Source organism: Crinia signifera, chromosome 6 (genome assembly GCF_055691185.1).
Source record: "Crinia signifera chromosome 6, ASM5569118v1, whole genome shotgun sequence".
In the NCBI taxonomy this organism is placed as follows: Eukaryota; Metazoa; Chordata; class Amphibia; order Anura; family Myobatrachidae; genus Crinia; species Crinia signifera.
The window spans coordinates 248,848,658-248,920,746 of record NC_139222.1 but is presented as its reverse complement, the minus strand read 5'-3'; the positions used below and the strand labels follow the sequence as shown (position 1 = coordinate 248,920,746).

Sequence of the window (72,089 nt, the reverse complement as noted above, 5' to 3'; positions counted from 1 at the left end):
ATCTTTCTATTTATACAGCCAAATGTCACTCCGTCCCAGATGCCTCGGATGGTGACTCATGTGACATAAAGGGAGAGAAAAAACACATATAGTGTAATACCCTCAAGTGTGATTTTAAACACTGATGGATTCTGTGTGTTAAGAACCGTACCCTGTGTGGTGGACCACTAAATGAATGGTGGACAGATCACGCTCTGATTTGAGGGAGTGATTTGACTCCAACGGATACTTCAATATTCTCCAAATTGTTCCACATAGAAGAACCAGAAAATATATGTCCCAATGGTGAAATAACGTTTTAATAGATAAAAAACAATCCAATAAAAAGATTGGGTGTAAACAATGGACTCTCACCGGATCAATAGGTCTACTATGCAAAAGCAGACATACAGAGCATAAGATGGTAAACCACAGGCGTCCCTGGATGCTTCCTGCAGATGTTCAAGTCCTGGTATCAAGTCCAGTGTCCACAAGTCCCCTCGCCAACGCGTTTCAGACTATATGTCCTTTGTCAAGGCATAGAGACTTATCCCAAAGCCTGGGTCTTTATACCCACGATTCACATTAAAAAGCAAAGCCTATTGCCAGACATGGATTGCTAAACGGCGTGCACATAATCAATGTTTACACCTGAGTATGACGGATGATCTAAAAAGTGGATATAGAATCCAGGAACAAAGGGGGATGTCTTAGAAGTTAGCAATCCATGTCTGGCAATAGGCTTTGCTTTTTAAAATGAACATCCTCTGAAGGTAAAGCATCAATCAGCCTACCAATGACCACTTTTACAGTCTGAAAGGTGTGTACCAGATTGCTGTCATCACGTTGATCTCACTCAAATTCCTGCAGGGATATATTCTCACCCACTGGGTTCCATTGGACATCAGACTTGGGGGGGTTATTCTAGTTCACTTTCAAAGGCACAATCACTCTCTATTGGACAAAACCATATGCACAGCAAGTGGGGCTGATGTAACATGTGCAGAGAGAGTTAGATTTGGGTGTTTTATTGTTTCTGTGCAGGGTAAATACTGGCTGCTTTTTTTTTTACACTGCAACATAGATATCAGTTTGAAGTACAAACCCCACCCAAATGTAATTCTCTCTGCACATATTACATCAGCCCCACCTGCAGTGCACATGGTTTTGTCCATTAGAGAGTGATTGTGCCTTTGCGAGTGAACTAGAATAACCCCCTTGGTCTCCTGAAGCAGTTCGGGATCTGAAGTAGCTCTCCCGGATGCCAAGATTTGGTAGTCTCTGGTCCCTGAATTGCTTCAGCGACTGTTGGTTGATACTTGTCATGCCAGGTAACTAGTTCCTGCAACAATGGAAAGTCATGGGCCATGATCAACGCATAAGGTGGTTTGGAGGTCACCGGTGTGACCACCTTTAATGGCCGGCCCTGAACAGTCAGGGGTAAATACACACGTGGGCACACCTCAACATCGCTATGGATACACAAAACGCTGACAGGAGGCAGGACCTTGTCAGCGACAATGGTGAGCTCACTGCCAGTATCCACCAGTGCCCAGCTCTCCCGGCCTTCCACCTGTATCAGCACCCAGAACACAGAGGCCTCTGCTTGAGATACCCCAGCAGCCGCCATGCTGACGAACATCCGAGCTGCTTTTACCACACTGCAATCCATTGGCTCTCCCTGTTTTAGGCAGTTTCGCCGTACATGAACAGGCTCACAGCACTCAAAACATACAGCAGGAGGCGGAGCCTTTAGCTTAACCCCTGCAAACCGAGTACTGGGCTTTGGCACTGGCACGAATCCCGACCTGGCTTTATTCATTTTCTCCAGGTCAGGTGCCGCTCAATCACCACTGCCAGTTCCTCAAAATTCTGTTTGTTAGCCTGAAGGACCCACTGCTGCACTGAGCACCGGCACAGCCTGCCTGGTCCAGTGCAACCACCTCCACAATTCTCCCTGCAGAGTTTTATCTGGCTACAACCAAGCTTTGGCCAGCTGGGCTAGCTTGGTCAGCTGAATCCTGGGAGGCTCAGAGCCCGCCAGTAAGGAATTTCTTGGGCTTTACTGGGTCCTATCCATCCAATCCAGTCCAGTCAAGTATCACCTTTTTAAGGAAAGGGTAGGAGCGTGTCCCAGTGACCAACATATGCACATAGGCTCTCTGTGCTTCCCCTGTTAAACAGGGAGCAAGCCTGTAAGACCATTCCTCTGCTGGCCATCCCAAGCACGTGGCTGTTCACTGAAACATGCAAAGGAATGCCTCGGTTTTGTCAGATGAAGTGAGCTTTGGTAGCCCTTCATGCACCTGTCCTCATCTCTTTTAGCTCTTCATGCAACAGCTGCATCTGAGCTTGCTGTCTTTTAGCCTGAGTTTACTGCCCTTCTTGTAACATCTGAATCTGGGCCTGGTACCCTGCATGTATCATATGGACCTGGGTCTGATGACCAGCAGCCATTTCAGTTAACTTTTTAGTAAATCCTCTATATTGCCCTGCACTTCCCCTTTAAGGGCAAACCTAGGAGGTTTAATGTACTGGGCCAGACTCACAAAACAGACCAAGCAACACTTGCCTGCTTTACTGGCCACTGAACCCAAAACTGCAATCAGCCTGTTAAGTGTGGTGGCCCTTTAAAGGTGGCTTCCTCTTTCACTACGGGTTGCCCTGTCAATCACTGGAAGCACAGCTGGGTTTATTAGGCTAACCAACTCATTGAGCACACCACAAGTGAAAACATTGTCCTGGCTTCTGAACCAGCTGCACAATGTGTAATCAGAGAAAAAAACTTGCCAGTTTAAAAAAAGACAGGCATTTGTCTTACTCATGGTTCTCTGCCTTGGGCGCCAAATGTGATACTGAAGCACATACTCTGGATTCAAATTAAGTCTTTGGTTTTTATTTTTGGTAGCTGGTCACAGTATACTAGGTCAGTTCACAGGCAAGTGCAGGTACTGTACAGCAAGCACTGTTGAATATATGGAAAAAGGGGAATGGGGAATAGGTTCTAGGGCACTGGACAATTTTACACATGGTGAGAAGGCTATCTCCAATCAACAAATAAATAAAGGCAAATAGTCTAATGAAGTTGTGGAGATGCTCCCTGGGAGTAGGGAAAGTACATGAAGAAAAAAAGTGTTCCGATTGAGAAGCCTTTTGTGAAACGTACGTCTCAGAAACAGGCTCCCGCTGTGCATGAGCACCTCTCACCACAGCAGCCCGATTCACCTTATCCAAGCCAATACCCCATTTCCGTTACTGTTGAAGTCAGTCTGTTCTGACGCACTGAGGGGCAGATTTATTAAGCTTGGAGAAGAGATAAAGCGGAGAAAAGGTAAAAGGAGATAAAGCACCAGCCAATCAGCTGTGTTTGAAAAAGACAGTTGGGAGATGATTGGCTGGTGCTTTATCGCCTTTTACCTTTTCTCCGATCTATCTCCAGTTTATCTCTTCTCCAAGCTTAATAAATCTGCCCCTGAGGTCCCAGTTTGTCAACCTGCAGCTCCATTTCCCACAGCCTGCCTGGTCACTGGCGGCGGCACCGGAGTTACCATACACAGCAGCAAACGTTGAAGCTGTTGGAGTCGGCCCAGTTACGCTGCAGTCCCATGTAAGTTACCAGTGCCTCACCCCACAGTCCGCCATGCCATCAGTGGCGGCACCTGTGCACATACACACTTAGCAGCTAATGCTGCATTACCTAATTTCCAGGCTGCACATTCACACTCTCTCTGCAGTGGGGACACATACTACACATAACCAGTGTAACTTGGTAGTACCCACCTCACCCCTCTATACACTACTTTAAACAGGCACTCTGCATACACCTCTGTTCTTTATATCTTGCTCTGCACTGCATGCGGTATATCCATATGCTCCATATGTCCTTTCCCTGCAATGTCATTTGATAACAGGGTTACATAATAATGAATTGGGGACCACTGGCAGAGTAACTTTTGTTTCTCCCTGTGCTTCACTACCCATGCACAATCGCTCATCCACTGTTCACTAAAAGCATTGCTTGTACACAGTGGAAAGCAGCACCTGCATGGGATCACGGTGAGCCATATTTAGTTAATTCTTAACTCATTGTTCTCACTTACAGGTTCTCTCATTCACGTGGGCCCTCACTACTGGTTCTGCACTGTTTAACACCAGAGCAAGGTGGGTTACCCATGGCACCAGTAGAAACCTGCTTTCTCTATACTTTACTATTCTTGTGATGCACCAAGAGTCCGCTCAACCATTCATTCGCCATTTGTTACATGCATGGGCAGCAGCCACCCCTGGTGTATATCCAACTCAAGTATCTGTTCTTTCTATTATTTATTTTAACTGCATTCTATCACTCAAAAACAGTAGCCTTATACGCGGCACATATGGTCCCAATGGTTGCGGTTGATGTTATTTGTTCAAGAGTGTGTTTCTAATTACATTGAGGTCTGTTTTATAATTATACTGACACCAATATCCATTGAGATCCTACATCATCTCACAATATGCATATGTGACCACCTCAAAGTATAAAATGGTTACACTGTACGAATCATTCATTCCATACAATGTTATGTGCTATATGTAAGTGTGTTATGTAATGCAACGCTCTTGACACATAACTACAGTATGTTTTATTACAAAATGATGACATAATTTACTGAGGGTAATCTGTCTTGGTGATTTATTTGTATCAGTTCTAAGAAGTTTGTTGAAGGTAATTATTTTAGCCTCAATGCAAGTTACATGTTATGTTACGTTACAATTTGATTCGGATACAAGTTTATCTGTGGCAGCCTGTTTTGGTGGTTTATCTGTACTAGTGACCAGGAGATTATAGGCAATTGATTAATTACCACTGGTAGTATATTAGCCCTGGTGCTCTATATATCTTCATCCTCGTGTACAGTATATCTGGAAAGCCATAATATTTCACTGCTTTCTCATTCATTTACTTATATGGTTTACCCCTTTACTCTTGAATCTATTGTCAATTCGGGGTTGATACCATGTTGTTTGTTTGTCTGCATGTTTTAGGTTGTTCGTCATTATTACAGTCCCTAACTTTCTTTAAGGGATTCTTCAATATCAACCTATATTGAAAGTTAAGTTTTAAACAACTCACCGCCAGGGGAGACTTCTTTATATCCTCACTTGGATATTATTCTTACTGTACAGCAATCAGCAATACAGACTCTTGTAAAACGCCCAATGACCTGTTGCTCTGGAAACACATACCAGGAGAGCACAGGTGCTGCTTAATCAGCTCAACCCTGGTCACATCAGTTGGGGAACCTGGATTTGATCTAATTTCTCTGCTGCTGCTCTAAAACCTGGTCAGGATTCTCTATGTGGAAACATGCTGCATCTGCTACAATATACTTCTTCTAGCTTTGGAATAATTTGCTTTGAGTTGGATTACACTGCCATCTGTTGGCAGCAAATGAAATTACTACTAGCTTTGGAAGCATTTCCACAGTACATATGCCAGCACTTAAAACAGCAATCAATCAGGGTGGGTGCACTCAGGTGGACTTACATTTGTCTCTACCCTGACGATGGGGCTGAGGCTCCGAAAGTACTTGGCTTTTTGATCCATTGAATATACTGATGTTTATCTAACTTGTTGGAGTGGCTTCTTTTTCCTTTCTGGACATATATAAATATTTTAGATAACCAACTCAGCCGGCCAATATAAAAATAGACAACTGGCCCCGATGCCCAGAGAAAAATACACAAGCAATCTAGCAGTAATAGCACTCAAGAGGCCCTTTTAGCAGGTAAAAATGATTGTATTAGGATACAAGCTTCTGGGTTTTTACCCCTTCATCAGGTTCCAATCCTATAATTTAAGTAAAAAAAAAAAAAGATTTCCTAAAACTATTGGATCGGTGGCTTTAACAAACGGATAAATAGCAAACTTTCACATAGACTCAACACTCCTTTACACTGTACCACAAAGTGGCGTCTATGAAATAAAACTTGACAAATGCAGTAAGCCTTAGAGAGAGATAAAGTGGAGAGAGAGAACGTGCCAAACATACAGTATTTTTATGTATTTATTTCCATTCCTAATAAAGCGCACACATATTCCACATATGTTTATAAGGGGCGCTACTACTGCGGCCATTATGGGCCCGATTCTGGTTCGCTCGCAAAAGCAAGTTCTGTCTTTAATGGACAAAACCATGCTGCACTGCAGGTGGGGCAGATGTAACATGTGCAGAGAGTTATGTAGGGTACACACCAGAATACAATATCGTGCGACCATTTCCTTGAAATCATACGATAGTCGATCTGTTGGAGCACACGATCTGCTCACGATCTGTACCCAATCTAATGTATATGACAAATCTTTAGTGCAGCCAGTAAAATCTCCAAAGCAACCAAAACACCAGCGGGGACGCGCATCGGAATCGCATTGAAATCATGCCTATACAATCGGTTGAAAGTGCATCAAAATTGGGGGAATTGAGCCCAAATCATTCTGGAGTGTACCCGGCATAAGATTGGGTGGGGGTTGTACTTTAAACTGATATCTATATTGCAGTGTAAAATAAAGCAGCCAGTATTTACCCTGCACAGAAACTAAATAACACCCAAATGTAACTCTCTCTACATGTTACATCTGCCCCACCTGCAGTGCTCATGTTTTTTTTGTCCATTAGAGAGAGAATTTTCTATTGCAAGTGAACCATAATCAGGCCCTACATAAGGGACGCTGCTATTGCAGGCATTATTGGGTGTATAATGATGCTACTATTGAGGCATTATGTGTATAAGCAACACTACTACTGTGGGAATTATTTTGTGTATAAGGGATGCTACTACTGTAGGCATGTAAAGGGCACTAATGCATAGTGTAATGTGAATAAGGGGCACCGTGGTGTAATAACAATCAGGTTCCCTACGTGTTGTATAATATGAATAAGATTGTGCTACTGTGTGGCATAATTTGTAATTATTGCGTGCCCACGTCCATTTCTTGTGAGGCCACACCATTTTTTCAGCGTGCACCTCTGGTGTGCACTGTCCCTTTGTAAATTATGGGAGGGCTCAAATTTATAGTTTGCAGGTGGCCGCTGAACACCCTAGCACCAGCCCTGGGTAGGATTAAGATACTTAATGGGATTAGTCGGGATCCACTGTCTGCATCCTGACTGCTGGGATTTCATAAATAATTTTATTTTATTTTTTATTTTTTTTTATCTATATTTTTACCTCTTCAAGTTTTGTAAATTCCTCCAGAAACTGCGCCTTGAATTCAGTTAAATCTTCATTAATCATTCTGGAGTGTACCCAGCATAAGATTGGGTGGGGGTTGTACTTTAAACTGATATCTATATTGCAGTGTAAAATAAAGCAGCCAGTATTTACCCTGCACAGAAACTAAATAACACCCAAATGGAACTCTCTCTACATGTTACATCTGCCCCACCTGCAATGCACATGTTTTTTTTGTCCATTAGAGAGAGAATTTTCTTTTGCAAGTGAGCCCTACATAAGGGACGCTGCTATTGCAGGCATTATTGGGTGTATAATGATGCTACTATTGAGGCATTATGTGTATAAGCAACACTACTACTGTGGGATTTATTTTGTGTATAAGGGATGCTACTACTGTAGGCATGTAAAGGGCACTAATGCATAGTGTAATGTGAATAAGGGGCACTGTGGTGTAATAACAATCAGGTTCCCTACGTGTTGTATAATATGAATAAGATCGTGCTACTGTGTGGCATAATTTGTAATTATTGCGTGCCCACGTCCATTTCTTGTGAGGCCACACCCTTTTTTCAGCGTGCGCCTCTGGTGTGCACTGTCCCTTTGTAAATTATGGGAGGGCTCAAATTTATAGTTTGCAGGTGGCCGCTGAACACCCTAGCACCAGCCCTGGGTAGGATTAAGATACTTAATGGGATTAGTCGGGATCCACTGTCTGCATCCTGACTGCTGGGATTTCATAAATAATTTTATTTTATTTTTTTTTTTAATCTATATTTTTACCTCTTCAAGCTTTGTAAATTCCTCCAGAAACTGCGCCTTGAATTCAGTTAAATCTTCATTATTCTTCCTTGCATACAAAAGCTTGTACAGCACAGGTGGAATCTGTACACAAATATATTAGGTTAGAATAGGACAGTCCATAAACATGTTTTCTGGGTAATATTAATAAGTCATAAATGCAATCAATATAAACCTGTGGGGTAAAAAAAAAAAAAACACAAGACATTCACAAGTACAGTAGGTTGGCATTTTCGAACCTAAATCCTAACAGCAACCATACTGTACATCTTCCTGACATTTCCATGATGAGACAGGAACCACCAAGCCATGAGCGAGTCTCTTCAGGTTATAAAAAAAAAATAATGATTTGGTGGTTCTGGCCATTTGTATGCAGGGTTAATGTGTAGCCTGGCACTTTGCCTGAGTGTTTAAATGTTTCCTGCTGACGTGGCTTACATGTGGAATGCTCAACACCCAGAAACTGAATAAACTGCGCAGGAGTATAAAAATTACAGTGCATAATATTTGGGGGTGTGACCTCAGTGAGGGGCGTGGCCTACAAATCATATCACTCGTGTGAGGCCACGCCCCGTTTTGCTGCTGCTACCCCTCTGACGGAATACAGAAACTATTGACTTTCTACAGTATATCTCCTGGACAACAGGATTTACAGATAACAGATCCCACAACCATATAGTAAGCACAGGAGCCCATGGAATGTTCAGAGTCATCAACATGATTTCTCCTCATCTTTAGTATATCTGCATGTGTATCTGTAGCTGGCTATGAGCGGGATGTTCTAACATCCTCTGCCCTACCAGGGCTGTCTTAACAGCATTGTGGGCCCTAGGCAAAGCAATGCACTGGGGCCCCCTACTTAACAAAAAAAAATAAAAAATTCCGCAGTATCTCTCCACCTGTAACTGTTTGGCTGCAGCCGGTAGAGAATGTATCCCAGTAGCTCCGATTTTGTGTAATTCACAATCAAAGCAGCCGGGCAGCAGTCTCTACTAACCTCACAAGAATCTTCGAAGGCTTCTAGGATTGTGAGGCCCTGGGGCAGTTTCCCAGTAAGCTCATAGGTTAAGATGGCCCTGCTCCCTACATAGCCCCTCTCTGCCAGGTTCTGCGTTCTTAATAATCGCATATGCGATTAGTAACACAATGGACAGATCTTCCAATATGAGCTGTGCTTTGTGATGCGGCTCCGGCTATGGACTTGCGCAGAGTGATGGCCCAGCCGTGGGGCATGCTGGGACAGATCCCTCCACTCAGCGCTGTGGAGAGAAACCCATAGGTTTCTATAGGGTGTCGATACTCTCCGCAGCGCTGTCCCAACGGAGGGGCTTTAGAGTATATGGAAATGCATAAAAACGCAGATAGCTGGGTTTTTACTGCATTTTCGTTTTAGAGCATCCCGTCCAATATGAGGTAGGAATCATTAACCCCTAATATCCGTCCATGTAATTCCTACCTTGGAGAAATGCTCCAGTAGAATCTTGTCTTGTGCCTTCATATAAGGGTCTGCTGGAGTCAGCTTAGGGCCAGGAAAAGCTTCATCCAGGTAGTCACACACGATGGGAGATTCATAGACTATTTTACCATCCGAGGTTTCAATAGAAGGGACCAGACCCAGAGGGCTTTTCTCAAAAAACCAGTCAGGCTTGTTCTTTAAATTGATGTTCACGACTTCATGTCTAAACAAAGAGAAATATGAAAACTGTAGGAGCCTCTGCGCAGCAGTAGTGTAGTAAATGTACCACAAAGTGGATACACACAAACACACACAGGGGGGTCATTCTGATTGATTTCGCACACGGAGTGGTGTTTTTAGTCTGTGCATGTGCAGAATGAATTTAGTCCAGGGGCGAGCGGACTCGGCAACTTGCATAAAGAAAAAAAAAAAACACATGCTCATTTTAGCTATGATGTGCAATCAGTTGCCAGGTTCCTAAGAAAACCAGTTAGTGTAGGACTTGCAGTGAAATGGGGTCCCTTGGCGATGGGCTGCAAGCTTAAACGCATTTATCAATTCATGAACTAAAACCCCATTATTTTTTATTTAATTGATTATTTGAATGTTAAGGTGAGTCAGTTTGTTGTAGTGAGTGCTGGCCCCCCTGTGTTTGTATTTACTAGAGTGTGTGGTCACAGGCCACTGCACCCCATCCTGGGAAGGATATGGGATCATTCGTCAGACTGCAGTTAGGTCTACAAGCATTAGGTCTACACCAGTGGTCTCCAACCTTTTTTGGGTCGGGAGCTACTCGCGACAAAATAAACCGCCCGAAGAGCTACTAAAGTAAAAAATGTTAAAAAATCTGCATAATATAAATATAATATAAAAAAAAACCCACTGCAATGACCCAGACATAATATGGCACACACTGCAATGTCCAATATGTCACAAAAATACCTTCCAACACTGTAGGTGGAGGAGAAGAGACATCTGCGCGCGCCAAAAATTTGAGGGTTCAGCTACTACCGTGGAACTCCTGCGAGGCTACATCCCCCATTTTTTCCGCTATGGGGGCATGGTCAGCTCTCTAACAGCTGTAGCCACATGGGGTGCGGCCATGAAAAATGGGGGTGTGGTACACATATGCCCTCAATAGTGCAGTGCCAGATACACATGACCCCAATAGTGCAGTCCGTGATACCCATTATAAATATGCCCCGCACCGTGATGCTCCATTATACATATGCCACACACACAATGCCCATTATACATATGCCCAACAACGTGATACTCCGTTATACAAGTGCCCCACACCGTGATGCTCCATTATACATATGCCACACACCGTGATGCTCCATTATACATATGCCACACCGTGATGCTCCATTATACACATGCCACACACCGTGAGGCACCATTATACATATGCCACACAGCACACACCGTGATGACGATTATGCCTATGACCCACAAAGTGAAGCTCCTTTATACATATGCCCCACACATTGATGCTCATTAAACATATGCCCCACAAATGATGCTCATTAAACATATGCCCCACAAATGATGCTCATTAAACATATGCCCCACAAATGATGCCCATTAAACATATGCCCCACAAATGATGCCCATTAAACATATGCCCCACAAATGATGCCCATTAAACATATGCCCCACAAATGATGCCCATTAAACATATGCCCCACAAATGATGCCCATTAAACATATGCCCCACAAATGATGCCCATTAAACATATGCCCCACAAATGATGCCCATTAAACATATGCCCCACAAATGATGCCCATTAAACATATGCCCCACACATTGATGCTCATTAAACATATGCCACACAAATGATGCCCATTAAACATATGCCCCACACCCAAGGTGTGGGGCATATGTTTAATGGGCATCATTTGTGTGGCATATGTTTAATGACTCAATGCCACACAGACGATGCCCACTTTGCGCACACAGAGTTTTACAATTTTTTTTTACCAAAACGAAGGACTTGCGCGCAGGACTTGAGCAGAGGCTGTGGCGGCGTGGCGCAGGACGGGCTGCTCGGCTGTGGCGTTGATGGAAAGTGCGCGAATTCATGCGCTGGGGACGTCAGGCGGTCACGCGGCACAGAGTCACTCTCTCTGAGACCTCCTGCCGCCAAGCGAGGTTGGAACCGCTACGCTGCAGGAGGTCACTGCCGCAAAGTCAGGACCACAAACTCTGCATTACATCACTTTCTGACCTCCTGCCGCCAAGCAAGGAACCTCTACGCGGCAGGAGGTCAGTGAAAGCTGCCGAGCTACTTCAATACACCCGCCGAGCTACCCGTCGCTCGCGAGCGACGGGTTGGCGAACCCTGGTCTACACCATTAGGTCGACTTGCATTCAGGTCGACATGGGTTAGGTCGACAGGGTCATTAGGTAGACATTTAAAAAAAAAAATTCAAGCGTCGACATAGCACCGCGTCCCCTCGCCTGGCTCGCCAGGCTTCGGGCACGGTGCCTCGCTACGCTCGGCACACTATTTTATTCTCCCACCATGCCCTAGTGGATGGTAGGGCATGAAATACCGCCTGTTGGCACATGTCGACTCATAAAACAGTCAAATGACCACATGTCAACCTTTTGCCTGTCGACCTTCCCCATGTTGACCTAATGACCCTGTCGACCTAATGCTTGTAGACAATATGACCGTATCCCCCTGGGAAGTGGGTGCTGTTTGCGCCCCATTATTAGGAATGGCGAGTGTGTATGTACTTCTATAATATATATATATATATATATATATATATATACATACATACATACATATACATATACATATACATACACACACACATTTTTTATTATTATTTATTACATCTGGAAACCCCCCTTTAAATTTGCCCCTGGCAGGTGCCACCTGCAGCGATCTCCCTGATTTCACTAGGCAGCTTTAGAAGAACCGCAATTAGAATAATTTTGTAGAAATAGGTAGAAAATAAATCATGTGCTACATTATCCAGGGCAGGTTTGCAAAGCAGTGCATGTGAATACAGTGTGCAGTTTATTACTTACTTGATTCCCCTGGCAAGGAGGACAAGCACGGCTCTCTGGGCATAGGGACAGAATCTCATGCTGTAAAGTCGGATAACTCCTTCCGGTACGGGCCCTGGGGCATCACTGCCTGAAATAAATGTTATTCAGTTGTATGTACATTACAGACATGCAACATAAAGCTACCTGCAGTAAATAGTCTAGAAGAATATACAACTTGTAAAAGGTAAAATTCTGTCACATATTATATACAGTAAAAATATATTAGTTCCAGTAAACCTGCATCCTTGAAATAGTACATGGCATAGGGGATTACAGGGCAGCACGGATGGTGTAATGGTTAGCATTACTGCCTCACAGCACTGAGGTAATGGGTTCGATTCCCACCATGACCCTAACAGAGTTTGTATATTCTCCCTGTGCTTGTGTGGGTTTCCTCCCACACTCCAAAAACACACTGACCTTTTTTCACATCGACCATTTGACCCTGTCGACAAATATTAACTGGGGACGCTCAGATACCTCCTACATTTATTATACCTTGTTCTGTACCTTTATATTGCAGGCCAATATATCACTAAATTTTTATTGTATTCTACAAAGAGATTTTATATACATATACACGATTTTCCGGCATCATTGTTTCCAGTGCCTTGCCGGATTATCCAAGGATTTCTAGTTTTTACTAATTTTGCACCTTCAGTACATTTCTAAAGCAATAAATAGTAAAATATATGCTACAGCATAATATTAATGAATAAACACAGTAGTGTATGCAAAACTGTTTATTACAGTGTACTACGTGCTGTATAAGCAAAACAGGTATCAGGTATATTTTGAAAAAACATTAACAGTAAGTGCAGTACGTATGAAAGTCTTGCTGGGACCTTGGACGCCATATCAGCCCCACTGCTGCCTGCTGTGTCACCTGCGGGATCCTTGGAAGCTGTACCCAGTGGCACTTGCTCATGCTGTGTGTTCCGCGGTACTTGCTTTGACCTCAGACACCATGATGCTTCCTGTGTCACCTGCAGTGTCCACGGAAGCTGTACTCACTGACACTTGCGCCTATTGCGTGTTACGCCCATGCGCAGAAAGTTTGCTTTGTCCGGATTAAAAGAGGTTCCGGACCAAAGGTTGCCGGAAAATCGGTGGTGTATGTATGTATGTATAATTTAGGTACTCGTTTCCTAGCACGGCACCCACTAAGCCTGGGGTAGCCAACCCTAGTCCTCGAGAGCTACCAGCAGTGCATGTTTTGCAGGTCTCCTCACAGAATCACAAGTGAGCTAATTAGCTCCATCTGTGTATCTTTTAAAATGTGTCAGTGATTAATGAGTGCAGCAGCTAGGTTGTCTGGAAAATGTGAACTGTTGGTAGCTCTTGAGGGCTAGGGGTGGCTACCACTGCACTAAGCGATTTGCTTAGTGGGCTATTCTGCGTAGTGAATTTGCATCGCATATCATTTGTATGTGCAATGTGATGCGATTTTTCATTGTATAAGTCATTCATTCAAGTAATCCGCTGCGCTCGCCACACTTTATAAAATCAACTCCACGCCGACATGGATAGTGGGGGTATGAAAAGGTCGGGAGGACGCGTAGCGCGTGCGCTCGCCATGCTTTGAGGTGACGTGGATAGTGGGGGTGTGCATGGGTGCTTTTAAAATGAAGTACCGTCACATCTCATTGCATAGGTGCTTATACAATGAAAAATCGCATTGCATGCAAAAAAAATAAAAGGGATTTTTGTAACAACTTACCGTTCGAATCCCTTTCTCTGATATGGTCCTGGTGACAGAGCTCAACATTGGGATGTAGGAGGGTCCGAAGGAGCCAGGCACCTATCCTAAAGCTTTTGGATGGTAGGCTCCTCCCTTCTGAATCCCAGAGTTCCTCAGTTCAATCTTTCAAAGCCATTGGAATACATTAACTCAGTACAAACTCAGTACAACGCCTGCACATATTATATGCACAATTTCAAATTTAACTTTTCAACCAATTATAACATGAAACATCATGAACACTGGCCTACTTACTGAGCGTAAGGGAGGGATCGCTGTGTCACCAGGACCATATCAGAGAAAGGGATTCGAATGGTAAGTTCTTACAAAAATCCCTTTTTCTCTTTCAATGGTCCTGGTGACACAGATCAACATTGGGACGTTCCAGAGCCGGTCCTTTGGGTGGGTACGCTCAGGTCTGCAGCTCTCATCACTGCTCGCCCGAATGATGCGTCCTCCGACGCGAACTCATGGAACCTATAGAATTTGGCAAAAGTGTGAACAGATGACCAAGTGGCGGCCCTGCAAACTTGCTCAGCCGTGGCCCCATGTCGAACCACCCAAGAGGTGGCGACCGACCTGGTGGTATGCGCATTAATCCTGGCCGGCACAGGCCTACCAACCTTAGTGTATGCAAAGGCAATAACGGACCGCAACCACCTAGCAATGGTCTGCTTAGATGCAGGCCAACCAATCTTGTTGTGCACATCATACAAGACTAGCAAAGTGTCAGTCTTCCTAACACTCTTCACCCTGTCCACGTAAATGCGCAAGGCGCGCACAACATCCAAATTCCTCATTTTGTCCCTTTTTCTAGAACCCTCTGGGGGTTGGAACACAGGCAGAACTATCTCCTGATTTAGATGAAAAGCAGAGACTACTTTTGGCAAAAATTGGGGAACTGTTCGAAGAACAGCCCTGTCATCATGAAATCTAAGGAAAGGAGATTTGCATGACAATGCTCCCAATTCCGATACTCTCTTTGCTGACGCAACCGCCAACAAAAATACAAGTTTCCAGGTAAGGAACTTAAAGTCAGCCGACCTTAATGGCTCAAAAGGCGCCTTTTGAAGGCACTCCAAAACCAGTGACAAATCCCATGGAGCCACTGGTTGCTTGTAGGGAGGTTTCAATCGAGAAACCCCAAGGCAAAAAGGTTTGCACCTCCGGCAACAATGCTATCCTTTTTTGAAAATAAATAGACAAGGCCGAAATCTGCACCTTGAGTGACTGAAGGCTTAATCCAGATGAGAAGCCATCCTGCAAAAACTCCAGTAACTTAGAGAGTCGAAATCGTGATGTATGCGATTTCTGTCTTTCACACCACCTAATATAGGTCTTCCAGACCCTATAATAGTTTGCTGAAGACACTGACTTCCTAGCTTTCACCATGGTGTTAACCACAGCCTCCGAGAACCCCTTGTTCTTCAAGATGGCAGTCTCAATAGCCAAGCCATCAAATTTAGCCGAGCTAAATCCTGGTGTAAGAACGGTCCTTGACTTAACAGGTCTGGCCTCAGAGGTAGACACCACGAGTCCACAGACAATCTCTGAAGTCTCGAGTACCAGGACCTCCTTGGCCAATCTGGGGCCACTAGGATCACTGGAATTCCTTGGGAGTGGACCCTCTTCAATACTCTTGCCAGCATTGGAAATGGTGGGAATACATACAGCAGTTTCCCCTCCCAGGGGATAGTCATTGCATCCACTGCTTCGGCTAGTGGATCTCTCTTCCTGGCATAAAACCTGGGAACTTGACGGTTGAACCGTGATGCCATCAGGTCCACATCCGGAGTTCCCCACTTCAATGTGATTTGATGAAAAACCTGTGGGTTCAGGCTCCATTCCCCTTCCAGCAGCTCCTCTCTGCTCAGGAAATCGGCCTCAATATTCTCCACCCCTGGGTTGAATATCGCTGACAAAGCTGGAACATTCAGCTCCGCCCACAAGAAAATGCGGGAAACCTCCCACATGGCCAGTTTGCTGCGTGTGCCTCCCTGGTGATTCAGGTATGCCACAGCCGTGGCGTTGCCGGTCTGAATCCTCAAAGGAAGGCCCTGCAATCTTTCTCCTGCAAGAGAAAGTACAGATTAGTACCCGTTAATAGGCTTTCCTCTACTCCACCATGGCAGCATACTTCTGAGTTACGCCCTCTCGGGTAGATATCTGGAAAGGAACACAAAAAAAGACACTGCCCCTATATAAGGACCTCCTCCCCTGGGCTCTGTGTCTTAAATTATAAAGCTCCATACACATCATATACAAAAAAGAAGGGCAAGGGAAAACGGCTGCCATGGTGGAGTAGAGGAAAGCCTATTAACAGGTACTAATCTGTACTTTCCTCTATCTCCCCATGGCAGCATACTTCTGGGTATACCCAAGCAGTTTTATTTCACTGGGTGGGACAACCTCAATTTATAACATAAAAGAAAGAAAAAAAGGATACGGTTACTTCACCATCTCCGTCCGTAGCCTGTGCGATAGCCAGCCTACGTCTCTGCTGTTATACTACTGCGCTCAATATTTTGCGCCCCATACTAGCATCTTGAGATGCCGTAACGTCTACCCTGTAATGTTTGGTAAACGTATGTGCAGATGACCAACATGCTGCTCTGCATACTTCCTCTATTGACGTAGGTTCTTTTTCAGCCCAGGACGCCGCCAAGGACCTGGTCGAGTGGGCTTTCAGCCCCACAGGAACTTCCAACTTCCTAATTTTGTACGCTTCCCCGATACACATCTTGATCCACCTGGAAATGGTGTTTTTTGTAGCTCCCAGACCCTTATTCCTACCTTCCATAAGTACAAACAACCTTTTTGACTTCCTAAAAGGCTGTACTCTTCTTATATAGGCTTTTAAAGCCCTAATCACATCTAGGTTATGCAACCTTTCTTCTTTAGCGTTTTTGGGGTCCGCACAAAAAGAAGGAAGGATTATCTCTTGGTTGAGATGAAAACTGGAAACTACTTTGGGTAAAAAGGTAGGGTTTGTTCTGAGCACTGCCTTGTCTTCGAAGAAGTTCAGAAAAGGTTCTTGTACCCACAGGGCCTGGAGCTCGGACACTCTCCTTGCCGATGTAATGGCTACAAGGAAGACCACTTTGATAGTGAGATAGCTGAGCGATATCTCCTCTATTGGTTCGAACGGTGCCTCTGTCAATACGTTTAGAACTAAATTGACGTCCCATGGGGCCAATGGGTTGTGAAAAGTTGGCCTAATCTTTTTGATCGCTTGGACGAACCTTTGTATGTACTTATCTGCAATCTTGATATCCAACATTGCCCCAATGGCCGAAATTTGCACCTTCAAAGAATTCGCCACCAGCTTCTTTTCCAAACCTGATTGCAAGAAGTCTAGAATGGTAGGAATTAATCTAGGGTTCCTGTTATTTTCTTTGCAAAATAATACATATTTGCCCCATATTCTATAATAAGTTGCTGACGTCGACATCTTTCTTGCTCTTAGTAGTGTATCTACTACTTTCTGAGAAAACCCTTTTCCTTTCAGCGTCCTGGTCTCAGTAACCAGGCCGCCAGGCTCCAACTTGCTGGTTGACGTTGATAATACCGACCTTGCCTGATTAGATCTTCGTGATGGCCCCCCTATCGACATCTTTACTATTTTGGCGAACCAAGGTCTCCTCGGCCAGTATAGTAAGACCGCTATTACCGTGGCAGTTTCTCTCTGTACTTTGTTCAGAAGTCTGTGGATAATTGTGAACGGGGGAAATGCATATGCTAGCTCCACCTCCCATCTTGCTGTAAGCGCATCCGTCTGCCATGCTGTCGGTTCCCAATGTCTGGAAATAAACCTTGGGACCTTCGCGTTGTTCGCCATCGCCATAAGGTCCACTTCTGGTACCCCCCATCTCTGTGTTAACTGTGCAAACACTTCTGTCGACAGTTCCCACTCTCCTGGGGTTAACCTGTGCCTGCTCAGAGCATCTGCCCTGAAGTTTTCTTTTCCTGCCACAAACACTGCGGACAGGTTTCTGACATGACGTTCCGCCCACTTCAAGATCAATGCCACTTCTGACATCAGCTTCTGGCTCCTTGTACCCCCTTGTTTGTTCAGGTACATGACCACCGACTGGTTGTCTGATCTTACTATCAGATCCTTGCCTCGTATCAATTCTTGAAACTCCTGACATGCCATAAACACTGCCCGCATCTCTCTTATGTTTGAATGTTCCCGGCTCATAGCCTGGTCCCATTCTCCTTGTGCCGACTGCTCCTCGCACACAGCGGCCCATCCTGTCTCGCTGGCGTCTGTAGTCACCATCACTTGGGTTCCGGTTGCGAACGACCTTCCTTTGGTCAACCTCTGCGCTTTTGACCACCAAAGCAGATCTGTGACTGCTCCTTTTGACAGATATATTCTCTGCTTCGGTCTTTTGCATCTCCATTCCACTGACTTAAAAAGCAATTTTGCAGCATTCTCATGTGGAATCTGGCCCATTGTACTGTGTCCAAAGCGGCCGACATGAGGCCAAGCACTCTCATGCAGTCTTCTGAGTACACAGCCCTTTTTCTCAGCATTTCTCTTACTTCCTGTAACAGCTTTAGGCGTCTGTCCTTTGTTAATTTTATTATCATTTCTCTTGTATCTAAAATGATTCCCAAATATTTTACCTCTTGTGACGGTTCTAACTGACTTTTCTGGAAGTTGATCAACCATCCATGTTGCTTTAGGTAATCCAGTACTATACTCGTATGTGCCTTCGCCATCTCTTTGGTCTCCGCCACTATTAGAAGGTCGTCCAGATTGATACGCCTAACACCCTTAGATTGGCTACCAGTACGACTAGTATTTTTGTAAAAGTTCTTGGAGACGTTGACAGGCCGAACGGCAGTGATGTGAACTGGTAGGTGATCTGTTTTAAACGGAATCTGAGAAATTTTTGATGTCCTACAAATATCGGGACATGTAAATATGCATCTTTTAAATCGATGGAGGTCAAAAACATTCCTCTTTCTATGTCCGGTAAAATAGATCGTATTGACTCCATTCTGAATCGTTTTATATGAACGTAGGTATTTAGTCTCCTTAGGTCTAGAATAGTTCTGAATCCCCCTGAAGGTTTCTTTACAACGAAGAATCTTGAGAACCACCCCAGATCTTCGCACTGTTTGAGAACTCTCTTGACTACTCCTTGTTCTATCATGGTTTGTAGACTGCTGAATAAGGCCGCCCTTTCTTCCAGATTGCTGGGAATAGGTGACTCTTCCATCCAATTTCCTGGTACCGTAATAAATTCTATTTTGTAGCCCGAGGTTATCACCTCTAGCACCCATTTGTCTTTTATTGACTGACGCCAGGCCTCTTGATACTGTAGCAGCCTGCCGCCCACTTTCTCCCTGGCGTCATTGTTGGTTTTGCCGGAAGGAAAACCTGCCTTCTCTGCCTCTTTGGCCACGAAAATTGGTTCTGTTACCGAGCCAAGGCCTGCGAAAACCTCTGCCCGGCCTATATGCTTTTGCTTCCCTGAAGTCAGCTGATTGGTACCGGGGTGATTTATTAAATGTCCCTCTTCTTGCGGCCTTATCCTGGGGTAGCCACACCGACTTACCCCCTGATACTTTCGTAATAATCTCATCTAATTGATGTCCAAACAGATAACTTCCTTGGAAAGGCAGTGAGATTAATTTATTTTTGGACTGACTGTCTGCCGCCCAAGGCTTTAGCCACAAGGCCCTTCTTATAACCGCCGTTGTAGCGTTGGATCTAGCCGCTAAACGTACCATGTCAAGTGAAGCATCGCACAAAAACTCAACAGCCACCTGTATGTTTTGTACTACCTTCATTAGCTCTGCCCTCTTGATGCCGTCCAACATGTCGGACTCCAGGTCTTGGCACCATGACCGTAACACTCTAGTCGTCACCGCTACGGCTGACGAGGCCTTCATTGAAGCCCCTATTGTTGCGTGCTGCTTCCTCAGACTCATTTAAATTTTTCTCTCCATTGAGTCTTTAAATATATTCGCATCCTCTAATGGGAGCGTAGTTTTCCTTGAGATACGTGCTACCGCCGCATCCACCTTGGGCGCTTCATCCCACCTTTTAACCTGCTCATGGTCAAAGGGGAACATTTTGGACACCCTCAAAGGCACCGCCACCTTTTTATCGGGATGCCCCCATTCCTCTTCCACTACCTCCTGTAGTGTTTTAGACAATGGGAATTGTTTGGCCTTCTTCTTTTTGTCTTTAAAACAGAAGGTCCTGAAGCTTGCCCTCCTGAGGGTCTTCTATATTAAGCGACTTATGGATCAAACAAAGTAGATTCTCTAATAAGTCTGGGTTGAAATCTACACATTCTTTTTCCTGAAAGACTTCACCTTCCTCCATCTCTTCCTCTGTCTTTCCTGAGGGACCTGGCTCCGAGCCCTCTGAGTCAGAAAGTACTGCCCTGGGTCTCTTCCCTGATGATTTGGCAAAATCTTCTTTTGACATAAAGGTGTCCGCCAGCTCAGTCTTAAGTAGCTTCACTAAATCTGTGACCTGTATAGATCCCATTTGCAGCGAACCTCTGCATTTGCTGCACACCGAGCCTGAACACATTTCAGGCAGCACTTTGTCACAAGTTGAACACTTTCTTTTGTGCTTAGTTTTAACATCACTTTTTTCTTTGCCGGTTTCAGACCTAGCAAAAGAAAGCCCATATTTAAACATGTGTAAATTCCCTTACACTATAAAACATAAAGCCTCTAACATCTTCATCCTGGCTTACCCTGGCTTAACAAGCTGCTTTTTTTCATCCTCCATATTATCACTCTGCCAGCACAGTATCACTGTAACAACATGTGACCCCCGTTAGCACCAGAAAGATAATATATCCAAGTCCCAGCAGCGCCGCTGCCTTGCGGGACCTTACCACAGTCTGCTGGTATCAGGGGAAGACTTCCGCTGCCCTGTCCTTCTGTTAACGGGTGCGTTACACTCACACAGCCGCCGGTATCTTGCTCCACTACAGACGCTGAGGCGCACTCTGATGACATCAGACGCCAGGTCCCAGAAGTATGCTGCCATGGGGAGGTAGAGGAAATCACCTTCCACACAGCCCGCAGTTCCAGGATGTTGATCGGCAAGGTGGACTCCTCCGAGGTCCATAGACCCTGAAGGCGTAGGTCCAAAACCACCGCCCCCCAGCCCCTGAGACTGGCGTCTGTAGTCACTACCAGCTAGACCCAGGACTGCAGAGACCGACCCCACTGAAGGGAATCCACCTGCATCCACCATTGCAGAGAAGACCGAGTCTCTGGAGACAACACTATGTGCTCGGACTTCATGGTGTGAGTATTTCCTGACCAAGACGTCAGAATCTCCCACTGAAACATTCGAGAGTGGAACCTGGCAAACTGTAGCGTCTCAAAAGTCGCCACCATTTTCCCTAATAGTTTGAGACACCTCCAAACCGTTGGACTCTGAGGCCCCAGGATCTCCCGAACCAAGCTTGTTATGTCCCTGGCCTTTGTCTCTGGGAGAAACACCCGATGTAGATGGGTATCCAGGATAACCCCCAGGAACTGGATTCTCTGTGACGGCACAAGCTGAGACTTTTGTAAGTTTAACAGCCAACCGTGAGTCTGCAAAAACTTGATGGCTTCTGCCAGGTGACTCTGCAACTTCTCCGCCGACTCTGCTTTGAACAGCAGATCGTCTAAATACTGAATCACAGTGATCCCTTTCAGGCGGATAGCAGCCGCCATTACAGACATTATCTTGGTGAATACCCTTGGGGCTGTCGCCAGACCGAAGGGCAATGCCTGAAACTGTAAATGCAGGTCTCCTATCGCAAATCTCAAGAGAGCCTAATGCTCCGGATGGATAGGGACATGAAGATATGCGTCCTGGACATCCATGGACGCCAAAAATTCTCCCTGGTCCAAGCTTAGAAGCACAGACCGTAGAGACTCCATCTTGAAATGATCCACCCATAGATGGAGATTCAAGGATTTTAGATTTAAAATTGGTCTGAAAGACCCGTCTGGCTTGGGCACCAAAAACAGTGTGGAATAAAAGCCTTTTTTCCACTCTGCTCGAGGTACCCACCTTTCTCTAAAAGAGACTGAGCCGCCCCCAAAAGAGCAGCTCGGAGTCGAGACTCCTTTGTCAGAGGTGTAGGCAGGAACCTTCTCGGAGGAAGACCCCTGAATGGAATTCTGTAGCCCTGGGATATAATGTCTAATACCCAAGGGTACCGGTCCAACAAAGTCCATGCGTCCCTGAACCATCTCAGGTCCCCCCCCCACCTTGACCACCATCGGGATATCTCCCAGGTAGTCATGCTGAGGGTTTGTCCTCACCTTTGGTGCTTGGTTTCTTATTAAAGGAACCAAATTTTGACTCAGGGGCCTTGCCCCGGGAGGACTGAAAATTTTCCCCTGAAGGCTTGTCCATGAAATGACGCACCCCCTCTAGGGGAGGGCCGAAAGGACGGCCTAAAGGCAGAAAACCGTGAGGACTGCTTAGCTGCAGGGGCTGGCAGAAAGGTACTCTTGCCTCCCGTAGCCTGCTTAATAATTTCCTCCAGCTCTGAACCAAACAACAGCTTTCCTTTAAAAGCTAAAGACTCTAAGGCCTTTTTGGATTCATTGTCCGCTTCCCAGGCTTTAAGCCAAAGCACTCTCCTGGCATTGACGGACACTGTGGAAACTCTGGAAGCCATTTTGAGAGCCTCCTCCTCCGCTTCAAGCACATATTCTGCCGCTGCTTGAAGCTTCTCAGCAAGCAGTAACGCACTAGGATCAGCATGTAACAAAGTACAAAGCTCATTGGCCCACACAATCATGGCCATAGAGACCCAGGCTGATGCAATCAGCGGGTGTACAGTGAAGCCCACCCCCTCAAATATAGCCTTGAGGTTACCTTCCAGCTTTTTATCCACGGGGTCTTTAAAAGCTGCCCCTCCCTGGACAGGTAGCACAGTGGCCTTAGACACCCGTGCAACAGAAGCATCTACAACCGGGACTTTTTCCCCGAGGTCTGCATGCGCCTCAGGCATGGGGTATAGGCTTAAAAATCTTTTAGGCATCTGAAGCCTTTTATCAGGGGTTTTCCAGGCCCCTTCCCATAAATCCTGTAAACCCTCGTCTGCAGGGAAGGTAAAAGTTTCCTTATGCTGTCTCTTAAAAACACCCTTTGCAGGAGTTTTATCCTCCACAGACAAATTCAATGCCTGTTTAACAGCAGTAATCAAATCCTCCACCCCTGAGGTTGAGGACTCTTCAGAATCATCACCCTGATCCCAGGGTATGTCTGTGTACTCTCCTTCCTCATCAGCAGCTAACAATGGCACTGAATAAGACCTTTTAGGGGTCCCCACAGAATCACCATCAAATTTGTCCAACAAATAATTAAATCTGCTGATATCCTGCATGACCTGTAATAAGTCAGGATCTGTCTGGGTCAGAGGCAAGGAGCCAGAGGACTGCTGAGATAATGGCAATGGTCTATGGGAAGCTACCAGCACATCACTCTGCCTGTCCAGCAAATGCACCAAAGCATTAACAGACCTGCCCAGGGCACTCGCCCACGCAGGCTCCGATAGCTCTACCCTCTGGGGTTCACTCCCCATGGGTTTCACAGCAGCGCAAGAAATACACAAGCCCCCCCTGGCCATCTGCTCAGGGACAAATTTCAGTGTACAAACACTGCAAGCGCTCAATGTATCTGGGGTTCCCTCCCCCAAAACCACAGACTGATGCTCAGACATGATGTTCACAAATAACACAGTCACAGCGGAAAATGTACAGGCGTTTATACAGAGCCAATGTACTCAGTCACTTAGCTGTCTGTAGTATTCAGAATGGGGAAAGCGATGCCCAGGAAATCCAATCACTCTGTCAGGATCTGTAAGCCAGCTCAGCTCCGCTGCAAGCGTTCCGAATGGCGTCAAAACAGAGTGAGGGAAGAGACCAAGTCCCTGCTGCTGCGGGGTCCGTGGCTTTTGGCGCCAACCACCCCCAGACAGCCGCTCCCACAGTAGGATCTCCAAGTTCCAGTGTCTCCCCCTCTGCTGGGGACCACTTGGAACATGCCTGTAACACACTGCTGTCCTCTCAGTATAGGAGCTCAGTGTGCCTGTCCCCCATGATCCCCACCTAGCGTGGAGCCGGTTTCAGAGCTCTCCGGAGCCCAGGCAGCCTCTAAAAAGAGGCTGTAAGCGCTGCACAGGGAGACCAGACAGCGTCTTCCCTGTGCACAGAGAGCTGACAGGACGCGCTTCTGTCAGCTCCTGCTGTACTTTCAGTGTGAGGATTCAGTGAGAATCCTCACACTGTGCCTACCTAAGCTAGTGTAAAAGTTAATAAAATTAAAAACTCCTAACTAACTCTAATCCTTCAGCTGCTCCAGCAGCCCTTTAGAATAGCACCCACTCCAGTGGGCACCTAACACAAACTGAGGAACTCTGGGATGCAGAAGGGAGGAGCCTACCATCCAAAAGCTTTAGGATAGGTGCCTGGCTCCTTCGGACCCTCCTACATCCCATTGTTGAGCTGTGTCACCAGGACCATTGAAAGAGAAAAAAAAAAAAAGCACATGCGATGCGATTTCACTACGTTAGCGTACGTAAAAAATCTGGGCGCCGTGCTAGGAAACAAGTACCGTATTTTTATATGTACATTTGATGTTTTATTACTATTTATCCTGTATTGGTTACAATTATTACCACTAGTATGAATAAAACTCTGCGCTGTTTTCCTAGTCGGCGTTACTCCCCCAGATGCCAGTCAATCATCTGCAAAGGGACCCCACACATGCGCACAGTTTATAGTGCGCAGGTGCATTCTTTCAATAAATCAGCAAGGCTGCAAAATCACGGGCCTGTGTACGGGTGTCTGAATCGGGCCCATAGTATGCACTACAGTGAGTGACTGGGTCATGCCGATAAGCATCCAAGTGACTTAGAGAAAATGTTATTTTAATTTCAACACTTTGCGAAGCCTTCCACATATGGAGTAGGAGTCACATTTTGTGTGTGCACTGCAAAGTAGGGGTAAAAGTGGGGTAGAACTGAATTCCACCACCTGTAATCAGAGCTAGATTTAGACTTCATTGGGCCCTAGGAAAGTTACCAGATTGGGAGGCCCTTTCCTCAACCAACCCATTGCACAATACTTTTGTTCCTGATTCATGCCCCCTTGCATTTGTAATTTTATAGCCTACAAATGGTCCTTCCATATTCTAGTGGTGGGGGCCCGGGTGCTGCACTTCCATTTGCAAGGCAGTGGGGAAAAAAAACAAACCTTGGAGAGATGACCACGGGCCCCTTGACACCCACCGGGCACTAGGTGGGTGCCTAGTGGTAAACTCTGCGTCTAATTGTAGATGGAAATAATTCCACCACAGCCCATATCAATAGATGATTCAGGTGGCAGTGGCGTAACTACAGCAGGTGCAGGGGATGCAGCTGCTATGGGGCCCAGGCCTTTGGGGGGCCCGAAGACACAGCAGGCTATCCCCTGTACCCTTTTGTTTTTTTTCCCCATATACTGCAGCAGCGTGGTCTACCTTCAGCGATGGGACCCTGCACATAGAAAATTAGCAGCTTCCTGTTTCACTTGCAGGATCCCATGCCCCAGGACATTCAGTGCACACAGGATCGGCGGCTGGAGCCCATGCGCACAGCACACCTAGGGCAGAGATCGGCGGCACAGACACCCGGCGCATGGGAGTCACTTGCAGGCACGCTGCACACAGGTGAGCGGCAGCTGCCTGTGCATCATTGAGACTCGGCGCACGGGAGAGCAGGTCAGGGATGCGCAAGAGAAGTGCCACTGCCGGTGTTCTTGAACGGTGAGACCCTTACAAAAATTCGCTATGGGGCCCACACAGTTCTAGTTACGCCGCTGTCAGGTGGCATTACTGTCACTAACAAGCTGACGCCACATCCCCGCCCTCCTAAGGTCCTAGGGGTTCCATGTTTTCCTTCAACCACCAGCCAAATGTAGCTACCATGCAGTATTGGTTGGGTCATGCCTAGACCTCACAAACTGTGGACACACTTGGACTCTGCTTGGGAATTTGTGATATCTGAATGCACAGTTATTTCCTGTGCTTTAACAAGCTTTATTTTTTTAATATGTATAGAGGGAGGAGGGCTTCCATCTTCATGAGAACCTGAACCACCAGTCATGAACATAGGTCAAGGCCTTAGTTTTTACTTGCCACTTTGTGTTGTAAATAGCATGTTTCCAATTTAGCGTTTCTCTTTAGTTAAACCTGTTTTAGGTTATTCATTATTATTACGTTTAGATTGTTGGATTTTACATTCCCTCCATGTTATAGTGCATTGGCCTGAGCAGACAATGTTGATGGACTTGCACATCAGTGTCATGGCTGGTGCCAGTAGCTTTAGCACTAGTAGTAGGAATGGTTTCCTGATCTTTTTTTGTTTGTCCTCCATTTTCATCAATACAAAGCACCCCAGGGCTTATATAACACACTTAGCAGCACCCCTGGGCTCATACAGCAGAGGGTTCCAAACAAATCAATTATTTCAGCCAAATTTATGGCAGACCCTGTTGCTGAAATGATTGGTTTGTTAAACTGTGCATGTCTTGTTAATACAACATAAGGTGATAGGGTGGAAGGACCCAAGGACAATTCCATCTTGCACCTCTTTTTGCATTATATGCATTTTGGGGGCCTAGTTTTTGAAACTGCCATCCTGTGTGCCACTGCTAGATGTGAAAAAAATTCTGTGATTAGTTGTTTTTATGTTGTGTTTTTTTTTTTTTTTTTTTTTTTTTTTAAAGATACAGATCCAAAGCCTGAAAGGGTTCAAGAAACACCACATCAGATACAGACCCAAAACCTGAAAAGTGCTTGAGGCACATCCCTAATTTTATAATTTTTTTTTAAAGATACAGATCCAAAACCTGAAAGGGTTCAAGAAACACCACATCAGATACAGACCCAAAACCTGAAAAGTGCTTGAGGCACATCCCTAATTTTATAATATATATTTAGACAAAAAATGATCGTACTCATATGCAACTAAAGTGCATCTACAGGGGGGACAAGAGTCCAAGGTAACAAAAAATACCAGAATGCACTCACCAGCTTTTTTGCAAATTACATTTTTTTTGCTGTGGATTTTTTGGTGCGCATCAAACATATTGATACAGAAATACTCAATGTTTCTTTCCACTCTGGACCGTCGCCAGGAGTTACAACATCACATCAGTAATCCATTAACCACGCAGCATTTCCTACAGCGTAGATCAGGCATTCCCAACCACGGTCCTCAAGGCACACCAACAGTGCAGGTTTTGTAGATATCCAGGTTTGAGCACAGGTGACTTAATTAGTATCTGAGGGATTCTGATTAAACCATCTGTGCTGAAGCCTGGATATCACTAAAACCTGCACTGTTGGTGTGCCTTGAGGACCGTGGTTGGGAATGCCTGGCATAGATAGATAGATAGATAGATAGATAGATAGATAGATAGATAGATAGATAGAAGAGCCATACGAAGCGCTGGGCATTTGATAAATGCAGCATCTCTAGATAAAACCCTCCTGTCCCCTCACTAACAGGACACACTTGCCTACCTGACCCTCTCCATGACGGAAAAAAAATGCTCTGTTCCTGGTCTTCCCTGGTAATGGATTGCCATCACCTGTGGGGAGCTAGGTAAGTGATAAGAAAGGTGTCACCACAGGTGATGGCAATCATACATTACCAGGGAAGACAAGGAACAGAGCATTTTCTCCCTCATGGAGAGGGTCAGGTAGGCAAGTATGGGACAGGATAGAATAGAATATCAGAGTACGCAATACAAACAGTGCACCTATAATAATATTTAATAATAGTAAACCACAACTCAAATATGAATGTATTTAATATTCATGATGTATGGGGGGTTTTACAATTCACAATACAAGTCATAATTCACGGTCAAAAATGGATGATACTTTATCACTCTCCCACACTTTCCAAGCTTAATTAAATATCCCCTAAAGTCTTATGGTGAATCTACTACCACTCCATTCCCCATATGCAAGCTTTATGTCAAGGCCAGGTCCCATACACACAAGCTCCTACACCCACATAGTAACACATACACTTACCCTTCCCCAAACTCCACTGTGATCCAGTCATTTCTGCAGAGAGACTGTCAGTGCTGCCAGCTATATATCCTGCATTACAGGGAGCAGAGAGATTAATGACATGTTACACAGCAGCTCTCTGTATACATTGTAGCCAGTGTGACATACCAGTGAGGAAGCCCAGCTGCACTCTATGCTGTAGAACTACTGTCTTCCCTGCAGCCTACATATATAGCTTGTCCTGCAGAAGCAGGGCCCTCCCCCCATCCCCACCAATCATCTGCCAAGCAGCACTGACACCCACACCACTGGCAGCAGCTACAGGGGATGGGCTATCTGAGTTGTCTTTCCTTGCAACACAATGTTCAAGCAATGCCATTGCCTTACATCTATAAATTGTAGGTTTCTGATAAAATAACGTCTTATTCACAAAAGTTTTAAATGTTTGAAGCTTTTTGCAGCACTAGGAGGTTTATAATCCTCTTTGTGATATGTAGCAATAATTTGACCACATTTTATAATGTCAATGGCCATAAATGAGCCGTTATTAAGCTGTTTCTAATCATTTAGGTTAACACTAAGGTGTTACTGTACTACACACCGTGGGCGGGATGTACTAAAGGGAAAATGCGGTAGAACGGGGGTTTTACCACATTTTCCTATGTACCATTACCCATCTGCCCCATCTCCGCCGGGCAGGGTATCGCCACCTCTGGGTGGCAAAACCCTATAGAAGCCTATGGGCTTCTATCGCTGCCTGCTGCCCGCGTGACCCCCCCCTCCCATCCTCCATCGATCTCGTCCTCCCCCAGCAGGTGTCACAGCCGGGAGGACATCCGGCTGCAGAGGGGGGAGGAGACGCCGGGGACACTGACAGCCGCCGGGATGTGACAGAGACCCCCTACCTCCTTCGTCTGAAAACACCTGTGTTACCTCCAGTGGAAGAGCTCGCCTGCAGAGAATGACCACAGCTCGTGCCTTGGAGTTGTAAGTGGATTAGACAGCTACAGACCAGCCGAGTATCTGAAGTTTCAATGTCTCTGGGGTTGTTGTCCAAAGACCAAGTCAGCATTTGTTTTGTTGAGATCAAGTAATATTTTCCTCTATTTGGCGGGGGAATGTATGCCACCTACATTCCACATAGAAATGCGATCAGGCATTATGCAGTATACCAATGGAAAAGATACAGTGTCCCAAGGGACACACTCTCACCTCCACACAGTGAGACAAACAGAGTGTACATGTACATACCTCCCAACTCTTGAAGTGCTTGATCCGGGACGAAAATTTCGGGGGCGTGACCTAATTCAGGGGGCATGGCCTATACTCACGGCTCTCCCGCGAGGCCACCCCCCCATTTTGACGCTATGGGGGCATGACCCAGAGGCTCTGTGAGCCTCTAGCCATGCCCCCAGCCCCCTTAGTAGCCGACAGGGGGGACTTCAAACCCCCCCCTCACCGCGGGACACTGCCGGCCGCGGGAGGGACAGCGGGACAGACCCTGATAATCGGGACTGTCCCGCTGAAATCGGGACTGTTGGGAGGTATGCATGTATACTATATGACAACAAGGAGTTCAGAAGGGAGGGGGGCATAGAAAGAGAAAGAATGTAGCAAAAACAAACAGCCCAGAAATGTTAGCATTTAGGGCATGACTTCCTGAAAAAGCAAAGAGCATTCAAATAAGTGTACTGTATATTAATCTAGAGCAGACCTGTCCAACCTGCGGCCCTCCAGCTGTTGTGAAACTACACATCCCAGAAGGCATTGCCACAGTTTTGATATTAGGGAATGCTAAAACTATGGCAAGGCATGCTGGGATGTGTAGTTTTACAACAGCTGGAGGGACGCAGGTTGGACATGCCTGATCTAGAGTATGCTGCACCCGCTTAACCAACCACCCCCAAAACATTAGGGAAAAGAACAATCAGAGAACAAGAAGAGGCCCTACCAGAACTTCTGGTGCGGGCCAGCAGGCATAACAACAAAAATAATCACAGACCATTACTGTTCTACCCCATTCTATACGGTTATGTTAGAGAGGAAGGAAGAGACAGCAGAAAAGTAACGTATGTAACAAACTAATCAGAGCATAAGCCAGTGGTGCTGCCTTGTGCCACATCATAAATGCCACCCAGAGGGTACGATGTAATAGAGGGAGTAGCACAGACAATGTGGCCTAGGGTGAACTATAAGGCACTAAATACAGGGAGGCAATAATTGCGGTTTCAGCATCAAGGAGCGGTGTCTGTTATATCAGAAGAGTCCCCGTGGTTCAGATCTCTGAGGTAGGCAGAGGCATTGGATGGTGAGAAGTCTTTGAAGGAAGACCCATCATAAAGATGAAGTTTCGCCGGGTATAGTAAGCCAAATTTCCTGCCATTAGTGGCCAATGGAAATTTTGGCATAGTAGTCTTGTATCTCTGACTCAGCAGACCGGAGTCAGTCCCTGGGTTCCCAGCTGAAGTAGGGTGGGGGAGAAAAGAGGCTCATAGGGCCTTGTAACTGCGTCTGGAGGTGTCGGTGAGCGGAGAGGCAGCCTACTCCATGAGCCAGAAATCCTATTTATTATATTTCTCATAGTTTCTTATATACAGTAGCGCAGCAAATTCCGTTGCACTTTACAATAGGAGACAGTGATCTAACAAACTGGGTATTTAAAGAGAGTCAAGGTACGAGGGCCCTGCTCGCAAGCTTACAATCTACAGGGAAATAGCCATTGATACACAAGGATAGATACTGTATTCATTCATTCATTCCACCAGAATGCAAAGGTTCCTAATGTGCTGTATGATACGGTAACCCAGCAGTTTGGCCATGGGTCAGGAGGATGGAAAATGTGAAAAAGAAAGAGAGAATATGTGTTTGGCCTGTACAGTGGGGATGTGATTAGATAGGAACGGTATATAAAAGGTTAAGTGAATGACTGTGGAATTTGATAAGCTTGCCTTAAGAGGTGAGTTTTCAGGGAACTCTTGTAGGTTTGGAGACTGGAAGAGAGTCATTATGCGTGGGAGAGCATTCCACAGAGTGGTGCAGCCCAAAGAAAGTCCTGTAATCAGCAATGGGAGCGAGTAATGTGTGGATGAGATACATAGATCTTGTGAGGAGCAAAGAGGTCGGGTTGGAAGATATTTTGAGAGAAGAGAAGCGATGTATGTTGGTGTAGTTTGGTTTATGGCCTTGTGTGTAAGTAAAATAATTTTCTATTGAATACAGGTAACCAATGAAGTGACTGACAGTAGCTTTGCAGACAATCAATGTCTGGCTAATAAGATTAGCCTTGCAGCTACATTCATTATGGACTGTAGTGGTGAGAGCCTGTATTGGGGAAGGCCAATAAGGAGACTATTGCAATAATCAATGCGTGAGACGATGAGAGCTTGGATTAGAGGTTTAGCAGTGTCTTGTGTAAGGTAAGGGCAAATTTTGAATATGTTTTTAGGTGCATGTGGCATGATTTCCAGACAGATTGAATGTGGGGAACAAAGGAAAGTTCAGCGTCAAGAATGACACCTAGGAGTGATTGGCATATTCTCAACAGCAATGGAGATATCTGGTTGGTAACTATTTATTGGCTGAAATAAAATTCATTCTGTTTTAGAAATATTCAGTTTGAGGTGGAGAGATGACATCCAGGTCGAAACAGCAGATACAGTATGCATTCAGAGACACAACCCAATACAGATGGCGCCAGACCCATATTGACTGCTTAGAACGCCAGGCATATGGTACCTTAGCCTCACTGACTGAACTTGGTGCCATGACCCATACCTGCCACAGGTGAGTTTAAGTAGCATTGTTGCTGTACACCTACAGCATCTTTCTCCACACCACCGACAAGATGACTACATACAAAACCAGTCAGTCAGCTCCTCTCTAGGGTCCACGGCCCATCTCTCTTCACTGATAACGGCAGAGCTCCACAGTAGGATCAGATTGAGGCATCTAGTGGTTTCTGGCAGTACTGAGCTATCCTCTGCAGATCACATTCCTCAGCCTCCCCCGACCCTTGTGCAGGACATCAGAAGCATGGGTGGATGCTTCATGTTGCCGGCGCCTGTCTGTCAAACAATGGGCCTTATTCTAGTTCACACTCTGACAAAATCCTTCTTAGAGGGACAAAACCATGTGCACTGCAGGTGAGGCAGGTGTTACTTGTGCAGAGAGAATTAGATCCATCTAAGAAGGATTTAGTCAGAAAGAGTGAACTAGAATAAGGCCCATTGTGACAAGCAGGAGCAGGGTGAGCACCTCTACCAGTCGGAGCCTACCTGCTTTGCATCCCTCACCGAGTGGGTTCTGCTGACCTTGGTAATGATCAAATAGTTAGTGCATGGACTATCCCCTCTACCAATTGCCAGCAGGCACACAAAAAAGGAACTGCACATTTATCTGCCTATTGTTTATAGGCAAAACCCCGCAATCTAGCAGGATAGACAGTGCATGCAGTCTATCTCTGCGGGTGATAGTGACCCATGACCCGTAGGAAGTCAATGGAAATGCACAGCCTATCAGGTGCGAAATTCATATAAAGCATCTATCAGTTTTCAGAAATGTTGGGCGTGCCCATGTGAATGTAGGCATGCCGAAGCCTGCTGCACCCACCCTGAATTCAGCCATATCTGAGTCAACTAAAAGTCAGTCTACAAATGGCTATGACAGCTGCAAATGCTAATGGAGGAGAAAATAAGCTCCGTAAGTTTACCGTATTCTCCTTGTATTTGCGGGTCGTATACGGCCGAACCCATTCGTATGGGGATTGGCCATCTTAGTAAATTTCTCTCCAAGAGTAAGTTTTATGGAAGAAAACCAGATCCAGGCGATCGTGTACAGCAATATGATCTCCCAATAACAGTGGTAAACTTATGGCCCCCCATACACAAGGCCGGAGAATCCCATCTGATACTTCACCAGGCTCACCCGCAGTCATTTTACATTCAATCCCATTCACCACCCTGGTATAGAACGTATCCTGGTACTTATGTAGTATCTGGGCGTCCGATTTTGTGATTGTATGCCTTACCTTAAGGCATACAATCAGATGCGATGCGATGCTGCATAGGATTCAATGTTAAGAATGTCCGGTTCATTTCCCCACTATCCAAGTGGGCATAGAGTTGATTTTATATAGCGTGGCGAGCGCAGCGAGCCACCGAGCCCGAAGCGTGGCGAGCGAATGCATATTTCTTAAAAAGTATTCTGTGTCCGCTCGCCACGCTTCGGGCTTGGTGGCTCGCTACAGGTTTATATCCAACTCCAAGAAAAGTGGTGTGCCCCCTAGGGTGCACCGACGGGCGCTATCAGGGGTGTCTCGCCAAGAGCTGCCACTTAAAAAGGGGTTGTCAGCCCCAAGGACCAAGCAAAAAAAGAGAAAGAAGTGGCGCTGGTTTGATGAAAGGTATAAATGTTTTAATAACAATTAAGAATATTAAGTACAATTGCACAATATAAACAAGTAAAAAATGAGATAATGAAATTAATTGGGAATCAAGGGGATAAAAACAAATGAATTTGTTATGACTGGACCGGAAGCTGAATTGATGAATTGAGTAATGTGACCAGTTCCGTGGAATACAGAGGTATAATGATGCAAATAATCAAGAGGCCCACTGGGCTGATAGTTACCACACGGTGTCTCAGATGGTCTAGTCCCAGAAACAATTAGGAGGGTGTCCTCAATTGATTGCGATGGTGGGGCCACCATTGGCAATGACCCGATGTCAGCGGGGGCTTAGATGGTATATAGCCAGATATTTCCCACTTCGCTAGAGGTCCCAATTGGATGTTGTAAAAAGGCAGGTTTCCTCAAGGTTGGTAGACTTGGATGGCAGATGATGTAAGTGGCCAACCTCGATTCCTGCACTCAGTGTGACCAATATGTCCAGCTGGGATGATGACCAATGATGGTAATAAACTGAGAGAGCGTGGGTGATGAAACAGGGGTGATCCAGATGGTCTAGGTGGGCGAAGGTATTCAATAGGTACAATAATTCCGGTCCAGAGTAACTCCTAACGCGTTTCGCTGCTTGAAGGGTGCAGCTTTTTCAAAGGTGGAGTGTGTACTGTTAGCCATGGGGTTTTTATACCCATGGACAAATGAATGAGTCATAACACCTGTGGTGTAATTAACAAACAACATAATATGCATAAAAATTCGTATCAACAGAAGGCAAAACGATGGTAATATACACTAAGTAATTAATATAGAGCAGGATTTAAAAAACGAGTATTGTAAAGCATATTAAACAAGTAATGATTATAGTGACAGGAGAAATGTATGGAAACAATCATAAGCCAATCAGTTTGGGAGAGACCGGTTTTTGCATAATATTGTGAGTCATTGTCATGGTGATCGGCAGCCAGTCCAATCAAAAGACTTAGCTGTCCGGTCACGTGACAATAAACAGCGTGTTGCCGGGACCCGGAAGTCTCAGGGTCCTGCGTGCGCTACAAGCCTCGTTTCAGGCTCCGTCAATACGAGGCTTAGAACACGTGACAGCGTATCAAGCCTCGTTTTAGTATTGTTCAGGGATTGGTCAAATTTCCAGACCTGTCGAATCATGCTCCGTTTGTAGGTCCGTACGGAAATCTATGAGATGAGGGACATTGGGATTAATGAAATAAAAGCGGTGTGCAAATAAATAAAGATACGGGATCATAGTAAAAAGCCAGAGGTGTGTATTCTTATATAAACACGAAGACAGTATATTTTTAATTAAGCACATCCATAGATGATTCAAATATGTGGCATATAAACAGGCACAGAGACAGCTTGAGTCGGTTGTCATGGTATTAATTGGGATCACATGATGTTCATTGGGATCACAGTACAGTATATATAGAACTATTCTGTGTGAATCTATACATAGTGTCAATTCAAAGAGCGTGTGTATATATACACATCATAATAATGAGATTAATATTCATAATAATAATAGAGCTACAATATATAAGGTATTGATAATAATGAATAATCAATAAATGAGAAAAATTTAAAATAAATATAAATAAAAATAAATTAATAATAAAAAATTTTTTTTTGAAAAAATATATATTAGATTAAAATAAAAATGAAAGTCAAAATACATATGAATAAGGTCTGGTATATAACTATGCCTAGGGTCAATGAGATGAATCTAGTACTAGAGAGAAAATAGGGTCACATGGAACACGTTAGGTCGATAACTAGTATCTTGTAACATATATAATTTAATTTAATTTCATTTAAGAGGGACCCAGAGAGATATTTTGGAGCTAGTGGAAGCTCAACTAGATAACACTATTGAGCTCCACGGCTTCATTTAAGCCATTAGGAAAAAGAGAGTCCATCCGATACATCCAATGGACTTCTTTCCTACATAAAGATTTAAAGCGATCACCACCCCTTGTTGTTGTTGGGATGGATTCGACTCCTGTTAAGATTAGGAAGCCCGGATCTCCATTATGTACATCAGCAAAGTGTCGTGAGACACTATGTGTGGTTATCTTGTTTAAAATGTTCCGTCTGTGTTCCAGGAATCTCTGTTTGAGGGGACGGGTAGTCCGACCCACATAACAGAGATCACAGGCACAGCGCAGAACATAAATGACATAACAAGTATTGCAATTTATAAAGTTTTTGATATGGTAAGTAAGATCCTCACCATTCATATAAATACTATTACATTTTTTGGGCACAAATTGACATGTGAGGCAACGGTTTGCCCCACATTTGAAGAAACCATTGGGTTTAGGTTTTAACCAAGTGAGTCCATTAGGGTTCTCTTTCTTGGGATTAGAGGAGGAAGATAGGAGACTGGGAGCGAGGAGACTTTTCAAAGATTGATTCTTTTTGAAGATAAATTTAGGTTTTTGGGGTAATGTATCATCCAGTAAGGGATCATTTTTGAGTATATTATAATTTTTTGAAATAATATTTTTAATTTTTACGTAATGATCATTAAATTTTGAAATAAAAGCTAATTCATTATTGTTTTGTTTTGGTATTATTAGTCTCAGTTTTCTTTTCGAGGAGGTTTGATCTTTCTATTGTGCTGGTCTCGGAAAGGGCTTTTTTTTTAAATAAAGTCAGGATAATTTCGATCCCTGAAAGCGCCGGTTAATTCATTTGCTTGTTTTAAAAAAACAGAAGGGTCAGAGCAGTTCCTTTTTAGTCGTAATAGTTGACCTTTGGGTATATTGCGTTTCCATGCCGGATGGTGCGAGCTGGAAAAATGTAAGAAGTTGTTTGTACTCACTTCCTTGAAGAATGTACTGGTGGAGATTAAGTTATCTTTAATCTCGAGGGTCAAATCCCAAAAAATCAATTTTATAGTGATCAATTGAGTGGGTAAAATGTAAATTAAAAGTGTTTGTGTATATCCAACTCCATGCCCACTTGGATAGTGGGGAAAGGAAAAGGACCCCTTTTTCCCATTGAATTCTATGTTAAAATGGACTCAGACCATTTTAACATTGAATCCTATGGAAAAATCTTGACCATCGCATCGCATACGATTTGGTCGCATGCGATCCGATCAATAAGTCGGACGCCCAGATACTACATAAGTACCCGTATCCTTATTGCAGCAGTGGCCATCTCCAGATCCGATTTGCAGAACACACGGCCGGGCACTGGAATCATAAGTAAATGCAATAGGAGCAGACGCTTTCTACAAGCATACAAAAGGGTCATAAACTTATGGCCAGCTTCAGACTGAGTTTATGCAGACCCCTTTATAAGGCCAAGTAAACTTGCACCTGCAGTCTAATCAGACAGGCTTAAGTCGGATGTAGGATATAATTGTGGCTAATGAGTCATACACAATAAACACTCAATTGTTGGAGCTTGAGGTGTTTAACTACAAGTCAGGAGAAAGATCAGGGCGTAAAAGGTTTAAGGGTTTTACACACGGCGTGGTAACTATGGGCAGGAGGAAAGGGATTGACTTTAGGAATATTGCACAGAACTAAACAGGTTTCCTATAGATTAGGAGGCTGTAGCAAAGTCCAAAAAGTTAATGCACCGTAAAGTACTCTGAATACAGTAAGGATAGGTTTGAACATATGCAGTACCACCTATACCCGGAGATGTGCCCACCTCTACATTGGCAACTGGCTTTCATCATCATTAGTATGTACTCCAACCTACTAAAAGGTTACATGGATATATGTGCGTGTATTACAAGTAATATGGGAGAGATCAAATTGATTGATAAAATCAGAGACATTTAGGCACATTACCATTTTAGCAATACAAAAGTTCTAATTTTTTAGAATCAAAGGAATCTCACACAAATACACAAACTCTACACTGTTACCTCCTTGGCAGGATTCCAACCCAAGACCTCAGTGCTGGGAGGTAGTCATGACAATGAATATCAGAAGAGTTTTCCTATTTGTTATATAGAAGTGACCTTTTTGGCACCTAGTACAGGATTTCACCAGAACTGGATTCATATTTAAAACTTTATTACATCACAACTTTTAGGAAAGTGCATTGGGTGAAATCACAAACAGAAGACTTTGGATCAATAAAGTTTTTCGAATAGAAAAACCAGGTACAAAGTTCACCAATCACATTTTAGGCACTGGCGATTTTGAATCAAGGCCATAATCAACAGCTTCCAAGTTATTCTGCGAGTACAGTATCAAGAAGTTTAAGAGATCTTCTGGTGAAGTATAGGTCTCCTTCACGGCTGGATCCTGCATCATGAGATTATACCAGGCATTGAGGCTAGGGGTCTTTTCCAAATATCTACACAGGGAGGAAAATCAAAGTTTAAGTAATTTTCTCCATCTACATCATGTCCCTTATTCTGGTTTACTCAAAGACAAATTCCTTCTCAAATGGACAAGACCATGTGCACTGCTGGGGGGGGGGATATAGATCTCACTTTGAAGTAAAACCCCACCAGCAGTGCACAAGGTTTTGTCCTTCTGAGAAGGAATTTGTCTTTAGAGTGAACCAGAATAAGGGCCTATGGGTATAGCTCAACCCCCCTTCCTCAAATTTCAAATAATGGTAATCAAATGAGTGCGTGATTTCTCTTGCTTTGCTATCTATTTAGGAACCACTGGAGGTGGTCATGCTATTTATGTGCCAATTATACAGTTAGAATAGACTAGGAATGAAAACATGATGCTCTATTTGTGTATTTATACTGTACTCTGATTGGGCTCTACAGTACAGAGCATTATTTAGAGTGGCATGTAAGTTTTGGGAGTGGATCATGAGCTATTTCATGCAGCGCATGACTGGCCAAGCAAACGCATCAGCAGGTAATTCAGAACAAGGCCCAATCCAGGAGCAGCTCCACTAATGCTTGTGTGGGTGGAAAAGGGAAGAAGCTGGGTGTTTGCTCACAAGACCAAGTGTTTGGACGTTATGGCAAGCAGGCAGAATGGAGCTCTGAATAGAGGTGTGTTGTGTGTATTCTTACCCATCAACTTCAGACATGCTCAGCCTCTCAAACCAGGGCCAGATCATGTAGTCCACCATAGACACAGATGTTCCACTGAAGTAGGGAGTCTTTCTTTTAGCCAAGAGCTGAAAAAAAAAAAAAAAGGAAATCCAATGCAGAAGTTAGTGAACTGGGAACATTTGCACTTGAGGAGGAGAGCTTCAGTAAGGTGTAATAGCAGCCACCATCTACTGTAACTTAATTATCTAGCAATCTTTGAAATGACAAGAAGCCAACTGGATTTAATAGTCATTGGCGTTCGCAGCACATTATAGTAAATAAAAAATAAATAAATGCCAGCATCTGACACCTCCACTGCCACTGATCCACCCACATGCACAGGACTCCAACACCCCCATGACTGGTACGACACTGCCCCCTCCACACCAGCCGGGCTCTGCCACCACCAGGATCCAACACCTCCCTCCCCAGCTCCACACACGCCAGGTTACAACATCCTCAACCCCCCCAGCAGCTTGTCTGCCCTGCAGAATTCACTCAGTCGTAGCTGCAATCCTATCCTCCCATCACCACAGCACACAAAGCAGCTACCAACAAGTAATGCAGTCCCTCCTCCATGGATCTAGCGCCAAACCAAAAGTACTGTATCTGAACTATTAAAACTGGTTCTGCACCATAGACCAGGAATGAATGGTCCGTTTCTCCCATATGGCTGTATGCAATTACGCATTGCTCATGGCCAGATATCCAATTTCCTCATCCTTCATGCTGTGAGTGGCAGGCCCCAGAAACTCCAGTCTTAAATCTGTATACCTAAAATTGAATGTTTTAGGACTTAGTTAAAAATGGGAATAATGCACCCAACTGGCATCTGTACCAGAATGAAATTAGAGTAAAACTCCAGCCTTCTGTCCATCCAGAACCTCTGTAAATTTCTAAGTGATTGCAGAACAAGACATTTGCTTCATCTCTGGGAAGAGATGTGATGGAAATCAATGTGGGAGAAGAGCCAAGTAGATTAGGACACCTCTAGCTCATGACACCACTATCCCATGCATCTGCAGGAGGTCCTGAGTGGGATTGTCACACATACAACCAACTGTTTGTCAGACCACATGTCTGGCTTTCTAAATACCTATGTATAGACCCGATTCAGAGATGACCACTGAAGGGCAGAAATTGGGTAAGAGTCTTGTGGCAGCGGTCTAATCCACTCGGGGGAGGGCCACATGAGCCCCTCCCGCCCAAAACATGTCCAGCCCGTCCCTGGCTTTGCAGCTAAATTGCACTTTAGTGATTTGTCATCAAATTCTGCAGGAACATCACAGGAGGGACCCGCTGAGCATGGCAGCCTTCCCTGGGAGGCACCCCCCCGCCCCCCCCCCCCTTCCCTGGGAGGCACCCCCCCACGATCGGCACTCGCATCACCTACAGTATAATTGCTGGGGTGCTCACTCAGCAACAATGTAGTTCTCCATCCATAGCAGCACTCCCTCGTACTCCACAATAAATAGCCAACACAGTATATCGTGTTCTAACGTTTTGGGGTTTTACCACTTTATCATCTCATAACTTAACACAAGGTCCAGCACGTACAAACGTCAGGAGCTTGCCAGTGCATGATCCACTAGGCCATTTGAAGAATGCCAGACAATTGTAAGCAACTCACTAGGCAAATATAAATCTGTGTGGGGTTTGGAAATTGCAGTCCAGTCTCCTCTACACCAGGCTCATTAAATCCCAGAGAGGGGAAATCCAGGCACTTCCTCCTTGCACTTAATACCAGAGGTATCATTGATATCTGCATTTCCAAGGCATTATGTGCTTGACACACTGTAACAACTCCCTGGCAACCCAGAGCTCAATACTCCGCTGTAAGGAGACCAGAGATTAATATACAAGAAAAGCTGGAGTGCTAACTGACACTTATGCTTTCCTAGGATAGTCACAGAGGTTGGGAAGGATGCATTAAAACAACCCCTGCACCAATGAGGCAAAGCCTCTAATCCATGCCAGTTCATTCTGAGCAGCTGTCAAGAAGCATGAAGGATCCTTGCATCAAAACTAGAAGTTGACTTGAATGACCAACCTTAAGCAGCTGATTGAAGGAGACCTCTGTAACTTGCAGGAACTAGATTAGCATTACATGAACATGGCATAGGGGCAGATTTAGCTTGGAGAAGAGATAAACTGGGATAAAGCAGAGAAAAGGTAAAAGGAGATAAAGCACCAGCCAATCAGCTGTGTTTGAAAAAGACAGTTGGGAGTTGATTGGCTGGTGATTTCCCTCTTCTCCAAGCTTAAAAAAATCTGCCCCTTAGTCATTAACTGCTACCAACACATGTGCAGTAAAGCATCTGATGTGTCAGTACGCTTATCTACCAAGCTCCCTAGACAAGAGTGCAACCCAAATGTTTCCCTCGTCTGCCATGACAGGTCAAGAATTAGAAAAAAGGCAGAGGACAATGGCAGAAGTAAAAAAAAAAAAAAAAGACACATACAGTCCAGTAAAATAAGTAACAACCACTCAGGAAACCAACCTCAAACCCGGTACTTCTCCGCAGGTGGTGTACAAACAGGTGTGCCATGAGCCCTCCAAAGAGGAGGTGCAAGAAAGTGGGAGAAAAATTGACCCACCACCACAGTCCTAAAGGGCAACCACTCAGCCCCTTTTAGTCCTTTGTCTGGTCTCCCAATAGACCAACCCTATCTGACCCACAGGTAGACCATCTTGGGGTCTGGACTCCTATTGGAGGAGATTCCTCTGCCCAGGAACCCAGCCGTGACTTGTGCATTGTACAGACATTTTGCCATGTAGAAGGCAACCAGCAGAGTTTCACATGAAGTACTGTAAAGTGTCTGCAACATAATACAACTAAGAGAAAGCTCCATACATACTGTACATCATTTTTTAACACGCACTCTCAATTAAAGCATACTGCTGGGGTGCTTTGAAAGGTTAATATTGGAGTAAAACTCCAATATTTCGGGTTTATAAAGCATGTGGAATGCCACCTCATTCTTGATTTCCAAGAGTAACATTCCTAGTATATACAGGGTAAGTACAGGCGTTAAAATACTTATTGGGATTAGTCTGGATCCACCATCTTCATCCTGACAGCTGGGATTTTTATACCCAATTTTGAAAAGCAATTTTTTTTTACCTCTTCAAGTTTTGTAAATTTCTCCAGAAACTGTGCCTTCAAATCAGTTGAATCTTCATTACTCTTCTTTGCAAGCATAATCTTGTACAGCACAGGTGTAATCTGTACAAATATATTGTGTTAGAATAAGACAGACCACATACATACTTTCTGGGTAATATTAACAAGTCACAAAAGCAGATAATGTCAACCTGGGAAGGAGGGTTTACATTATCTGCATCTTCCTGAAATTTCCCTGATGAGACCACCAATCCATGAGGGAGTTTCTTTATGGGGAAAAAAACAAAACAAAAACCCATGAATGAATTGGTGGTTCAGGCCATTTCCTCAGTCGGGATTGGGGAGGGAAAAAACCCCCTTACACCTTGTTTGTTTATCAACCCGTCAAATACTAGAATTCCAAAAAGAACCATTTCAGATATGCAGGGTAAAGGTGGACATACATCTACAGATCGATTGTCAGATTGGGCTGGTTGGAACAAACACCTGGCAATATCTGAGTGACAGTTTTTGGCAGTTTTCCAGCATTTCAAAGCAAATTGTCAACTGTCATTTGCTCTCATCCATTACCAGGATTTTTTCCAACCAGCCCAATCAGACAATCAATCTGTAGATGTATGGCTGGCTTTACTGTGTAGCCTGGCACTTTGCCTGAATGTAAAGGTGCGTACAGACGCATCAATTTGATTTCAATTACCCCTCTCCACCACCTTTTAATTTTGCCTTTGATTTTCTATTTGTTTTAACATTCGATTGCACCTTGAATGTACATTGAATGCAAAAGTGCAGGTGTACACATTTGATTTACTGGATCAAATTCGATATTCCCTTTCCTGCACAGTCTATTTTTCTTTTCGAAAGAGAAAACGGGAGCGCACATCGAACCAAATGCCAGTCGAAAGTGTCCTAAAAACCATTCGATTAGGTTTCAATTCAGCTTCTATACACAAAATCAAATTGAAAACAGGGGAAAAAAAAAAAAAATATATATATATATATCTGTACTGGAGGAGTATAGAAATTATAGTGATACTGTAGATTATAATAAAAAAAAAAAAAAAAAAAAAAAAAAAAGTCAAAATGTAAACGAGAATCAATCTCCTCAGATCTGTGGGTATGGTTATGGCAATTAACATGAGAACATTCATCCAATGGTGTGAGCAACATCGGAAATATTCAGCCATTACCAATGTAATGTCCAAAGTTTCCAAGTTCAGAACACTTTAGTAGCTCTAGCATTTGTTGGAAGTGTGGCTCCCGTGGTTTTAAGTCTGGCCAGAGGTGTAATAGTTGCACTCTAACCGGTACCTCTGTGCTGTTTTAGTTAATACAGCAATCCCTCATATATGGTGTCTCCCAGCTGTTGGCGCTAGTCCATAGATTTCAGCTTCTGCTAGAGCCCACACTGCCGTGTGTTGTCAGCTAGTTGGGTCAGTAATAGGAGGTAGGAATCACCAAACCCCAATATCCATCCTCCCCAGTGAAAATAAAGCTCCCAGTCATTCCTACCTTGGAGAAATGTTCCAGTAGTATCTTCTCTTGTGCCTTCGTATAAGGGTCTGCTGGAGTCAGCTTAGGGCCAGGAAAAGCTTCATCCAGGTAGTCACACACGATGGGAGATTCATAGACTATTTGGCCATCAGAGGTTTCAGTAGAAGGGACCAGACCCAGAGGGCTTTTCTCAAAAAACCAGTCAGGCTTGTTCTTTAAATTAATGTTCACGACTTCATGTCTAAACAAAGACAAATATGCAAATTGTAAGAGCCTCTGCATACCAGTAGTGTAGTTATGGACAAAACAATAAATTTTAATATATAACTCACCCGTTCAAAAGTTTAGGGTCAGTTAGATATTTCCTTATTTTTTTTAAAGAAAAAAGCACAATTTATTTTTATTTCGAATGAGGATAACAGTCATAAATACACTATACATTGCCCATTTCCAGCAGACATCACTCCAGTATTCTAATGGTACTGTACATTGTGTTTGCCAATTGCGTTAGCATACTAATAGACAATTAGAAAACCCTTGTGCAATTATGTTAACACAGCTGAAAAGGAGTTTGCTTGTTAAAGATATAAAACTGGCCTTCCTTTGTGCTAGTTGAGTATCTGGAGCAGTGGTGTCAAACACATTCCTCCTGCTGATATTTAACTATGCATCCCAGCATGCCCTGCCACAGTTTAAGCAACCCATTATATAAAATATGTGGCAGGGTATGCTGGGATGTGTAGGTCCATAACAGCTGTTGGCCTGTGAGTTTGACTCCACTGATCTGGAGCACCACACTTAATTATACTCTCAAAATGACCAGAAATAGGACTTCATGTGAAAGTTGACAGTATTCTTGTTCTTAGAAATGAAGGCTATTCCATGTGAGAAATTGCCAAAAAACTGAACATTTCCTACAATGGTGTGTACTACTCACTTCAGAGAACAGTATAAACAGGCTCTAGCCAGGGTAGAAAGAAGAGAGTCCCTGGTGCACAACTAAGCAAAACGACAAGTTCATTAGAGTCTCACAGGTCCTCAACGAGCAGCTTCATTAAAATGGTACCTGCAAAACACCAGTGTCAACTGAAGCGGGTGGGCAGCTGATATCAGCTCCCCGCCCAGCATCACAGCCCATTAACATGGGAACGCCCTTGAAATGGTCCCGTTCCCATGGGCATGACCCCTTGCCTGGTGCAAGCAAGCAGCTCACCATGCCCGCTCGCACCAAGCATCTGCTCATAAATTCACAGACGCTAGACATTAGTCCCCCGTGCGAACATGCGGGGGAGCAATGAAGTCAGGATAACCCCCTAAAAGCTGTTGTGCCCAAATCCGAGAGATCTGGACACATTTTTCACATCGAATGTGTACACACTATTGCACACACTCGTGAATCCCAGGCTGGGTTTTGAATGCTGTAACAATGCACAATATGTTTTTAGATCGTCTGTAAGATTGCAGGGTGTATAAACTCTTTATCATCTATTCCCCTTAAACTCCAGACAATTTGTCATTTGCACATATGGGGTGCAGGGCCGCTGTAAGAATGCATTTAACGACTATCCGTTGCCGAGGCGTTCACATCATATGGGTAGCGGGAATGCCCAGCATTTTATGGAATGCAGGTGGGCCAATGCCTGCTGGGGGCGGGCGGCTGACATGACATGAGCACCAGCTTCCTCTTTGGCAGACAACGTTAATAGAGGTCAGTTCAGACTGACTTATTTCTGAAGGGAAGAAAATTCATTTAGTGGTTGTCGACCGTTAAAGGCTTTCTCTCCCTTTTAGCCGGATGTGAGGGGATGTGTTACCGACGCTGCTGAATTGGGCCCATAATCTGATTTGTAGCCAACTTCAAAATGAAATATATAAAATCCAGTTTTGAAGTTGGCCCTTTGTGGGCTGCAGCCATTGCAAATAGCTGACTACTCAGTACATGGCATTACAGAGAGAAATAAGATATAAATGTGGTTGATCGTTTGGAGGGGGCAGGATGGACAGCACACGATATGCCACATCTCTCCTACCAGGTGCCACCTGCAGCGATCTCCCCGATTTCACTAGGCAGCTTTAGAAAGAACCCCAATTAGAATACATTTATAAAAATAAGAAAATAAATCATGTGCTACATTATCCAGGGCAGGTTTATGAGAATACAGTGTATGTGAATACAGTATGAGAATATGGTGTACAGTTTGCTTACTTTATTCCCTTGGCAAGGAGGACAAGCCTGGCTCTCTGGGCATAGGGACAGAATCTCATGCTGTAAAGTCGGACAACTCCTTCCGGTACTGGCCCTGGGGCATCACTGCCTGAAATAAATAGCTTTTATTCAGTATGTACGTTACAGAAATTCAACAGTAGACTACCTGCAGTAAATAGTCTAGAAGAATATACCCCATGTACTGTAATAGTAACTTTCTATGTCACATATTATATAAAAATATATTACAGTACTTCCAGTAATCCTGCATCCTGGAAATACTCCATGGCAAGGGAATGGGTTCTCTCCCATCAGCTGCAGGAGAACCAGTTGCAGAAGACACAGGGGATTACTCAGTAGCAAAGTGCATTTAAACCAGGGTTAGCTACATTTACAGAACTGCAGGGGGGGGGGCATGCCCAATATCGGAGTCATAAAGCCCCATTCCGGCAAATACCAGGAATCGCAGGTGCTTAGCCCTGCCCAAAAATGCCACGAATCGCTGTATTTAAACACCACGTAGCGGTGATGTCAGTGGCCGGGAGACATGTTTTCCTGGACAAAAAAAAAAAAAAATTTAAAAAATTTCGCCCGAATGCCCGGTGCCTGTCAATCACCTTGCAAGCAGCCAGTGAAGGCTAGCCTTTGTACAGTCTACTTGCAATAAGACCCAGTGCATTGTGCTCATGTGCGGCCTTTCGATAATCTGCAGGCCTGCAAAATACATTGATAACACTACAGTGAGAGACTGGGTCGTGCCGATAAGCACCAAAGTTACTTACAGAAAAGGTTTTGTTTCAAAACTTTGTGAAGCCTACCAGATATGGAGTATGTCACATTGCGTGTGCACTGCAGTGTAAGGCAGGGGTGAAACAGAGTTCCACCACCTGTAATCAGAGCGAGATTTAAACTTCATGGGGCCCTAGGCAAGTTACCGGTATAGGGCCCCCCTCCCTCAAACAAACCAATCCACAGTACTTTTGTTCCTGATTCATGCCAACTTACATTTGTAATTTTATCGCCTTGAACACACCATAACGCCCCTTATACATTATGCCACAACTAATCCCCATTACACAATATGCCAGACAGAGCACCCATATCCACTTTTCCCCAGGTAGAGCCCCCATTAGGAAAGAGGAGGAACCTGTGTGGAGAAGAGGTGTTCCAGATGAGGGAGGTGGATGCGAGGAGTGAGTGAGCAGAAGAGAAAAGGGTATTCTCCATACAGAGCCTACTATGTTCTGTGGCTACAGTGGCTCTGCTGCGAGTCTCTATGGTGCTGGATATGCTGCCGGTAATGGTGAGTGGAGGAGCTTTTGGCATCTGATTAGCTGCACAAGCTCCTCTAAGCTGATGTAGCTGCCGGCAGCATGCTACATGAGGAGCGTGGTGAATGATGGGGCGGGGCCATGTGCTGAGTCTCTTCCCAGATTACTTTTCAAGCCCCGTCCCTGTTCATTAAGGATTTACGCATTCCATAGTCTAGTGGTGTTGCCCGGCAGAAGGGAGAATTGAGCAAAAGCAAACAGGCATGATTTGGGAGGCACGACCAGTCCCCTTGCTACCTGCCAGGCCCTAGATGGGTGCCTAGTGCTAAACCTGGCCTATAACTGTAGGTGAAACTAATTCCATCTCCATCATGGTCCTTCACAGTAATACCTACTGAAAAGCACATTCCACCACCCATATTAATAGATGATTCAGGAGGCATTAGGATCACTAACAAGCTGGAACCACCTCCCCCTCCAAAGGTCCAGGGGCTCCACCCCTCCTGGTGCTCAAGTGGAAGAGGAGTTCACAACTTTTCCAGAACCACTAAGCCCTGCTGGGACTGTAATTATAGGGATTTCACATCTGACCATCGCACAGTGTGTGGGTACCATTAGTACCGCAATCAATTTGATTTATCCGGCTGGTCAGCCATGGATAGCTTTAAAACCTCCGGGCCCTCCAAAAAGTTGGGCAAGTCTCCCACACCAGCCACTCACATCCCCCATTTACAATGCATAAGTGGGTGGCCTGAAAAGATCCAATGTTGAAACACATATTGTTCCTGCCCCCTGCTCTACAGAGCCTGCTTTCTTAGTACATACAAACACTACCTGCCACAGCCTCTCCCTGCAGCCCAACAGCTTTCTATTGAGATGGGGCTCAGCAGCGTGGTTCCCGGAAGGCCAGTTGCGCACTAGCAGGCAACCTTTGAGGAACATTGAAGCCCAGTCAGCACAGAGTGGTAGCTGTAAAGGTGGGGTGGCACAGGCCAGGTTCACAAGGGGTAAGCATACATGGAGGACAAAGCCACACAGCCTACCACTGCAGCCACCATGCCGCTATGTGCGCATAGAAAATGAAATGTAGTGAACAGACAAGCAAATAGCAACATACCCTGCGCTGTACACAACATGCTTTTTAAAGTTTGTAAACAGTGGCCCATTTTATGGGCCAGATGCACTGAGCTTCAAAAGTGATAAAGTGGAGTGTGATACACAGCCAGCTCCTACCTGCCATGTCACAGACATTCATTTAAAAATGGTCAAGTAGGAGCTGATTGGTTGGCTGTTTATCACTTTTGAATCTTAGTGCATCAGGCCCTATTACTACAAATTAAGAGGAGTTCACTGGTTGATGTGGGTTATTAGACAGCGGTGTGTGCTCCTGTGTAGCCAGTGTTCCTGGCTGGTTCCGGTTGATAGATCTACAGTGCTCAAAAGGTTCTCAACCTCTGTCCTCAGAATCACAGGTGAAATAATTAGCTCCACCTGTGATCTTTTAAAATGTGTCAGTGAAAAAATAAGTGCACCTGTGGGGTGACCTGGAAAACGTGTACTGTGGGAGGGGGGGGTCCTGAGGACCGAGGTTGAGAACTACTAAGATAGACAGTCAATAGGTCTACCCCAAACAGTCAAAATATGAAAAGGTAAACATGAGTTTTTTTTTTTCAGATGCACCAAGCTTCAATAAGGTGGAGAGTGATAAACTAACTTTTTCATGTCGCACTTCTGACTGTCTCCAGCTTTTGTGAAACTAAACATCCCAGCTTGAACTGCAACTTTCTTTTTCAGTGAAACTGGCATGGCATGCTGGGATATGTAGTTTTACAAGAGCTGGAGAGCCGCAGGTTGGCCAGGTGTGATTTGCACAGGTTCTCAAAGTCTGTCTGCAGGACCCAACACAGTGCATGTATTGCAGGTCTCCTTACAGAATCAAGTAAAGTAAATAGCTCCACCTGTGTATCTTTTAAAATGTGTCAGTCGGTAATGAGTGCACCTGTCGGGTGACCTGGAAAATTTAAACTGTAAGGAGTCCGGAGAAGAGAGTTTGAGAACCACCGATTTAGATACTAGACACTGAGGGGCAGATTTATTAAGCTTGGTGAAGTGATAAAGTTTTCGGTTTTTATCACCGGCCAGTCAGCTCCTAACTGAAGTTACAGGTTTGGTTCGAAAAATGACAGGTGGGAGCTAATTGGCCGGTGATAAAAGCCAGACACTTTATCACTTCACCGAGCTTAATAAATCTACACCTGTGTGAGATGTATGAAGCCTTGAAAAAGTGTTAAAATAATAAAGAGTGATAAGACACCAACCAATCAGCTCCTACCTTTCATTTTTCAAAACAGCCTGTGACATGGCAATGGTTGGTGGTTTAGGCTATGGTATATTAGATCTACAATGTCTAGGTCTACAGCCTTATGATCGACAGTGAAAAGGTCGACATGAGTTTTTCCTGTTTCTTTGGTGTCTACAGTATGTCGACATGGACACTGGCCAAGTGTAGCGCGTCCCCTCGCAGGCTAGGCTTCGGGGCACACTATTGTTTTCTCCCTCCACACCAGGGATGGGAACCTTTGACCCTCCAGCTGTTGAATTACACATCCCAGCATGCCCTGCAACAGTTGCTATTTGTCCATGCTAAAACTGTTGCAGGGCATGCTGGGATGTGTAGTTTGACAACAGCTGGAGGGCCGAAGGTTCCCCATCCCTGCTCAACGCTGTAGTGGATGGTAGGGTATGAAATGCTGACTCAATACACGTCGGCTCAAAATTGTCAAAAAAAAAAATGCATGTTAACCTCATGTCGACCATTTCCATGTTGACCTTTGGACCCTGTCGACCAATAGTGGTCAACCATATGACTGTCAACCTAGAGTCAATCATCAGTCCGGATACCGGTGGTTTATAATTCTCCATTTTATCACTTTTCAAGCTTAGTACATCAGGCCCACTATCTAGTCCACCTAATAAGTCACACCCGTTCCAGGTATGTGAGTGCAGTAAGTGCGAGGTGCAGAGGGGTGTGCGCTGTAATACTGAACTGCAGCAAGTGTGAGATTGTACTGTGGGCGGGTTCTTACTGTATACAACAACCATATACTGTACTGTATACAGGGTCCAGTGTAAGGATTCTCGGAGCCCTGTGTGATAAAGCCAGAGATGAGGTTTTGCCGGGAAGGGGGTGTGAGAACCTGGAGTTGAGAGCAGCACCCGTCATTTGTCACTTTAGCTTGTTATACAGTGTTATGTAGGGTACACACCAGGGCGACCCGCTCACGATGCACATCGTGAGCGGGTCGTCAGTGTCTCGTCCGACCCGCTCACGGTGACGCGGGGGGGGGGGCACAACCCACGCACGATGTGCACCGTGAGCAGGTCCGATCCGATGGCGACCCGCACCCGGCTGTATGGTCGTCATTCAGATCCTACCTGCAGCAGGTAGGATCTCAATAACGACCGACCCGCGGGACCGCGCATCGGATCGGTATCGGTCCACACCAGGACAGAAAAGGGCCCAATCAGCACACAATCTACATCCAATTGGTCGGAATTGGATCTAGATTGAGGGGATCGGGCCCTAGTCGTCCTGGTGTGTACCCAGCATAAGATATTGCTAGATATGCTCCCATATACTGTATGGTGTACTGCCAGTAGGTCTCTGTGCTAGGTGGCCTCAGAAGCCCCACTGGATGCTAGAGCTCTAAGGGCCAGATGTATAAAGCTTCAAAAGTGATAAAATGGAGAGTGATAAACAGCCAGCCAATCAGCTCCTACCTGCCATGCTACAGGCTGGGTTTAAAAAATGATAGGTAGGAGCTGATTGGCTGGCTGTTTATCACTCTCCATTTTATAACTTTTGAAGCTTGATACATCTGGCCTTAAGCCTGACATACACAGGTTACCAGGACATTGGGGGAGATGTATCTAAGCTGGGAGAGAAATTAAGTGGCGTGATCTAGAGTACCAGCCAACCCACTCCTAACTGCCATGTTACAGGCTCTGTAGAAGACAAAAAAAAGCGATAACATGCCAGTCAATCAACAATGTTTAAAAATGACAGTTAGGAGTTAGACAGCTGGTGCATTATCGCCTACCACTTTATCTCTTCACACATCTAACCCAATTGATAAAAAATTAACAAATTCCCCCTTAAGTCTTAGGGTGGATATACTACTACTACTCTAAATTCCCCATATGTAAGCTTCCCATTCCCCATATGTAAGGTCCCATACACACAAGCTCAGCGCTACACCCATGATATAACACACACTTACCCTTCCCCAAACTCCACTGTGATCCAGTCATTTCTGCAGAGAGACGGTCTGTGCTGCCAGCTATATATCCTGCATTACAGGGAGCAGAGAGATTAATGACACATTACTTATGCACAGCAGCTCTCTGTATACATTGTAGCCAGTGTGACATACCAGTGAGGAAGCCCAGCTGCACTCTATGCTGTAGAACTACTGTCTTCCCTGCAGCCTACATATATAGCACTTCCTGCAGAAGCAGGGCCCTCCCTCCTTGCTCTCCACCAATCATCTGCCAAGCATCACTGACACATACACATCACTGACAGCAGCTGAGTCTGTCATGCTATGCAACACAATGTTCAAGCATTTTTTTTAGATTCAGCATTGCCTTTGCCTTACTTTTATACATTGTATGGTTCTGCTAAAATAACCTCTTATTCACAAAAATATACTGTATATTGTTTAAAGCAGGCAAGTCCAGACTATGGCCCTCCAGCTGTTGTGAAACTACACATCCCAGCATGCGTTGCAACAGTCTTAGCATTCCCTAATAGCAAAACTGTGACAAGGCATGATGGGAGTTGTAGTTTCTGGAGGGCCATAGTTTGGACGTGCCTGGTTTAAAGCTTCCTGCAGCACTGGGAGGTTTATAATACTCCTCATGATATGTAGCAAAAGTTTACCACATTTTATAATAGAAATGGCTATTAGCTTTTATTAAAATGTCTCTAATCATTCAGGTTAACACTAAAGGTGCCCATACACTTTACAATTATTGTATACAATATCGCATATCATCGCAAAACCGAGATGCGATATTGTATACAATAAATGTAACGTGTATGGGCACCTTAAGGTATTATTGTACTATATCAGTGGTAGCCAACCCTAGCCCTCGAGAGCTACCAACAGTTCACATTTTCCAGACAACCTAGCTGCTGCACAGCTGCACTCATTAATCACTGACACATTTTAAAAGATACACAGATGGAGCTAATTAGCTCACTTGTGATTCTGTGAGGAGACCTGCAAAACATGCACTGTTGGTAGCTCTCGAGGACTAGGGTTGGCTTCCCCAGTACTATATTCATACTTGCCTACCTCACCCTCTCCTTCAGGGAGAAAATGCTCTGTTCCTGGACTTCCCTGGTAATCATAGGCAAATCTAGAATTATGGTAATAGGTGGTCCCAGACCCAGACATAATAGCAGGGGGACCTTTGCGCGGCGTAGCCGCGGGGCAAAAAGGGGGCTTGGCCTCTTGGGAAGGAGGCGTGGCATCACAAAAAGGGGTGTGGTATTACACTTTAGACCATACACAGTAATGTTCATTACACTACACATAAGGCCACACACCATAATGCCCATTACAAATTGTGCCACACATCATGATGCCCATTACATACTATATAACAAACCGTAATGCCCATTACATATTTGCCACATAAGTGCTGCTTACCTACGTGCTCATTGCTAGGGGGTTCTTGCTTGATGGCACCATTGTACCCATTACACATGATGCCGCACACCATAGTACCCATTACACATGATGCCACGCACCATAGTACCCATTACACATGATGCTGCACACATAATGTCCCTTACACATGATGCTGCACACATAATGCCCCTTACACATGATGCTGCACACCGTAATGCCCCTTACAGATTAAGCCACTCATTATGTGTAATGCCCCCACATACAGTACCGCCACCTGTAGCTTCCCTTAAGCAATGCCCCCAAAAGTGCCACTTACTTTAAATTTTTATATGAGCCTTCGCTGCTGCTGCAGGGAGAGATGGAGAGCGGTGCAGCTGCTTCTATGGGGAGAGGAGCAGAGCGCAGCGCAGACCACGCTCCCACTCCCCTCCTGGTGTCCCCTCTAGCCGAGTGAACATTTGAAATATTGTGCGCGCTGTTGTTGTGCGTGACATCGGGGGAGCACGCCGGGCGCCGGCACCACATGATTAAAGGGGGGGGCGGGCTGAGGTGAAAGCGGGGAGAAGAACTGGAGCGGAAGCTGCACGGGTGACAGTCATTGATAGCTGGGCAGAGAGCAGGGGGCTGCCCGGCTGTATTCAGAGCACTGCAGGTCACGGCTGTTTGAAATAATACACCTTTCACAACAGAAAATGCAGGGATTTACCCAAGAATATGGTCCCAGGATCATGCAGGGACGTTCCCAGGCTGACCCCTGATACACCAGCCTAGTCCCTGCATTTTCTGGTGTGAGGGGGAGAGAAAACCACTCCCCCCTCCCTACCCCCCTTTAACCAACCAGCTATATCTTCGGAACCAACTGACCCATTTACATGAGACCAGTATCATATTGAAGAACTGTTGAGTTGGCTTCAAATGATTTTGGTCCCGTGAAACTGGGCTGTTTGGTTCCAGAGAAATCTGCCCTCAAAGAACATAAACAGTCATAAAATTACATTTAAGAAATGAAAAAAAAAAAACGGGTTAACCTCAATATTCCTGGAACCAATTAACCCATATGGATCCAGCCTGGTATCAGATTGAAGGCCCAGCGATTTGAGTTAGACTGAGATCAACCTCAAGCTTCAGTGATGCCGAATGGGGAACTGGCAGCCGTTGAACTGGGTCGGGGTCGGAATTAGCGGGTCCCATGTTATCCTGTAGGGAAAACGTTCCAGTTTGCCTGGCAGTATCTCCGGTTCCCAGGGGTCTAGAGACACGGAGCTGGTCTTGTTGAAAAGCCCCATCCCTCAGCTACAAAATGGGCTAATGGGTGGTCCTGTGCACCCCCGGACCACCCCCTAGATTCGCCTATGCTGGTAATGTATGATTGCCATCACCTGTGGGGAGCTAGGTAAGTGATAAGAAAGGTGTCACCACAGGTGATGGCAATCATACATTACCAGGAAAGTCCAGGAACAGAGCATTTTCTCCCAGAATGAGAGGGTCAGCTAGGCAAGTATGATGTTGTAGAGGTGCGTCTGCACCTGTCTCCTTTGGGCAGCGACAACAGCAGCATCATCAGCCTCGTAGGCGGTTTGGTCCTCTGCGCTTGCTGTCCCCTGCAGTTGGTGGTCCCCACCTCCCCAAGTGCTGAGACTACTAGCACGCCTTCAGCCAGTGTGACAGCACGCCCTGTGAGGACAGGGTCAGTCAGTGGGGCCAGTGAGCTGGAAGTCCTGAGCTGTACATCCTGTCAGTGTGTAGTGACTGAGCCCTTGCTAGTGTGCTGACAGGATGGCGCCATAAGTACTAGCACATCCTGGGTCCAAACTGCTATCCCCGATGGAGGGAGCTGTCAATCACCGCTGACCAGAGAGTTCCCTGCATTTAGTGCTCACAGCGCTGGCCCCGCTGTCCATCATAAGAGACCTCCATTGCTCCATCCCTGGAAGGATAAGTACCTGCACCATACACCTGTATACACCTGCCTGTTATTACCTGCTACACCTATATCTGAAAGTTACCCCTTTGACTATACTGTTAATTCTGTGCTCACCAAATAAATCAACATTCCTGGTTAAGCCAACAAGTGTGTCATCCAACAACACCACAAGCACTGCTATATACTCTGCCATGGGCCCAGACCTCTCATGCTTGCAGGATTAAGCCCAGTCCCCGCATGCTTGGAAGATTAACCCCTCGAGTGATAGCACTGAATATAAAAGACATTTTATAGAAGATTTAGCGATATGTATAGCACAGGGCACATTATGAGCTTTGCTAAGCTATAAGGTTCGGAGAACTACACCACGTGGAAGTTTGTCATGGAAATACAGCTAAAGAGAGAAAAGCTGTGGAAGGTGCCAGTACAGCAGCCTTGCCCCCTGACACGAAGTATCCTCTCCGGGAGAAAAAAAAATGTAGGTGAGTACAGTATGCCCCAATAATAACAGGGAGTGTAAAGCGATTTCCTAGAAGAAAATCTCTGGGATATTTATACCTCCCACATCACGAGGAACATACTGTATTTCTCATGTGTTTTTTCTATGATTGCTTCTATCGTTCATCATTACTGTTTTTTTTGTATTTTGTTACTTCTATGTGTATCATTGGGGGTTATTCAGACCTGATCACAGCCCTGTGATTTCACAAGGTGAATGATTATCTATTGTCTGTGCATCCAACGCCATTCAGCTAAATAATCCAGCGTCTTTTCTGATCATAAGTTAATTGATGGGAACCCTGTATTTGGCGGTGGTAACTGGACATTTTCTGGGAGTGTAATAAAAAATGCAGGCGTGTCCACTACACCCACCATAGAGGGAGAATAAATTAGTAGCGAGCGCGCAAGGGGGGGGCGATCCACGTCTCCTCCCCCCCCCCCCCCTGTCGTGATTTCGGCGGTCGGGATTCCGGCGTCGGGATTTCGTACCAATCCCCTGTACATCCCTTGTAGTACACAATTGCAACTATCCTGCTAGTGTCTAAACCTAACCTTCCCTCCCCACATTCTAATCCTAACCTTCCCCCCCCCCCCATGCAGCCTAACCCTGACCCTCCCCCCCCATGCAGCCTGCAGCCTAGTCCAGCCTAGTGCCTTAACCTTACATTACTAAATTCCTGTGTTTGCCCCTGCATACAGTATAGTAAACATTAATATGAGATGTGAGAATATAGAGCAAACTGTATTTTTTCCCTTCTGTCACTGTGAGTCAGCATAATCACTCAGCAGCACGGTTACTGTATGTATAATGTATGTGACCTACTGCACTGTGACTGCTTCCTTTCTCTTAGCAAAGCTACAGTACAGCTGTGACTATTACATTGTATGTGGTATGTGCAGCCATAGGTTGTTTATACACATTTCTGGAATTATTATGCTGATTTTTCACGCATATAGTAATGCGCTGCAATTTGCACTGTGTACATTTATTTTTTATATTTAGAACAATTTTATGCTGCATTTTTCTAAGATCAATATCTGAAATCCCCTAAAGCCCCTCCCTTAATCCAGCCATGCAAATAGGTGAAATGTTTGGAGATATGCCAAGGTATGCCATTCCGGTGCCCCCACAAATTAAGAGCTCCCACACACTCAGCCTTTCTGAGGGGGCCGCAGCAGATCGTTACACTCATCGCTCTCCCTGCACTTACATCACGGTCTGCTGATCTGCTGATGTTGTGTAGCAGAACAGGGCAGCCGAACAACCGCTCAGCTGTCCAATAGTACTTACAATCACACAGGGTCCACAAACCCTCCAACTATACCGATTTAGCCGGTACAGTACCATTATTTTACGGTCTGTACCGGCTAAATCAAAGTGTACCGAATGTACCGGTTTTGGTGATCGGGCACCCGTCTCGGAGTTACACAGCTGTGTTTATTGGACGCGGCGCCGGGAAAGAGGGGCTGGCTGCAGAGCAAGGCTTGCATCACGTCCAATCATAGCACAGGGGGCCCGGGAGGCAGCACTTCGGTCCACTTCTCTCAATGGTGACTTGCAGTAACTGCAGCTCAGCCTCCGCTCCTGAGTGACAGCTCTGTTGGCCAATTGTCACTCCACCCACTCGGCCTCTTAGCGGCGGAACAGACTGTTCCTGAGTCCCAACCAGACCTGCGCACTCTCCGTTCCAAGACCGCAGGCACCTGCGAACCGACGAAAAAAGTAATGTGCCAGCGCTGGCTGAATAATTAGAAAGACCAGACGGTGTCTCAAAAATATTACAAATTTAATTAGACATACAGATGGCGCCGGGCTTGTCTTTGCTGGGGATGGCGGAGGACTCGCCACCCGCCATCCCCCGCCCCTCGCCATCTGTATGTCGGAAGGGGACGCGCGTGCACGAGGTGCACGCGCGTCCCGTTCCGACGGTGCCTTTCCCCGGGTCCCCGCCGGCTTCCCCGGGTCCCCGCCGGTCCACACCGCCCCCCCGCAGCCCCCCGCAGCCCTGCCCGTCTCCCTGAAGCTGGAGACGGGCAGGACTGCACCCGCCGCGCCGCCTCGCCGCCCGGCTATTGAGACGCTCGTGCGTGGGAGACGCACGAGCGTCTCATTCAGCCAGAGCGCCAGATTGCTGGCGGATCGCCAGGGACACGGTCCTGGCGCTCCGCCAGCAATAATAAGGCCCGCTCTATCTGTATATAAAAACAATAATAATCAAGAAAAATAATAAACACATAAAAATAATGATAAAATTAGAATTGAGCACAGAATGCTTGATGAAATTTTGCGGAGCTCCACACTTGTGGAATAAAAGTGAAAGTTAGTGATATTACCATCTGTAGACTTAGGTGTATTGAATGGAAACACCAGAAGGAAGGTGATGATGAAGTCCCATTAGAAACAACCTGAGAAGGAATGCAGGTATACTTCTCCCTATTTGGCGTCTTCTCCTTATATAGGCTGGATGATTAGGAACTACACTGAAGTCCCATAAGCAATTTGTAATCCAATGAAAGATTAGGAGATGGTTAACGTCTGTGGGAGATGGGGCATCACTTGGAGAGATGGAAGATGGTGGTTAATTGCAGCTCAACGCGTTTCCCCGGATGTTTGCTGTCCGGCTTCCTCAGGAGCAAGTGTGTGGAGTGAGCTCTGAGCTCAGTTTAAATAGCAGAGAGCTAATTGCTCATTAGATGCATCTGTGCGTCAGTGCTCAAGTGATAAAATGCAAAAATGCTAATATATTAAAATAAATAGAATGAGAACCGTCTGGATTTTATGATAAATAATAAAAAATGATGTAGGAGGCAGCATAATAAATTACAAGTAGTTATAAACTATTTTAAACCTTGTTAAAATGTGGGCACGGAGTTTTAACCCTTGACCTATAGGTCACATGACCGCATACAAATATAAACAAATGTAAAAAGACTGAATGCAGCACACAATGTGGTAATACATTGAAAGTGGAGTATAAGGGAAGTACCTGGTGCTGGATGGAGCGTGCAGGAGACCACCGCCCGCCGCCGATTGCCGGTATCGGCGATACGGGAGATAAGGTCCACAAGCGCGTCTCCTCCAGCGTCTGACGCGTTGCTAGGAGACGACGTGCGTATGACGCGACAAGGTGTCGCGTAACACGGCGTCGTCCAGCAACACAAGACTGCGCCCCGCCCGCCGCCCAGCATAGCAGGCGAAACAACGTGAGCCCGATCACATGGGGCATATACGTATGCGGTTCACCTGCTGCTAGGCAACGGGGTGGAACGCAAGCTGTGGTGAGATGTAGCACACCACTCAGAGAAAATCCACCACGAGGGATTAACAGGACACAACCCTTAGTGACTCCTATGCAAGAAAGAGAAGGTCAAATACATTGGAGAATAATATAGATGTGATATTATCAACATAAAATACAATATAAACAATAATAGTTATTATAAACAAAAAACATATAAATATAGGAGAAATAGGAAACATATACATATATGTATGGAAACATGTATATGTCTAACATAAATAAATGGATTATGATATGACAGAGAATATACAGTTTTATATGTCAATACAGTAGTTGATTTTTGTAAGAATTATAATTATAGATTCAGAGACAGAATGCAAATAGAGAGCTACATACAAGATAAAGGACAATTGTGTATATATTTTATCCCAACAGGAGAAGGGGGGGGGGGGGGGGGGGGGGAGGGGAGGGGGGGAAAAAAGGGGGGGGGAGGGGAAAAGGGTTTTGAAAATGGTCTAGAGGACAGAATTCAGCTCAATTGTTTCATTTAGACCTTCGGGATATAGGGAATTGAATTTTAGGGTCCAAAAAACCTCTCTTTTACACAATAAATTGTACCTGTCCCCTCCTCGTGCTGTGGAGGCAACATGTTCGAGACCTACAATTTTTAAACAAGTGGGATCAGATGAATGTTTAACTTTATAATGTCGAGATACACTATGTAGCATGTAACCTTTTAAAATATTTCTCCTGTGTTCCATAAATCTAGTACGTAGATTACGGGTCGTTCTACCAATATAGGATAGATTGCAACTACATTTCATGAGATAAATAATATATGTAGAATCACAGTTCATAAAACTTTTTGAAATTAAAGGGGGTTCCAAAGGTGATATCAATATAGGTGTTTTATTTTTAGGAACATGATTACACATGGTACACTGGTTCTTCCCACATTTAAAAAAACCCTTTGGTTTATCAGGAAGCCATGATAAATGGTTGTCTGTTTTAATAATAGTATTGGATTTATTCTTTTTGGATAAATGACTGGGAGCTAATAAAGTTTTTAATGTTTTGTTCTTTTTGTAAATCACTATAGGTTGTTGTGGAATAATATCGGACAATATCTTATCTTGTAACAGAACTCTATAATTACGACGTACTATGTTTTTTATATCTTTAGCACAACTATTAAATTTGCTTATAAAAGCTATATCTCTTCCATCTTGTTTTTTCTTGTTTTTAGGATTTTTTGGTTTCAATAAAGTTTTCCTGTCTATTTGTAAGACTTGATTATATGCATTTTGTATCAGATCTTCAGGATATTCTCTATCACGAAAAGATGTAGATAAAGTTTGTGCTTGACTTATAAACTTATCTGTATTGGTGCAATTGCGCCGTAAGCGCATAAATTGTCCCTTGGGGATATTAGTTATCCAAGGGCTATAGTGTGCACTGTTATAATGAATATAAGAATTCGTACTAACAGGTTTAATATAATTAGAAGAAATTATTTTATCCTGACAAATCTCGAGAGTGACGTCCAGAAAGTCCACAGAGGTCTTATTGAAGGTATGAGTGAAGGTCAAATTATAGAAATTAGAATTAAGTGAATTAACAAATAGTGAAGCAGAATTAATGTCCCCATCCCAAATGATAATCAAATCATCGATGTAACGGCCATAGAAGACCAAGCTCGCCTCCCAGCCGCCACCCCACACATGGGTCTCCTCCACCTCGCCCATGTATAGGTTTGCATAGCTGGGTGCGAACCTGGTCCCCATGGCCGTCCCCATCGTCTGTAAATAATAATCACCGTGAAAAGTAAAATAATTGTGAGTAAGGATATAAGTGATACTATCAAGAATGAATTCCCTATGTTCCAATGACAATGATTCATCTTCCATAAGTCTTCTCTGCATGACCTCACATCCCAATTGATGGGGTATGTGAGTATACAGAGCACTAACATCTAGTGTGAGGAAGGCATAATTTTCCTTCCACACAATAGGTTCTAATTTAGTTAGTAAATCGGTCGTATCTTTTATGTAGGATTTCAAAGTTGGAACATAGGGCTGAAGAAAAAAATCGACATAATGTGATAAATTTGAAGTGATAGAATTAATACCCGATACTATGGGGCGCCCAGGAGGTGCAGAAAGACTTTTGTGTATTTTAGGAAGAAAATAAAAGGTGGGGGTGATGGGGTGTGCAGGAAAAAGAAATCTGTGTTCCTCTCTGGACGTCACTCCCGAGAGCAAAGCACCATCCAATAAAATTCCCAACTCTTTCAAAAAATCACTTGTTGGGTCTTTATCCAGAATCCTATAGAAATTGGGATCGTGTAACTGTCTATAGGATTCTGATAAATAGTAATGTTTATTTAGGAGGACCACGCCTCCCCCCTTATCAGCCTCCTTAATGACGAGCTGGTCGTCATTTTGGAGTTCTCTAAGGGCATTTTTTTCCTTTTTGGTTAAATTGGATGGTCTGAAAGTTTTTTTCTTTTCTTTTATGCAGAGTTCTTTAAAGTCTTCTAGCGTGATTTTATAAAAAGACTCAATACTGGAGCTTTTAGCACTGATGGGAAAAAATTCGGACGGATTATGAAAGGGAGTTCTGAAAGAGGTTTTATAATCAAAGATCTGTTTAGGAAGATCTTGTGAGGTGGTATGGTTTTGCTCCCATAATTCCTCTAAATTAGACAGAAGAAGTGCATCATTTTTGTCTAAAACAATTGGAAGTGAGTCATCGTCTCGCATTTTTAAAGATTTTGATGCAAAATATCGTTTGCGACATAAAGTACGAACAAAGCGATTAAGTTCCACAAACAGATCGAAAATGTTGGGTTCACTGGTAGGACTATATTTTAAGCCCTTTTGTAATACAGATAGATGACTCTCTTCCAATTCTTTATCTGACAAATTAAATACACAAGGGATACTAGGTGTTTTTAGTGGTAATGTTGGTTTCTTTTTGAGGCGTTGGCCTCCTCTATTGCCCCTGGACTTCCTTCCCTTTGCCGTTTTGGGGAGTCTCTTGTTTGTTGGGCATTTAGGTCCCATCGGGAAGTTTTCGGGCGTGCCCCCAAAAAAGATTCTCTGGTATCTCTTCTGTTTTGAACTGGATCTGGATTAGTTCTCTTATTATGATAGGGTGTAACATTTTGAGGTTTTTCTGTTTGTCCAAAATGGCGTTTTTTATAGCCATTTTGTGAATAGTGAGGTGAACGGTCTCTTGTTTGTTCAAATCTACCTCGATTATTGTAGACAGGTTTATATGGATTATTATCCTCTCTATCTGTGTTATCTCTAGGATTATCCCGTCTATTATAAGTTCTAACTTTATCATTCTGATAGTCATATAAGTCACGTTTGAACTTTTTTTGTTTAGTAAAGACAAGATCTTTTTCAAATTTTAAAACTCTGTCATTAATTAATTGATCTTTCTCCATAAATTTCTCATCTGTCTTGAATCTATCTAATGATTTTTTCAGTTCCTCAATGTCTTTCTCCAATTTATTAACCTTGGTCATTCTATACTTAATTATTAGCTTCATTAGTGAGAATGAGCAAGTGTCTAGAACTTGATCCCACTCAGATTGGAAAGAGGGGTCATCGTGAAAGATGGAGTTTTTAAACATTCTAAGCCCTCTCGGAATCATTTTTTTGTCTAGATAGTGTTCCAGATTAGTGGCGTCAAGCCAGTTTCTGGATTCAGCTTTCAGGAGATCCTCCATTTTGTATAAATCTCTATACCAATCATTTTTTTCTGGTTGAGAGAAATTAGTATTACACTCAGACCATTGTGAAATATATGACTGCCTCCTATCTTTACGGTCTTGGTAATTAGAAAAACAGCTCATGATTGCAGCACCGCTCTGACAAATTCAAAATAGAACAACAAGAAAAGGGAGTGAGTGGTGCGCTATCAACAGCAGCTGGCACTGGGTTGTCAGACCCAAAATGTATATTTAGGAAGAAAATGTAATGTGCCAGCGCTGGCTGAATAATTAGAAAGACCAGACGGTGTCTCAAAAATATTACAAATTTAATTAGACATATATAAAAACAATAATAATCAAGAAAAATAATAAACACATAAAAATAATGATAAAATTAGAATTGAGCACAGAATGCTTGATGAAATTTTGCGGAGCTCCACACTTGTGGAATAAAAGTGAAAGTTAGTGATATTACCATCTGTAGACTTAGGTGTATTGAATGGAAACACCAGAAGGAAGGTGATGATGAAGTCCCATTAGAAACAACCTGAGAAGGAATGCAGGTATACTTCTCCCTATTTGGCGTCTTCTCCTTATATAGGCTGGATGATTAGGAACTACACTGAAGTCCCATAAGCAATTTGTAATCCAATGAAACCGACGGCGGCGGCAGCCGGAGCGAGCAGGTGACCAGGGGTGCCGAGAGAGGGGGGGAGCAGGTACAATTTACCCGGGCCCGGGCCTGTCAGGGGGGCCCTGGTCTGGACACACAGGTTTTTTTTTATTTGGTGGCAAGTACCCCCAACATGACCCATTCCATTAGGTACAAAATGCTCTGTTCCTGGTCTTCCCTGCCAGTGGTAGTTACAGAGGTTGGACTCCCGCACAGTCCAAAATTCAAAGAGGGGCAGTCACATCAACTGCCAGTGAGTCCAGGACAGTGATGCTTAGGGTGGCAGTATATGTGACCCCCCCCTTTTGAATATTGGACTGTGCTGCAGGCTCACATCTGTAATTGCCACTGGCAGGGAAGTCCAGGAACAAAACATTTTGTACCTAATGAAATGGGCCATGTTGGAGGGTATGTGTAAATCCTTTGCAAAGAGCATGTAACCCCTGGCAGAGCATGTTAACCCCTGGCAGAGCATGTAAATCAGGGCAGACAGGTTAATCCCTGGCACAGAATTTTAACCCCTGGCAGAGCATGTTAACCCCTGTTAGAGCATGTTAACTTCTTAATATGCAATGAGCATTACGGTGTGTGGCATAACGTGTAATGAGCATTATGGCATGTGGTATAATATGTAATGGGTGTGTGACATGTCTAATAGACATTACAGTGTCAATTTTTGTACGTGTATCCACCTTGGAAGCAGTGGCGTAACACCGGGTCTGCAGACTGTGCGGGGATCTCCGTCCGTGGGGGCGCCAGGAAGTTGTTGTACCGGGGCCCAGGATTTCTCTTGGCGGCCCTGCAGGTGACCGGCTGGTCTGGATTGCTGCAGAGTACAAGCCCAGTTTGAGGACATTTTACGAAAGCTACTCTCTGGTCAGTGTTAAAACTGTCTAACACACCTAGTCGCTCACCAACCATTATATGCAGAGAAGCAGAACACTACGTACATGAAACCTATGCTCCTGTACAACTGACATATAATATCCAATTCTGTTATTCTCTCCCCAGTCAGGTGTCTTCCCCACAAGTCTGACTTATTCAACTTTTTTTAGGGGTATTATTCCTGTCACTGTTGATGACACGCCCATTTTACCCATGGTCACTCCCTTTTGCCAGTGGCCACGCCCCTTCCGAATGTGTACCGATTTTTGCCCATCAGATGTTGGAGGGTGTGGGTCCATAGAACGCACTGATCACCCCGGCTACATGGGCGTCCACTCAACACCCTGCACAGCTGAGCTCACACCGCCCATCTAAAGGTGGCACTTCTGCGGTTTGAAGGTAGAGTGTATACTTGATTCTACTGGACAAGTGGACTGAAACTAGGTGTTAATATAGGTTAATATATGTATGTATGCAAGTATGTATGGTGTATGCAGGGCTGCCACGAGAAATCCTGGGCCACGGTACAACAGCATCACGGGGCCCCCTGGAGTGGCGAGCTACAAAAAAGAAGTGTGGCCATTAAAGGATATAGGGGTGTGTACCACACCATATACCCTTTATGCAACGCAAAGGTAGACTCCTTATACTTGCCCCTTACACATTATGCTACACAGAATGAGCCAAAATTCACATGGAATATCTTAAAATTCACATTATGCCACATGGAATGACACAAAATTCACATTATGCCACAGATTGAGGCAAAATTCAGGGACAGTGAGAGGAATGATGGGGATGCAGGGACAGAGACGGTGGTGACGAAGGGCCAGACGGTGGGGACAGAGATGGTGGGGACGCAGGGACAGAGACAAATTACTGTAGGTCTAGAAGGTCATTTCTATGTAAGGGATGGCAACAGAAATCTTATACACCAATATCACTGGGATTGAAAAATGCTCAATCACGGGATTCCCGGGATCCCGGGATTGGCATCCCTAAAAGAAAATTGCCCCCTGTGCCCCCACACTGACTTACTTTTTCTGAGCAGCGGAGGGGGGAAGGCGTCAGTAGACAGGTGCGACGTGGGAGGCCCGGTCGCGAGCAGGTTCCGGTGTCAGGTATGATGTGGGAGGCCCAGCGGCAAGCAGGTTCCGGCGCTGGTGGTCAGCGCTGTGGCCTGTGCAGCGTGACCTTTGATCGAATCACACAGCACAGGCCGCACGCCGGGTCGGGAACTGCCCGGCATAAGACTGCGCATGCGTGAGTTGGTGTGTGGCTGCCGCTGCACAGACACAGCTAACCCCATGCCGGCTCTCCTAGTCCAGTGGTCTCCAACCTTAATTGAGCGAGAGCTACTCGCGACAAAAAAAAGACAAACAAAAAAACGTCCCCGAGAGCTACTAAAATTTGAACAATTCCCCTGATACTATGCCGCACACCGTAATGATCCTGCGCAATATGCTGCACACTGTAATGCCCGATACATTATGCCACACACCGTCATTTCTCTGAAACATGATGCAGCTCCTCACAATGCCTATGATACTATGCTGCACACTGTAATGCCCCTGACACATTATGCCACACATTGCAATACCCCTTACACCTAATGCATACCTCCCAACTTTGGCAGCGGAGAAAGGAATATATGTGCTTGCCGCAGGCACGCGTCAAAAATTTTTGGGCTCCGTTTTGTTTCTGTGAGGGCATGGCCAGTGCTGTGTGTGAACTGCTGGCCATGCCCTCAGCCTCCCTGCCTGATTAGACGCATGCAGTGTCTAATTCCCGCAGGACCGTCCCAAAAAAATGGGATGTCATACAAAAATTGATACACACTGACTATGCCACACCACGTTGCCCCCCACAGTAAGGCTTCTAATAAATTATAAATTACCTGCTTGTTGCCAAGGGGGTTAATGTCCGTTGCCAAGGGGGTTAATGTCCTTTACCAAGGGGTTAATATGCATTGCCAGGGGTTATTGCTTGTTGTCAAGGGGAGTTAATGTCCGTTGCCAGGGGTTCTTGCTCATTGCCAAGGGGGGGGTTAATGTCTGTTGCCAGGGGTTCTTGCTCATTGCCAAGGGGTTAATATGCATTGCCAGGGGTTATTGCTTGTTGCCAACGGGTTTATATTTGTTCCCAGTCGTTAATGCTCATTGCCAAGGGGGGGTTAATGTCCATTGCCAGGGGTTCTTGCTCGTTGCCAAGGGGGGTTAATGTCCTTTGCCAGGGGTTCTTGCTCATTGCCAAGGGGTTATTAAATGTTGCCCAGGGTTTAATATTTTTTGCCAGTGGTTCTTGCTCGTTGCCAAGGGGGGTTTATTTCCGTTGCCAGGGGTTCTAGCTCATTGCTAAGGGGTTAATATGTGCCCGGCCACCCGCCCGTCAACTGCTGCTGCCCCTGCCTTACCCTGCGCACAGAGAGACAGACGCTAGAAGTAATTTTTCACTTCCAGCATCTCTGGCAGGGAGCACAGCTCTGCAGCGTTACCAGGAAGTGCAGAGCTGTGCTTCCTGTCAGACGCTAGAGGTGAACTATGACTTCTAGCGTCTGTCTCTCTGTGTGCAGGGGAAGGACAGGCAGGGGCAGCCGCAGCTGACGGGCGGGTGGCCGGACACATGGGCGGGCGGGCGGACAGGTCCTAGTCCTCCCGACGCACCCGCAGCCCCAATAAATATATATTTTTTTAGTGCGTGTCCGGACCCGGGCCCCACTGGCAGGCCCGGGCCCAGGTAAAATGTACCCGCCCCCCCTGCCTCTCGGCGGCCCTGGGTGTATGTATGTACTGCATGTAATTAAAGTTATACTGGACACAGTGTGTTTTTTTTTTTTTTTTTTGAGTATTGGTTCTGCTGTGGGACTACGAGTGCCAGCAGGCCATTGAATGCCCCTCATGCAGGGACATGTGGCTCTCCAAGCTTCTAATCTACCTTTATGGGGGTTGTGGACCCCCATGGGGGGAGAATAGCCCCTGCTGGCTGGGATCTCTACAATCGGGCAGTTGAAGAGTCAGGATCCCTACTGTTGACCAGTCATCCGGTAGCTGCTATATCTATATAAGTGGAATAAATTGTCAGAAATCTGTCTCACAGAGCACCTCATCTTATCTGACATTGAGACTCTGGCTCTCTGTGTTAGAGGACCTAGAATATATATACAGTAAAGGAAGCATGCAAGGGTAACGGTGGCTTGCAGTGTGTGCAAACACTGAGGAGTCAGCTCTCAGGTACAGGTAAGAGAACTTAGGTGAAGGAGGTTTGATCTAGTTACTATACATGATGACATAATGGATGAGAATTTGAATAGCCGAGATAAAGAACCTGGGAGGTTTTCTAAAGTACAAACATATGGATATATGCACTCGTCTAAAGTCTACAGCAGTCGAGTAGACTTCCTATGCTCTCATTCCACACTGGCCAACCCATAATGTATTACCACAAGTTATAATAAAAGACTACAAAGTACAAACACAGGGCAAAGTAAAACAGGGATTACTAAAGCTTTATACAAATAATAATTTTGGACATTGTGATTGTACAGATGATCCTGCCAAAAATTTATTGGAGGTTGCAATTGATCCTATGACCCTCTCCCCATTGTCTTTTCTTTGGTGCTGGTTGGTACCTTTTACCCAATAGCTCAGTACACAAAATTATTGAGGACAAATAAATCATACAGAGAGTGGGGAGAAAAGCAAGAAACTGTCAGGAGGAATCACTGCATCTGGTTGCAATCTGGTTAGCTGCCATTAGAAATGCCTGACCCTTGTGCATCATACAGCCTACTTTTGAAAACTAGTTTCAGGGAGATTATAGTTGGTATTATTATTATCATCATTTTATTTATAAGGCGCCACAAGTGTTTCGCAGCGCCGTACAAAGGAACAGTACAGGGAGACAAAACTTGGCATAACATTGAATAAATAACAAAAATAGAGTACAATAACGAGCGCCACAGTTCAATACACATTACAGCTTGGATATAAGTAGTGAGGACTCAATCAACATACTATAAGAGGCTTGAGGCGCAGTATGAGTATGCAGACGAAGATGGTCACTGAGTGTTGGAGTATAGGAGAGCTGTGAGTGACATGTGAAGAGAAGTGGGCTTTGACAACAGGAGGGAACGGGCCCTGCTCAGATGAGCTTACAATCTAGTAGGAAGGGGAGACAGACAGATTAGAAGAGGTGCAAGCAAGTGGTTGGTGGCTAGATAGCAGGATGTAAACAGGCAAGGGGTCGGAGAACCAGCTAGTTCACGCAGTGGAAGGGTATGCTTTGATGAATAGGTGAGTTTTCAGTGCCCGTTTGAAGCTTTGCAAGGTCGTGGAGAGTCTAATGGAGCGAGGGAGTGCGTTCCACTGAAGGGGTGCAGCACGGGCAAAGTCCTGTACTCTAGCGTGGGAAGCAGTGATCAGGGTGGAGGAGAGACGACAGTCGTCAGCCGACCGTAGAGAGTGGGAGGGTATATGAATGGAGATGAGGTTAAAGATATATGGAGCAATGGAATTAGAGATGGCCCTGTATGTGAGTGTGAGGTGTTTGAGGAGGATTCTGTAGAGGAATGGGAGCCAGTGCAGATTTTGTTGAAGGGGAGTGGCAGAATTAGAGCGGCGGGAGAGGAAGATAAGCCTGGCTGCAGAGTTGAGGACAGATTGGAGTGGAGCCTGTTGGGATTGAGCAAGGCCTGTGAGGAGAATATTGCAGTAGTCGAGCCGTGAGATGACCAGTGAGTGGATGATAAGCTTAGTTGCACTCTGTGAGAGAAAAGGTCTGATGCGAGCAATGTTGCGTAACTGGAACCGGCAAGTAGAATTTTGCACAGCGTCCCATTGAGCAGGCGTGTCATGCTCCACCCAAAAAACGTGGATAGTTCCATATATGGAGAGATTGTGAAAAGAGATTGTGAACGTGGCACCTACAAGCGAGGGTGTGTACTGCTACATCTGAGAGGAATCTTTTACATCCAAATGTAAATGAGCCCCAAAGCAGTTAATAAGAGCTACTATACTTAGTAAAGTGCTGGGAAATGGTGCTGATGATTCAATGTGAATGTATCTGTCTCTCATTCCTTTTATCTTCAAAAATGTAACAGTGTAATGTGGGCTAGGTGAAATGAGGGAGATTGCTAGACTAATAAGGGAGAGAGGGAGATTGCTCTTATTTCAAGGAGTCTCCTGCAGAATGCAGGAGGGTAGGCAGCTATGTTGTGCATTCACATTTAGGGCTAAATGTACTTAGCCTTGGAGATAGATAAAGTGGGGAGAGATACACTATCACCAAATCAGCTTCTAACTGTCATTTTTCAAACACTGCCTGTAGCATAGCACTTATGAGCTGATACTCTACAGCTTAGTACATATTCCAGGGACTTTCAGGGCCTCATCTACAAATGACGTTCCACTATAGGGGATATGTCCAAATCATGATGGCACGTGACTGCAACTCTAGGCAGGGCAGAGCCCCACAGATATGTCTAGGCCAGGGACCTGCAGTCAGGGGAGGCAGTGCCTCCCCTGTCATTAATAATTAAAATAATGCAAAGAAGATACTTATGGCACATATTATGTCATAAGTATCTTCCTTATATTAATGTAATCATTTTTATTGCTGCATAGCGAGTTTAAATAGATTTAAATAGAAAGTGGTGCCTCCATCTGCCCATTACAAAAGCTGAAAGCTGGGCAGGGACATGCAGGGGGCTGCAAAAGACCATAAAAAAACAACTATTTAAAGCGGCACCTTCACAAGTGCCTCAGCCAATATGAAAGCAACCCCTGTCACTGAAGGTGATGTGATTGGGCGGGCTAACAAGTGGGTCTGGCCATGACAAGTGCATCCGTCTCTGGTTGCCAGTGTGGGGAAACTCCCAGGGCCAGTCGCACACCCTCAGGACTCTGCACTGGGGATGACGGTACCTGCTGCAGCTCCAGGACCTGTATGTGACCTCTACTCTGCACTCTGGTCCCGCAAGGCAGGAGCCTGGCTGCCCGCTGCCTGTTCTGATGACGCTATGGCACTACTTGCCACTACTTGCCACGGTGCTGGACTGGCAGCTCAGCCTTGGATGTCAGGGCTGAAGCTGGTTCCCTTCCTGTCTGCTCGGACTGGCCGCTAGCTGTGGAAGCTGTCTCTGCCTGCCGCTAACTGCATCCTCCAGGACCCCTGAGCTCCCCCGCTTATTGTCATCTCCGGCCCCCACTCCCTGAGCCTCGTTGCTAATTGCATCCTCAGGATGTGTGCTGTAACCTGCTCCTACTTGCCGAGCGTGGTGTGCCAGCTGTTTGTGCTTTTTTACCTGCGGTGTGGAGCCGCCAACCTCGGTAATGTGATTCATTCTTACCGTATTTTATGGGTGTAAATAAAAAAGCTTTATATCAAAACGTTATTTGCACCACAAGGCGCCCGTCCTGTGTGTTTTTTGCTATATATATATATATATATATATATATATATATATATATATATATACATATATATATATATATGTATATATATGTATATATAAATATCACAGCTTGCGATATGGTGTCATAAGCTAGTATTCTGTACAGTGGCGTAACTATAAAATCAGCGCCCCCCCCCCTCCCCCCCCACCGGCAGGTTAAGGTCATAAAGGTCATTTTTCATTAAGAGGCAGAGCAGAAGACACTAGCAGCGCCAAGACCGCGCAGGCAAGTAAATCTCTGGGTCCCAGCGACGGCAGCGAGCAGGGGGGGTGGGAGGTAAGCAGGTCCCAGGGGCAGTGCTGCGCAGCAATAGCCCTGCAGACCCCCGGCGCCCTCACTTACTCAGCACCTCCCCGCCGCCGCGGGTTCTGCGGGGCTATAGTTACGCCACTGATTCGGTAGTCCTCCAGATTACTAGCTCATGCCACCTTATCGTGAGTCAGGAGTTCTTATCACGAGAATGTAACTGCACTGAATAATATAAAATACACCTATAACGAGTCAAAGTGCAAATTTCCTCATAAAAATTATAGATATGAAATATAGAATAGACAAAGTTCTCCAGATTTGAGATTCCTCTCAGATGTAGCAGTACACTCCGACGCTTCTAGGTGACACAATCTCTTTTCACAATCTCTCCATATATGGAACTAGACACACCCTTTGGGTGGAGCATGACACACCTCCTCAATGGGGCGCTGTGCAAAATTCTATTTCCAACTATAATCTCCCTGAAACTAGTTTTCAAAAGTAGGCAAGTATGGTATGTGGGCAGTCAGTTTACTATGTGACACAGGTCTAAGGGCAGTATTCAATGAGAAAAGTTCTCCGTCTTTTGTGGAGAACTTGTGCTTTTTTCGCCGTGGAGAGAGGTTTTTTTTCTCCAAAGGCGAGCCACCCTATTCAATGTGAAATATTCTCCGTCTTTCTTAGTGATTCTCGCCGTCTCTCTCCGTGAAGAAATTCTCCATCTTTTGATGGAGAGCAGGAATGTGAACTTTTAAACTAAAAGGGTGTTTTTTTTAATTTTGGTGTCAAAAAATCAGGTTTTTTTTTCTGTGGAGGGCCATGTTATTTTTATTCATGTGCCTATAGCACATGAATATATATTTAATTTTTAAAAAAATATTTTTTTACATTTTTTTTTTTTTCTTTTTTTTACACAGTGCAGCCAGCAGGGGGCCAGAGCGCTCGAGCCGCTCATTAGATATTCATATATTCACTGCACCCGAAGCACGTTCGGGTACAGTGAATACTGGGTCCCCCGCTGGCTATAGAGGGGGGCAGCCTGTGCTGCCTGGGTCCCAGGGGGGCCCCCTACCCTCACATATGTTCTGTGGCATCCAGGGAGACTTTAATCTCCCTGGATGCCACGTCCCTGTCAGCTCCCTGCTGCGGACGCTCGTCCGCTGCAGGGGTTAAGACTCGCCGCGAGTGGCGGCGAGTCTTATAAACATTGAATAGTGGCAGCAGGAGAGGCAACGAGCCCTCCGGAACACGGAGAGTGCACGGCGAGCAAAAAAAAATGCTCGCCGTGCACGGAGAATATTACCATTGAATACTGCCCTAAGTCTACTTCCAAAACACCTAAAGCCTGATTCAGATTTGTACACAATCCCAATGTTCACGCAGCTAAGCATTTATCCATAGACCGTGTTTGTATGTGCCAAGGTACAATATTGATGCCGCCTGCAATCAGCAGCAAAAGTATAGTGCTAGGGATTATTTAAGAGGAGGGCCCCAAACCGGTATCCTGCCTAGAGCCTTGCTAGGTCTAAATCCGCCTCAGTCTGGATGACACCCTCCATTACTGTATCTTTGGGTACACATGGCAGTGCCACTGTGGGTCCTTTTTTATTTTCTGCTGTTCATAGTTATAACTTTAAAAGAAATATCATTCAGAAAGGATTTACTATAAGAACACTACATAGTAGATAAGGCTGAAATAAAATGAAATAAAGACTTGCGTCCATCGAGTTCAACCTAGGTTTTAGTAGCTTATCCCTTGTAAAAGACAGAATATGATTCATTTCAAATTCAGAATATGATTCTTATTAGTACCCTTGGATATTTTTATCTAATAAATGTTTGTCCAACCTTACCTTAAACTTACCTATTGTGTCCGCTGACACCACC

At 45.0% G+C, this 72,089-nt stretch overlaps 3 protein-coding genes across 3 annotated transcripts in view; 1 reads left to right on the top strand and 2 right to left on the bottom strand.

Annotated features, from left to right (window-relative positions):
* The window catches only part of LOC146009177 (glutathione S-transferase omega-1-like), a 32,404-nt gene extending 3,833 nt beyond the window's left edge, over positions 1-28,571 (bottom strand). Inside the window, exons 1-5 of the mRNA XM_083149288.1 lie at positions 28,484-28,571; positions 28,337-28,405; positions 12,498-12,606; positions 9,452-9,674; positions 7,978-8,079 (exon numbers count right to left, since the gene is read on the bottom strand). Of these exons, the coding sequence (XP_083005414.1) occupies positions 7,978-8,079; positions 9,452-9,674; positions 12,498-12,606; positions 28,337-28,367 (465 nt within the window). The 5' untranslated portion in view covers positions 28,368-28,405; positions 28,484-28,571. The remainder of the gene's footprint in view (positions 1-7,977; positions 8,080-9,451; positions 9,675-12,497; positions 12,607-28,336; positions 28,406-28,483) is intronic.
* A 9,180-nt stretch (positions 28,572-37,751) lies between these two features.
* Positions 37,752-51,413, bottom strand: LOC146009178 (glutathione S-transferase omega-1-like). The gene is made up of 7 exons (XM_083149289.1): positions 51,287-51,413; positions 51,134-51,202; positions 45,583-45,691; positions 43,395-43,617; positions 41,886-41,987; positions 38,740-38,846; positions 37,752-38,054 (listed from the first exon to the last, which is right to left on the bottom strand). Exons 2-7 carry the CDS (start codon positions 51,162-51,164, stop codon positions 37,874-37,876), a joined length of 753 nt encoding a protein of 250 aa, XP_083005415.1. The 5' UTR covers positions 51,165-51,202; positions 51,287-51,413; the 3' UTR covers positions 37,752-37,873.
* A 17,969-nt stretch (positions 51,414-69,382) lies between these two features.
* NEURL1 (neuralized E3 ubiquitin protein ligase 1) overlaps positions 69,383-72,089 on the top strand; it is a 398,530-nt gene continuing 395,823 nt past the window's right edge. The window contains exon 1 of the mRNA XM_083149287.1: positions 69,383-69,827. The gene's annotated coding sequence lies outside the window, so the exon portion shown is untranslated. The remainder of the gene's footprint in view (positions 69,828-72,089) is intronic.

Coding starts and splice junctions, on each gene's coding strand:
- LOC146009178 (XM_083149289.1), bottom strand. CDS start 51,164: ATGACTGGATCACAGTGGAGTTTGGGGAAGG. Junction 45,692..51,133: donor ACAGTGGAGTTTGGGGAAGG/GTAAGTGTGTGT, acceptor TATTTATTTCAG/GCAGTGATGCCCCAGGGCCA. Junction 43,618..45,582: donor CTCCTTGCCAAGGGAATAAA/GTAAGCAAACTG, acceptor GTCTTTGTTTAG/ACATGAAGTCGTGAACATTA.